A 60913-nucleotide genomic window follows, 5' to 3' on the forward strand; every position below is an offset into this window, starting at 1 on the left:
ATTCAGTCAACTCCACAGTCAGATCACAACAAGCTGGGTTTTTTTGTGACAAAGGCATTTGAAACAAAGAAGCCATTTTAGAAACTGCAAGAAATTTATTTTGTGTCTTCCATGCTTTAGTAAATCGAGGTTTTCATTCTTTTCTCTTCGGCTTTCCACTGTGTTGTCTCCCCTCCCACCCTCACTGTTCTAATTTATCCTAAAATGAAATAGAAGAAATAGCATCTCTAAAATCCTGCATCATCCCTATGCACTACAGCAAGCTTAATGATTGCCTTCTGTTTCAAACATTTCATTGCGCATTTTCAAAGAGTGTTATTATGTACTGGTAGATCCATGAATAGTTGAATCGGTTGAATGTGCTTGTGATAAGAACATCTCTTCTTCCTGAGAACAGAACAATAAAAGACTCATTATGTGCAGCAATTTGGTAGGTGTTGCATACTTATGTCTGTTTAGCAAAGTGCAGGTTGAGATGAGACTTACTGATTCTTAGGAGAGCCTGCTTTTCTCTGTCTGAAAAAAATGTGGGCGACTGCGTTGCCAAACCAAACAGGTGGAGTTACATCTAGAAATATCTTTTCACTTGTTCAATTTTCATAATTTGCATATCATTTTAAGCAGTATTTCAACTAAATGCAAAACTACATTGCTGTATCAATTTACTTGTCATCAAGGCTGAGAGATGCTCAGAGACTGGAAGCCTATGATTTTCAGGAGTGAAATCATGTGACAGCATCAGATGCTGTGTGTATCACTAAATAGAAAATGGGCAGAAAATAATTCCAGGAAAGCACCAAACAGTGGAAAAATCATACAACAGAATACATTTGTTAACTTTCCTGCTGGTTCACTGATATAAAGTAAAGCATATTCTGCAGATGTAAAATCCTGCTACGACTGAGTATATAACCAAGGTGTCTATGAATCCTTTGCCTGCTCAGCTCTTGAGACAGGGCTTTATTAATCATGGGACAGCATCACAGTAGTGTGAACTCAAAATTTTCCTGTAATCAAACATCTTTCTGTTGCTCTTGCTGTGGAATTACAGCCCCTTGAGCTAAGCTATACTTAAGCAGGGAAACTTCAGGGCTATGTTGTGTTAGGTGGTTATTTTGTTATCCATTATCTCCCCTGCATGGACTGCTGCTGGCTGCAGTGATGGAAGCAGTAAAAGTGCTGTTGCACAAATGCTAGTATATGTAGGGCTCCAGACTGCTGCTATTATTTAAATAATCTTGTGTTTTAAAGCTGTGCGGAGAACTTGTACTTGCAGTTAAGCTCTGATCAGCTATAACCAATTTAAACAAAAATTCTGTACAGTCAGGGCATGAGAAATATACAGAGCCAGGCAAGCTTTATTTTTCCCAAGAGGTCATTTGAAGTGTTAGCAGAAAATTGCAAGAAGAACAAGCTTGGGTTGCCTGGAGATCAAATCTTGTTGGATTTAATGCCCTCTGGCTCATGAGACTATTTTTTTTAATGAACATCTGCTCAACGTTCTTGATTGGAAAACTTCTTTTATTTGACATTCCTTTGAAATCCTTTGCTTGGTAATGCAGGCCAAAGGACTGCATGAAGGATGTTGCTCTCCTTAAATGCAAGCTTTGGGCAGGAGGCATGAAGAGTAAACTCCAGAGTAGGGTTTACTGGAATACTGAGAAGGAAGCCAGGTGGTGAGATTCCAAATGGGAAAGAAGGATAAAGTAAGAAAAAATAAAATGAGTCTGATGTAAAGAGATGTGAAAAACATCTGCGGTAGCACAGGACTGTGGCTGTGGTTCAGGTTTAGCATCCTCAACATCCATTTAACGTGATATGAGCTCAGCCACAACTGAGCTCAAGCGCTGAGCTGTGCTGTACTGCAGGAGTTGCCAAGCCTGAGCCGGAGGTGGAAATGCTGCTTGTTCCTGCCAGGCAGTGGAAAAAGAAGTCTGACAGCAGAGGCTGCAGGAGCAGCTTCCTAAGTAACTGCTTAGTGGTATGTGGAACTGCATGAGCACTCCTTTTCAAGCAAACATTTCAGTGGCAAACTGACCTGTTTGACTTTGCCTTGAGACAAATTATGGACATGTTTACACTACCGATTTGGCTCGCATCCAGCTTGAGTATCTGACACATCCTCTGAGGGCCTTCTCCAGTTGCCTTGTGGTGGTTCAGGTCTCTCAGCTGTCTCGCTACAAGAGACCTGAACTCTCCCATTGAAACTAAACCAGGACTTCCGCTTTGGGAGTGTTCCCATTCAATTACTGAGCCTTGCATGAAAGATATTCGTTTCTTTAAAGTACCTCTGGGCTGTAGTCGAGTGAGCAGTTGTCGTCCCCTTTAGCATAAAAGCAATGAAGAGCCCCACATCAACTTTGTTAGCTTCGAACATTTCTGGCAGTTTGTTCTGGAGTGCTGTGTCCTACTCCCCTGCAAAATGCAAGCAAACACCTCTCAGCTTTCTGTTACAGCTGAGAGGCCCTTCAAGAAAATAGTTTCTAGCACTTACAGTAGGTATAGTACCCGAGTGAAACTATGTGATTGGGCATAGTGTTTTTAGAACACCCTAATCTGTCTGTAGAGCCTCAGGCTGAGCGCTTCATTCTGGTTCAGACAGATACAGTTGCAGACATAAAAAGGACCCCGGAAAATAGGAGACATATAAGAGGTGCAAAGACTGGAATTGAAAACAACTGGCACTATAAGCAGGTGACATTAAAACTTGTTAGTGCAGTTTTAGGAGGTGCAATAAACTGTGGTCCTCATGACTTCATCTATAGGAAATTGTGTATTTGTGTGCTTTCCTCTCTGGTGGTGTTGTACCTAGACTAACTTCACTGGCATTTTTAGTCTTAATATAGATGTCTACACTAATCTTTAGCTATGACAGACAGTGTGATTTTGAAGAAAATGTCCCAGTTGTCCTTGCCTTTTTATTCTTCACCTCACTTTGTGGGCTGGTCTTGGGGTGCTTGATAATAAACAGGAGCTGTTGTGGGAGCACACCAACTGCAACCTGGCATTCTGTCCCAGGCTGGAGCTACCCCAGCAACTGTATAGAGTGTTTTGTTTAAAAACAAACAGCCTTTCCCTAGCCTAAGTAGTTTCAATTTCAAGTGCTTGGCAGCGCTTTTTTTTCCTTGGCAGAGGCACTTGTGTTGCTCTGTGCTCTGCACATATGTAGCTGTAGCTTCTGTAGTAACTATATGCTTTGCTTTTCCAGGGAAAGATACTCAGGTAGAGAGATTAAAGGACAGGACCAAACCCCAAAATAAGTTACACAAAGTCCTGTCTCCACAGCTCTCTGTATCATCCTGTTAACTTGGTCACAGTTAACTGATATCTTCTGATGGTGCATAAGAAAGAAAGGCAATTTCTGTAATGAAGGCTTGTTTAGGACTGTGTACTATTGGCTATCAAACAGATTGCACTGGTAACAAACGAAAGTTTTGCCACTGACTTTTCTTTCTTCTTTCTTCTTTTTTAAGAGTCTTATTTATATATTTGAAAAATAAAAATAAATCCCTACCTTTCATTGTCTTTCAGGATACCTTGGGTATTGAGACTTGCTCATGTAATAGGAACAATTTGTTACTTGTGCAGTCATATGGGTGCCCAAGTGGTACAAATTGGGCACCTTAGTGCAAAGCTGTCCTGTGGTTATGGAAAGTGTAGTCCTCTTCCATAGCTCTGGTAGGCAGTTATAAGAGCAAGTCTCTTACTCCCTCTCCCACTCTGCTTTCGCAAAGCCATATCCATATCAACATTGGCTTGGATGTGTGCCATCAAACAGGTTGTGCCTCTGAAACACTAAGATCAATGTGGGGTTTGTTAATTTTGGGCTTGCTAGGCCTTCATGCTGTCAGTGTTAAAGCAGCCTGAGGAGAACAGATGGGTTGAAGGAGGAAGAGAGGAGTTCTTGCTGAACCATGTGAGGAAGGGAGAGGAGTGAGAAAGGGAAAGGAGTGGTGGTGCTCCAGGAAGACAGTGTGGAAAACAGAGCATACCATGGACACAACCTAAGAAAAGGCCACATAATCTACCCCAGCTCTTTCGTGCAGGGCTGCAACAATATCCCCAAGCATCTGAGATAGTCATGTTGTTCTTTGAACCTCATTAGTCCTGACTAACATGTGCTGTATTACTAACTATGTCAAGAATAAGGTCAGTTCATATTACTGAATTATCATGGGTGTATCTGCTGCAACTTGTTTTATTTATTTCCTTTTAGAAGTTTTTCTAACTATCACTTTACACTTACAAAGTAAAGGGTAGGACTATAAAAAGAAAAGTATGCCCACTTTTCTAAGTAGAAAGAGATGCTGAAGGAAGAAGACTCAGTGTTAGGTTGTGTTAAGAATAAGTGCGTTATGGCAATCCTGTCAATCATCCTGTCCTAGTTTGGATTCCTCCTGGCTCTGCTTTGTTCTTCTTCCCCCTTGGTAATGTTGTTGCAGGGACAGGTCTTCATGTCTCTTCTTTCTCTTTTCTTCCTGCTTGTCTTCTCCCCTCTTTCCAGTTTTGTACTATCAAATCTTTGCCAGCATCCTTTTTTCAGTCTAAGACGGGGCACTTAAAAGAAAGCAAACATCTGGTAGGACCAAGCAGGAAGTGGCAGAGAGAAGGAGAGCACCACAGCACCTTGCACTTCCCTTGTCACTAACTTTTTTCCTGCTTGGTTGAGAAAGTACATCTTGTGCAATTACCACATAAAAGAGTGGTTCCTACACGATGCCTGAAAGTGTGTTTCCTAGGTCTTGCTTACCAGCTGATAGAACTTAATTGACATTCAAACCATTGTTTCCATCTTTAGCTTTTGCAGACATTCATCACCTTTTTCTCTTACTTTGTTGTCTTAGAGTGGTATTTCTGTTGCTGTATCCCTCCTTTCTATAAATGTCCCTGTCACCAAACCCCATCATAACTTTCTTTCTCTACTGCTTATAGAAGAAGTGCTTGATTTTGTTGCTACTTGGAGGTATCTTCAGCTACAGAAGGGTGAAGTGAATCTTAATGCAGTCACTTTTATAGTTGTTCACAGCCCTCATTAATAGAAATTAAAATTTGGTAAGATACTTGTGACTCTTCCAAGCTGAAGAGCCAACTGGTAGCTGCTGGTACATAGACCTGTCTGAACAACAGATTTGAGAAGATGCCCTAAAGTGATTTTTTTGCCATGTTGTAATTCAAAACTTTTCCTTAAAGAAGGGCTTAAACCTGTTTCATCCACAGCATGGAGTTTACAATATATATTGGAGAAACTTATGAAAACTTTCAGGTTTCTGATCATTTCTTCTACTTCTCCTCACCCCAGCCATTGATAAAACCAGAGCAATCTACCCTGCATATGTCCTTCTGGGCAGCAAATGCATAACCAGAGCTTCTAGCAAGGTCATGTACTTGGAGTTGTCCTGATTTTCTGCCTCCTGGGATGCAGAACATCTCACTGAGCAGCAAACAGGAGATTAAATAGTAGGCCAAGAGGTTTGCAAAAAAACTGCAGTGGGATTTTTAGGTCCTCTTGTCTGCTGATTAAGTATGTTGATCTTTTATTGTGGTCCCTCTACAGACTGCAGGACCACAGACAGCTAGCAGCTGATGCATAACGCTTGCTGTAGGATGCTCATGGTTTCACAAAGGTAGTGCTTCATGACATCATCTAACTGGCTTACTGCATGGAAGGTCATTATTCTTGAATCCTGTCTTAGAGAACAGTGTGTCTGTAAAACTACAGAAGGAAACACAGAAACTCTCATGTACTCAACTTGCCCTACTCTTGCATGTTTGTCTCTCAGAACTCTTTGGAAGAGTTGTCACTCCCATACCAAAATAATCTGGATGCAGTGATGGGGAAAATAGCACCACATGGAGTAATTTTCTGTTTGATTAGAGTGAATTGTGTCAGATCTTCATCAGATTCCTGCGTAAACAAATTGCTTTATGTTCATCTATCTTGAAAACTTAGTCTGGCCTCTGTCCTGACACCTATGGTGTCTTTGTCTTAGCTTTTCGTTTTGTTTAGTTAGGTCAGTTAACAAACTTAATATCAAAGTCCTTAGTTTTACATACTTTCAGGCTGATGCTTGGTGTGAGGTTGTATTAATCTGATGGCTGAGTTAACTTTGCTTGGTCCAAACAAATAAAACAGATGTTGGAAAGTTAGAGAAAAGGATAGAGCAAGCATCTCTGGTGTAATTCTACTGACATTGCAGAACTGTATGTGACCCATTGATAGGATGATGTTTCTTCCCCACAAACTACTGTACGTTAGGAGTTGACAGGGCTCTAATGCAAATCTAGACTTCATTTTGGTGGTGAGGGAATACTTCTTCTTTGCCTTTAACTTGTACCCTCCACTCGTCTCTAGGGAATGAAGTGGAAACCAAAAGAGAAGGCAAAAGTGCATCAGTCGTTCACTTTTGAAAATAGTAATTTTGGTTTTTTCCATGAGGCTTCTGCAGCAATTAGTTTGGGAGCTAACCAGGCAGCCTGTTTGGATTTTATGCATCTAGTCTTGTAGGATTTATTCTAAACTTGATGGAATGTTGCTACGAAGTGTGATGTTTTATTTAGAACAGACTTCCTTGCAGTACAAGCTGTTGTACAGTGTGTCTGGAAACAGAGCAGGTGGGCCAGAAACATTGCACTGCAAACCATGCAGACACATGAGCCACCCAGATGCTGCTGCTGTTCTCCTGGGTGAACTCATCAGTGGTCAAGTGAAAGTTCATGAGAAGTGGCTAAAAATGATGCCTTTTTATAATGTATGAAGTTGTGTGTGAAGGGCGGAAGTTGATGTGGGTTGAAGGCTGGTTTCAAGCATGAGACTTCATTTTTAGCTGGTATCTCATCTGCTCAGTCCTCTCTTGGATAAAATATGCTTTCCTCGAGTAAAGTGAGCTTATTAGGGATGGAAATGCTATAGATGGAGACAACACTTGGATACTGTAGTTCCTGTTGAATTTAGGCATCTGATTACATTTCTAGAAGTTTACGGTACACTGGGATGTGGAGACCTTCCTCTGCTTTATAATTTTCTATTTATTATTAGAAATAGAATGTACCTAGTGAATCTTCATCAATGACCTGAAGGGACTTCATATAGTTTTGTCCTCTCCATCTTTCAATATTGTAATAGAGCAGAGCTAATACAAATTGGTAAAAGTAGATTATTCCCATAGTTCTGTATGCAAAGTGTGTCTGTATGCATGAACATCTCCTTTGTTAAATGTCTGGGATTTAGTTTTCTTTGAACAGTCAGGTAGAGAACCATAGCCTTTTTCTTTTAAAGGGCAGAGATCAGCAATGAACTATGGAGATGCTTCTTCAATACTGAGTTTTGGTTTGATGTTGTCTTCATCAGACTGTGGGTTATCACTTAGCAAAAATCTGTGGAGGAATTGTAGTGTGTAGTTTGAACTGAGTGGTGTTAGAGGTGACTTGCCATGTGGGACTTGAAAAGTAAGTTTTCTTGAACCCTAATACAATCTTACATGACTGTCTCTTATTCTAAGACCTTTTTGATCCTTCCTTGTCTTATATCTGTGACACTATTTACCACTTTAAAGAGACTGTAATGAACTGAATTGCTAAGTCAGAACCACAAAATTAGAGACTTTCAAAGCACTCTTCTGTAGCTTGAGAGAAGGGGTTTTTTTGTGCTCTCTCAGCCCCCAACTCTGCTGTGATTTTAAGCTTTTATTCAGGGCTCTTTTATTTTTATTGCTTTATTGTGTTGTATTTGCCCATGTTCATAGGCTTTTTTAGACAGTACTAAAATTCAGTTAATTTTTATTTCTTATCTAGTCATTCCCTCACTGTCCTAATGAAATACAGAAGCGTAAAATGTCAATGTGTGATGGAGATTAGGAGAGGGAAAAAATCTTATGACCTGTGACAGTGTGACTGAAGTCAAGTCTTTCTTATTAGTGTCATCAATCAAGTGTGACATTTTGTTCCAAGACTTTTTTCTAAAGAATGCTTGAACTTGAATACATCCTCATCTTGAGCATGTGGAAATGAAAATACCCTTCTGTACTGAGATGGGAAACCGAACTCATACAAAACAGGCATTCACTGTTGATCTTTGAGGTGAGTCCTGCCAGTGGCTGCATCCACTGGTGTCAGGCAAAGCAACTTCTGAGACAACACAAAGTGCTTTTGAACTCCATGGAACTGTGTTTTGAGGCAACCTGTTCCTGAGAGCTCTTTTTCTCCCAGTATGTATTCTGAGTTGGAGAGGTCTGAGCACTGTTCTTGCTATCACATTCAAAGACCTATAAATGACTATGCTGCAGTTGAGATGATCTTCTAGTTTTACTGGGTTTTTTAATGCTCTTAAAGTGACTTTTATGCCACTTTTGAGCATGAATGCAAGTTGAAAGATGCAAGTAGGTATGTGTCTATTCCACGGGATGGCCTGATAAACAATACTTGGTGGAAATTAGAATGGCTTATCAAACTGAGGTCCTAGGGTTGTTGGGCTTGTATTTATATTTGGGAGTTTTGTGTGTTATATTGATACTGGCAAGACTCTCATAGACTCTCATTCTGGAGTTATAGGACACTTAAAATGACTTGTTTATGGTCAAATTGCTTGGTGAAAGCTTTCATGTGAGGAGAGGTGAGACAAAGGGAGTGATCTCATTCTGTCCTAAAGCTAAATTTGTTTCATGAGTAACACTGAAAAGTATATAGGAATTTAGTGAGAAGTTGGTAGCTCTTAAACTGATAAAAAAGCAAGGACTTGTGCACCCTGTCTGTTGTATCTCTATAGCAGTTATGCCCCTTCAAAGCTGTCTGTGCCTGGAGCTGAACAAGCCCATTTCCTCCAGCCTCTCCCCCATCAGCTCAGTGGCCTCTGCTTAACTCTCTTCAATTTATTGCTGCCTTTTTTGTGTATTGCTGGGGCCCCAAACTAGACGGTGTCTAAATATGGCCCAGAGTGCTGAACAGAGGAAGATAATCTCTTCCCTCAATCTACTTACTGGCTCTGCTTGTGTTCATGCAGTCCAGAGTGCTGTTGTCTGTCTTTGCTTACTGCTGGCTTGCAGCCAGCTTGCTATCCTCCAGGACTTCAGGGGACATTTCATAATGTGTATCAGCTATTCTTCCCCTTTCTAATTCTAGTTATCGCAGATTGGCATTCGAGATACAGAAGCACTAACATTCCATTGGAGAAAAAAGCTAGAAAGGAATATACAGTAGCAAAACACTTCTGGTGACATAAGGCTGAAGCCTATTGTCCCTCACAAATAAATGCATGTAGGATTTTGAGGTGAATAAGGGGTAGGTGGCAACCCAAGATACTACTGGAAAAAAAAGTTCCAAGCTGAAATCAGTGTCATTATGGTGGCATTTGGCTCAGAAGAACCTACTTTGAAAGTGCAGCAACTGAACTTAAAAATAAAAGACTGATTTTTTTTTTTTAATCTAATGGTCCACAGAAACAAAGTCCTGTATTCAGCCTGCTCATATTACTGGTTCTGATGATTTTTCTTTTCATCACAGTTATTCTTTCTTTACAAGTAGCATACAAACCTTCTAAAAATGTTTGCAATATACCAGATGAGTCGTTAGCTTGGAAAACAAACATTGTGAAGAAAACTACCTTGGGTTTATATTTTAGTCTGAAAATATGGTGATTTATACTAGGTAACATAACCTTTTCCTTCAGCAGTATCTGCAGCTTTCTTGAAGACAAAGCAGACCCTCAGCTTCAGATAAAGAGGTGACTTTTAAGGCTTATTCTTGACTTCTTTCAGCTTCCAGCATCTGCTAACCTTTCAGACTGATGCATGTTTTGCTATACTACTTAAAGGATCATAGAGTCACAAGAATTCAAATAGTTGATATTTATTTAAGGAAAGCTTCGTTTATATTTTGAAACAGATCTTGCAATAGTTTTGCTGTTCTATGCGATTATAGTAGTACTGCTTCTCTTTCAATAAAAGCTATGGTTACTTTTAGGATGGGGAAAATCCTGTCTGGTTTAAAAAAAACTGGATGAAACAATTGACAGTGAATGGGTATGTGGGTGTGTTGTTGGAGGGAGGAGGAAGCTGATTTGTGGAAGTGGTGTGGTATGGGATAAAATCCTGCAAGCTGAGAACTCGAGCATATGGCAGATCCAAGCTGCATCCTTGCTCCATCATATTCCATCTAGACCCATAGAACATGAATGAGCCTCTTCATGCCAAAGAGCAAACTTTAAACATTGAGTTAAGTGGTTTCTGTCGTGGATCTATATTGTTGGTGCAAACTGCTTCTAGGAAGTGAACAAAGATAGCTAACAAACTCAAACCTACTTGTCTTTAGGCTTCAGCTGCATGGCTTAAAATTAGAAAAGGCTGAAAAACTGCCTACAAAAGGAGAATTATCTTGCAGGTTCCTCAGTGAGAATATGTGTGTATAGCACAAAGCTGGAACATTTTCTTCAGCTGCAAAAAAAACCACAGGTACAAGTTCATGTGAGTGAAACCATGTAAAAGCGCAAATTCAGGCTCTGAGTGGCAGGTGGATGCTGTGGCCAGATGTCTGCTCCCCACTGGGTACCTGCTGGCTCTGGGTGTCCTGCTGAGAGTCTGGCACTTTATGACAAATGTGATATTTTGAAAGTGCATGAAGTTGAGTCTTCAGAAACTTGTATTTCAGTCTCCCCAAATCCATAACTGCTGTCAGCTTCTCAACTGAATTGTGTAATTGTTGTGCTCATTCTTTCAACAAGCTCACATTTATTACTGAGATTATCTTTTCCTCATATGTGTCTTCCTTTCCCACAAGTGGACCTTGAAAGCTTTCCTGATCTGCAAGATCCAAATTGCTGAGGAAGCTCTTTCTTTAAGGGAACAGGAGGCTCTAAGTCAAGTCCTTCTCCTGGGCCAAAATTGTGTGTGTAGCTTTTTGGGTTTTTTGGTTGGTTTTTTTTTTTAACTAAGTGCATCTAATGGCAATTGACTTTTTGGGTAAACTCTCAGGTGTTGAACATGTCATCCAAAGCTGTAGTTTCTCTTTCTGTTCCCTAAGATGTTGTAACAAATTTACTGGAAGTAAAGTTTCACATATAAGAAAGTTATTACATTTTGAGATAGGAGGAGATTGGCAGAAATTAGGTCTTGTGGCTCTAAAGGTTTATGAATAGTTGAACATACTCAGCTGTGAATTGTGGTAACAATCTGTTTAAAGAGTTTAAACACTGTTTTCTTCACAGAAAATCTTTACTGAACAGCCCTAGAGGATCACTTATGGAGGTATATGGAAGTAGAGAATGCTGCCCTCCAGTCCTACTGGTTTGAAGATGACTGTAAATTCTTACCTTTTGATTTGGCTTCCCAGTCTAGCCTGGACATTAATAGCTTCATGCCACGTGCACATGTGTGTCCACAGAGATCCAAAATTAGCAGTTTTTAACCACTTATCATGCTTGTGTCACTTAGTTTTGCTTTTTTGTGTGTGTGTAACCGATGACTTTCCTTTGAGTTTAGCTTTCTAGGTAGAAAACAAGGGTTTATGAACAGCTGCATTGATTTAAAACACAGTTTTTGAAATTTTTAATGAGCATTCAAAACAAGTTTGTAATTGCCTGTAGCTGGTAACTGTTCTTGAAGAGAGATTATCTTGCAGTTCCTACCATGCTGTGTTTGGATGAACCAATTGTGGAGTTCAGGCAAGTGGAACTTCTCTTTGCTTTAGAACAGTAGTAAAGAAACAGCATGATTTTCAGCAAGGACCTTGATCAGAATCAAGAAGGAGCTAACCTCAGAGGCTGAGGTCAACATACACTTTTAGAGGGGGTTGATTTGACAGCTCCTGGCACTTCTGGCGTGTTCCTTACACTGATGCCCTTATGGGTCAAATTTTGTGGTGGAGCTTCCTTTGTTCAGGTTGATGCTAAGATGCTGAGACTCAGCTGTGAGAATCTTTCACAAACTGTATCTTTTAAACAGCAAATTATTAGACTGGAGAAGGGGAGCAGGTTACATCCCCTCCAGTTTTTGCCCATCTCCTGTGCTCCCTGTGCTTGCTGCCAGAGAAGACCAATCAAAAGCTGTAGCAGGAAGTGCTAGGCGTCTGCCTACTGTGTTCATTAAAGAACCAGACCTTGATGTTAGCATCTCTCTGCCCTTGCAAGCAGGTGTCACTGCAGCCAGCACCAATTACAGCTGTATTCAGGGGACAGCAACATGATTCAGCCAGTCAAAAACAATAAAAATGAATGAAGCTTTCACAGTTCAGGGATTATATATTTTTAGCAAGCTGTATGTGATGTAATCCAACAAGATAGCTGCATTTTTCTGAGCTTAAATGCTCATTCTGTTCCTGTCAGCAGGCGATAGCACAATGTAAAACTTGCAAGTTACAAAGGGGAAGGAATATGAAAACAAGGTAGGGCAAGAAGATTTTTATCCCATCAGTTCAGTTAGGTCCTGCAGAAGAAAACAGGTTTGAGTTTCTCTAGATTTATAAATTTTTGACAAAAGAGGTCAGATTTCTTAAGGCCTTCAGTACTTTTCAGCAAGCTGTGTGCAGTGCTAATGAAAAATAGGCTCTTAAATTATTTCTTAACAGCACAGTTCTCATTCAGACCTTTGTGTGTGGGTCGTACTAGTACACAGCTTGAAAGTGTGGTCTTGTTCCCTTGAAGTCTTGGATTAAGCCATCCCAATATCATACGTGTAGCTGTACCCCGTTTTCTGGCAGCAAGTCAAAATGTTTTGTTGCCTTTTACAGGATCTGAAGTACAATAATCTGAGAAGTCTGCATCTTTTAGTCAAATATCACTTGTATGTGAATGCTTCATTTTAGAAACCTGAAGAGGGGGAGAGAGTCTGCAGTACACAGGCCGAGTTATATTTATGATGTTTCTTCATTAATTCTTCCTTTTCTTCTTCTGTACTGGAGCTAACTGGTAATCCTGATGAAATTAGGACACCTGATCACAGAACCAATGGGCAACCTGGTCAGCTGTATTTTAAGGCCACATATGTATTATTTAATAAAGCTGGTCACCAGGAAAATTGATTACCTGACATCTCCTGTAGTGAATTAAATCAGGGTCCAGTAGTAGCTTTTTGCTCTGTACATTCTAGTTTTACCTAAGCACTGTTGCAAATTCTGACGTACAGAGGACTTTTAACAGCAGAGTGAACAGTGTGTCTCTTGAAACTGCAACTTGGAAGCTGCTGTGAACCAGACAGGTGCTTGAAGAACACGAGAAATTTTTGACATTGTCTAGATTTTTCTTCAGGCTTTCTCAGTTATTTCTGCATTCTTATTCAAGTTTTTTACTTCTCTGAAAAGAAGTATGGGTAGTATGGCCTGGTCAGAGTATGTGCTCAGGCTGAAGTATGAGCAAATTATTATTTTCTAATTTTGGTTTTATTGATGTAAGATCTTTTAAACATCTTTGCTATGTGTTTCCTTAGATGTTTGTTTCAAGAGCAATTTAGAAAACTTAAGTATCACTATTTTTTTTTTTTCTAGTAAATGAGTCTCAATTTTATTTCTACAGCACTGATAGCACCTGTGGAGAAGAAATCGTCAGTGACTAATAGATTACAGCTCTAGCAACACAAACTAAACCATCACCATGAAACACTTCCTGAGGTAACTGTTCCATATTTTTTCAAAAGTGTTCAATTATTCTAATTGCTTCTATGCTGCAGTGAGTTAAGTGTTTTAATTTTTACAAGTAGTACAGAAGGTGTAAACTAGTTTATACTAGATTGTTTTCTGTTCATCTAGATTTCACTATTTAATTGAAGTTATTTTTATTGAAAATTTCCTTTCTGGTTCTTTATAGAAGCAAAGAATATGGGAACTGTCTAGTGGGATTGGAGCAGTGATGTATCAAATCAGTTGTGCCTGATATATCAGAGGAAAATAGGAGAAATAGTAACATAGAACACTGCTTGAAAAATGTTGGGTTTTTACTTTCCCATTCTTGTCCACTGTCTGGATTTTTGGAGTGTCATTTGTGAAAGCAGGGCTGGAGAGATGCTTGGTGAAGGTGTGTAAGCATTTTTGTAGCTGATCATGCTCAAATCGAGGGAGAAATGTCAATTACTTGCTCCTACATATGACTTACATTTGTTTCTCTGTTAAACCAGGGTTAGAATGGGGGACTTGCAGACAACAGCTATAGGTGCAGAAAGGCCATGTCATCTTGTTCTGTAGTCAGTGGAGAGAGCTGAGCACTCCTCAGAACTAATACAGCTCAAGAGCTTAATTTGTGTATAAACCAAAGAAATCATATTCTGGATGGATGGGAGGAACATTTTCAAGAGGGCTGAAACATATGCTTCTGTATAGAGCATCTGTCACTATATTTTTCTCTCTTTTTAGACTGTTTATAGCAAAGAATCTTATACAGTATGGATATCAGCATCATTGCCTCTAGGTTGATCATCTGTAATGACTTTGCTGCCAAGCCATACTTGGCTTAAGTATTTCTGTGGAGTGTTTGGGTCAGCTCCTCAGATATCTTGAGCCAGCTGCACAAGGATTCTGTAAGCAGGACATACACAGGCCAAAAGTATAAAGCAAATGTTTGTTTGCTAACACCCACAAAAGACAGCTAAGATTGAATGAGGCATTAAGCTAGCATTACTGTGTGCACCACCTGATAGGCACCAGCCAGGAGGGTAAGAATTGGCCCCTGCAGCTCTGGCCCAGATCCTGAATGGTCCCAAGTCTTCCACCAACTCCAGTGGTACTAGTCTAGTGACCTGATGGTTCATGGCTAGCCTGGCTAACATCCCTGTGGTGCATTTTCCTTTTACAATATTATAGCATCTCATGTTGGAGCCTTCCTTCTGGGGTCCTACTAATTATTTCCATCTCAGCACTCCTGACTCTGTAATTTCTACCTTTCTTTCTCTGTACAGACTTGTTCAGCAGCCTGACCCAAGGTCAGAAATTGGTGCCATATAGAATTTGGGCCATGAGTCCTGCATAAAGTGGACTCTACCATCCTGTGAGTGGGGTGGGAACCTCTGGCTGGGGTCACAAAAGGTGTTGCAGCTTGCTCCCATAGTGGTCTGGTATTTTTTGAGCATAAAGTAATTTTACTTCCTCATTATGGATAAGCTGAGCTGCTGACAAATTCTAAGCTGCCAGTTCTCCTCCCATTAAATTACTTGTTCTGCTTGCCTTTGGCTGTCCTGTCCTCTTGGTAATTTTTCTATATTGGAGAAAGCATGATGTTTTGAATATGTGGGTTCTTGAGGCTGTCTAGAAGAAACTATCTCCTACTTCTCTTCATGGTATTCCTGAAGTCAGTGAATCCTAAAAGATTTGAGAAGTCTTGATGATGTTAGAGCCTCTTAAGTAGCTAAGGTACATCTTCTGAAAAAAAAATTGCTTATCTAAAATATCACTTGGTTATTGAAAGTCCAGTATTCCAAATGCTGAACAGAAAGTTGAATTGAGGGGTGGGGAGGAGAACACAGAACACCTAAAATTGGAAACATTGTTGAAAGAAGAAAGCTATTTCTGTTTACCTAGAAGCATTTGGATTTTCTTATTTTGTGTTAATCCTTCAACACGAACTGATAAGGGTACTATCCTAGTATTTTGTAAATATAGAGGAAAACCAGAGATTAAGAAGTAAACTGGGGTCATCCTCCAAGAAAAATCCATCCACTTACTGGGGATAGTGAGTTCCATTTTATGAGTTGTAACCTGCAGTTGCAGGTTTGTGTGATGGGGGGAAATAAAGGCAGTGAAGCGTGGAGCTGGAGGAACATATATGTGTGAGACAAGGATATTAAGCCTTCCAGCTTGGAAATCAGCTGGAAAATAAACAAGTTAATGTATATTGTGTCCTCTGGTGTTTGTCTGTTACCAAGAGCAGCAGCAGCAGCTGCCTGGGAGCTTAGAGCATCCTTAACTGTTAGTGAAGATCAAATGCGTGGCTGAATGTGGTGTGTGGATGGCAGGGGCTGCTCAGTGGCACAGTGTTTTCCTTGTTGCACAACACGGAGGAGACACTGGACTAGCTGATGCTGATGGCATAGATTACCTCTGTGTTTAAAACCAGGGAGTTAAGTCTGCACAAACTGCAAGTCATCTTGTTGATGGCAACATGGAAAATGCCATAAAATGGATGGAGAGAGGAACAGGGCTTTTGTCTATGAAGTTAAAATAACCTCTAAGCTGCTTCGTGCCGCAGGTATTCACCTAGAGACTCAAGGAGGTCTTTGAACAGTGTCTTTCAAATCTAGTGTGTTGTAAGAGAAGACTCTCACTTGCAAGCAGACTTGCCACTCAGCTCTGAGCTGGGTTTGTGTGCTGGAGACACTATAGTCTCTGCTGCTACTATGAAAGACCATGCTGCATCAGGGGTCTCTGGTTTTTACTGGAGTTGGTCTTCTAAACAAAACAATACAGATGTGAGTACAGATAATGAGAAATTAGTGTAATTTGCATTCTGCTTTTGCTGTGCCTACTACTCATCTGTTGGACTTTTGATGTGACTTTTATTATCAGCTTGACATCTTCCATGTCTGACAGTCTGTTTTGTGTTTAATATTAGTGAATTGTCTTTTTCTTTTTCCCCCAGACCTTTCTGTTTAAGAACCCTGGTTAGTCTTCACCTGTTCTGTGTTTAGTGAGATTGAAAGACAGCTCTGGAAATCAAGTCCTATCCCGTTGCTCACAAAAGGGTCAGCTATAGCAGGTTGCTCAGGGCTGCATCCAGTCACGTTTTAAATGTCTCCAAGGATGGAGATTCTGCAGCCTTTCTGAACAACCTCTTCCATTTGTTTAGAATCATAGAATTCTTTAGGTTGGAAAAGACCTTTAAGATCATTCAATTCAACCATTAACCCAGCACTTTTAAGTCCACCACTCGAAACATGTCCCCTGAGTCCCACATGTACCTGTCCTTTAAATGCTTTCAGGGATGGTGATTCCACCACTTCCCTGGGCAGTCTGTTCCAGGGCTTGGCAATTCTTTGGTTGAAGAAAATTTTCTTAATTTTCAGTCTAAACCTTCCCTGGCGCAACATGAAGTTGTTTCCCCTTGTCCTGTCACTTGTTACTTGGGAGAAGAGACCAATCTCCTCCTGGTTGAAACCTTTCAGGCAGCTGTAGAGAGTGATAAGGTCCCTGCTGACCCTCCTTTTCTCCAGGCTAAACATCCCCAGCTCCCTCAACTACTCCTTAAAAGACTTGTGCTCCAGACCCTTCCCCAACTCTGTTGCCCTTCTCTGGACATGCTCCAGCACCTGAATATCTTTCTTGAAGTGAGGGGCCCAGAACTGGACATAGGATTTGAGGTGTGTCCTCACCAGTGCTGAGTGCAGGGGAACAGTCACTGCCCTGGTCCTGTTGGCCACACTATAGCTGATACCAACAAGAATGCCATTGGCCTTCTTGGCCACCTGGGCACACTGCTGGCTCATGTTGACCAGCACCTCCAGGTTCTTTTCCACCAAGCAGCTTTCCAGCCACTCTGTCCCCAGCCTGTAGTGCTGCATGGGGTTGTTGTGACTCAAGTGCAGGACCTGTCACTTGGCCTTGTTGGGCCTCATGGGCCCATTGATTCAGCCTGTCCAGATCCCTCAGCAGAACCTTCCTGCCCTCCAGCGGAACACTCCCACACAGGTTGGCTGGACAAGGAGAAGCTCTTATTAAACAGACAGTCTAGTAGTTGGAATAGCTCTAAATCCCTAAGTTTAGACTCTTACATTTATAGGTCTAATTCAAGGCGATGTCTAAATGAAAATAGCCGCTTTAGGTTTCTTTTCCTTCTCAGCTTGCTCTGATATGAATTATTCCTAAAGTCTGAAATATTACTTATGAAATAATAAAACTGTTTCTCAGTCAATCTTTCAGTGCTTTCTTTTTCTTGTAAAGAGGTTTTGAGGAGTCAGTGACACTTCCACTTTGACTGTAATTTTTCTTAAACAGCTGAAATAATAACAACTGGGAAAACCAACTGGAGCAGACACTTAGGGTTTTTTTCAGTAAATCCTAGAAACTTGACACCTTCTCTTGATCTACTGCAGAATAGTCTATAAGCACTAGCAGATTTTAAGCATAAGTTCTGTTCCTGGAGTCATATCAGATAAAATGAAAATGAAATCAGCAAACAGCAAATCAGCAAAAGTGTGGAAAGCTGCTGTTAAAAAATATTCTCATGTCTGCCTTAGTTGCCACGGTGACTTGCTTTCATGTCTAAACGGGGAGATAAGGTAGATTTCAGTTGTCAAGTCTGCAAAGGCACAGAATGAAAACAATTTCTTGTGTTTTAAAGGAGGTAATAGCAGGTCTGCCTGTGGCAGAAACTGTGATTGGTACATTGCTTCTTGGTTGACCTTGTATACACACTGTAAGTTATGCATATAAACCAAAGGTAGTCAAGGTAATGAGTCAGGGTAATATCACTTGCTTATTCACCTATTTGGACAGTTTATCAGCCATGACCGGTGTGTCCTTGACCTCTCAAACCATAATCTGAATTCTCAGGAAGGAAATATTGATGTGTAACACACTCTTTTCTGAGCTGGGGATGTCCTTCAGAAAAAATAGCTGTATAAGAATCTTTCCTATCCATAGGACCTAAAACAGGACACACAGGAATGAAAATGAAGTGTAAATAGATTCAGTGACTTTTATTTCATTCTTTTAAACTAGTGAGTTTGGGGGGTTTTGTTGGTTTGGAGAGTTGCTTGCTTTCCCCCTAGTTTTAAGTCCAGTCACTAGCATCCAGTATCTAGTTGAAGTTTTCATTTTATCTAAAGTATTTATATTTATTACTAGTTCTGAAATTACTGGGGGAGGGAATAAGCACCTTCTGTTTTATTAGTGTCACTTCAGGTCAGTGAAATACTTCATGTTGCATTACACATACATCTTGCTGTTTAGTGAGGAGATCACACAAGAAAGAGCTTTACAGAAATATTAGGCAACTTTGGAAACCTTTGCTCAATATTGCTTCTGCCTGTGTATCCTACAGAAGGCTGTCTAGAGCCTGTCACCTTTAAATAAAAAGCCAGATTTCATGAAAATGTCATACTGTCATTAGAGAGGGATGCAAATTCTAATAGCCATCATGTGTACTATCCCTGTGACACTGCCCCAACATCACTTGGGCTAGTGGAGGATAAACCTTGAGACCCCCTTGTTGAGAACCATTTGTGTCCTTCACTTTGCAACATTAGGGTGTGAAACAGTCTGCTCAATGCTCCCTGCTTCTTGCTGCCACATGCTTTCTTTCCCCAGGCAGAGCAGTACATGCTATGGAGAACAGAAGTGCTGTGGCTGCAGCTGCAGTCCTCTTGCTTTGTACTCTTACTGACTCTGAATTTCCCTGTGTCTTGCTAGGATCCTAGCAATTGTAGAAACCTCTTTCTTCATCCTCTTCCTCATGGAAGAGAGCACTCCAGAATCTCTGCTGAGCTCCATAATTGCTGATAGAGGGTTGCTGGGTTGGTTTTGTCATATGGCATCATTGGCAAGGGAGCTGACTGTTAATTGGGCCTCTGCATTCAGCATCTTATTATGCAGCTTTTGCTTTGTTTTACTTTAATAAATGTTCATATGAACTGTTCTAATCCATGTATAAACACAAATATGCAGGTCTGTACAGCTGCTTGTAATACAGGAGGAGGAGCTTGTATTGGAATGGGAAAGAGCGGAGTACAAGACTCTGAGGAGCACCTTCATTTCTGTAATACTTCTCTTCTTAGACCTCGCTTCAGGATCTGAAATAATGCTGTACATGACCACACAAACTATTTTCTGAGCTGAGAAACCTGCAAAGGCGACAAACAAGAAACAAGCTCAAACCAAACAAAATACAGAAGAGATTGAGTGGAGAGGAGTTTTGGAGTGGAGAGGAGTTTTGGAATTGGACTCCAAAACAAACTAGGAGTTAATGCCTCTGTGCCATAGTCAGACATGTGGCTCATGCTGTGCTTTCATGGGGATTCTTGTTCATGTTATACTGTGTTTTGTCTTATAGCTATAAGTGTCTCCACTTTGCCTGCATCAACTGAGTGCGTAGAGGCTACCATAAAACTTGTCTTACATAATCACCAGTGTGCTTTTGTTACAGGACTTCTGCAAGCAAGAATTGCCTTTTATAAAGAGCTTGTGTTATTTTTTATGCATTTCATGTTACAAATGGAAGATATCAACTATTGTAAGCTTGAGATGGATGAGTAGTAGAAAATTGAAGGTACCCACAAAGGCTAACTTTCTTCTATAAGCTACCTAGTCAAAACTAGTGTGTGTTTGTTTTATTAGTAATAGCTGCTAAGTATATTTCAGTGAATCACAAATGTAGTGTTTGTGTGCTGTAGTGTCATGTTTTCAGTAGATGCATTTTTATTAATCTTTGTGCAAACCACAACCAAAGCAGAACTTTAGTGGAGAAGGTGGTTGCAACTATGTGGTCACAGCTCTATCTCATTTGGAGTTTTTCTTTTGATTTGCAAATCTGTCATTGAGCTTAAGGCAGAAACTCAAATGCATCTAATACCTTCCCCTGAAAATTATCTCATCACAAAGTACAGTAAAACACAAGTTTTTTTGTAATTAAATTGGTTGTCATGTTTCAGCCCTGGAGGCAACAAAGTGTAGGCATGAATTTTCTTACAGAACATGTGATTTTTGCACGAACTATCCTGCCTCATTAGAAGGAAATCTTCTTACATGGGCTGTTAACATGAAGTAGAGTGTTTAATCTTTAATATAAATGAGCTGTCTCTGTAGTGAGTAGCTCTAATAGACACTTAACCTGAACTAAGTGGGCCCAAAGAAAGCAACTCTAATTTTTACTGCAAATATATGATGAAACCTTGGAACTCTGTTTGACCATACTCTACGTGCTGAGTAGGCCAAAGGATGGCTATAGACGGTGTTTGAATTCTTCAGGGATGGTGGACTAGTCAAATCTGTGAAGGCTGATATCAAGTACCTACTGGAAAATCAAAACACCCAATGTTAGACTATGGGATTTTTAAAGCCACTATTAAATGTTGCAGTTGAAGGTATTAGTTGCCTTTATGTGAGATTGACTCTAACAGACTTACATCCCAAGGCCAGTTTGCATGGGGCTTTGAACAACCTGGTCTAGTGGAAGGTGTCCCTGCTCATGGCACAGAGGTTGGAATGAGATAATCTTTAAGGTCTCTTCCAACCCAAATTATTCTTTGATCATTCTGTGATTCTACTTCTGACTGTTGGAGACTTAAAGAATGGCTGCTTGGCTGATGATGGACTTGCCTCATGATAACTGGTCTTGTTCTTAATACTGGAGGTGATAATGTGCTGTGAAGTACAAATTGACTCCTCATAGTAGTGTGTGCTATCGGGAGGGAGGAGGAATACACGTTTTGGTGTCAGCAGATGGAACATTTTTCTTGTCTAAAATTTGATTCCATCATGGGACTGATTCCTAGTTCTTTAGGCTTCCCTTTGTATGTAAGACAGAGGCTTGCTGTTGCATAAAACCAAGGGGGTTTGCCTGCATGCAGGCATTTGGGAGTGTTAAGTGAATTAACGAAAAGTGTGAAGATAAAGTGGATGCTTTTAAAGCATGTTAAATACTTGTGTGGATGCTTTCCATTTAGGCATAAAATGTCTTTAGTTCCTTAGCTTAATCCCCCTTCAAAGGCGATTAAACTGAAGTTAACATAAAGCAGATTAAGCTCCTGTGTGGACATTAACATGAGTTATTTCATCTTCCCTTTCTTGAACGTCCTTCTACACCATGCCCTTCAGGATGTGTTTGGGAAGTGATGGAGCTCTTCAAGCTTTATTAGATATATAACTGATTTGAGTGTCAGGATTTCAGTATTTTGAAATAACCACTGCACTCCATTGAAAAGGGTAATAGAGTCTGCTGACAAATAACTGTCCTCTGAAAGTATCAACAGCAGAAAATAATGGTATGATGATGAATATGCATACACCCAGGTATTATCTTTGACTATTTATTAGCAAGCTAGCATATCAAAGCTATATTGATGTTTTCCCATAATATAATCATAGAATATAATCAACAGGTTGGAGGAAACCTGTGGAGGTCACCTAGTCCATCCCCCTGACCATTCTGGCAGGACTACCTAGAACCAGTTACTCAGAACCATGCCCAGATGGCAATGTTCCCACTGTCAGGTCTTTGCAATTTGTCTTTTAAGAGATGTGCTTCTGAACCCAAGGACCATGGGTGGATCCTCCCCCCCACCTCAAGTCCTGGTGCACCCTTATGGACATTGACAGTTGGGTAATGTGGCAGGATCTGTGCCTTTGTAGTTATAGAAACAAGAAAGCTAAATTGCTTCCGAATAAGTCGTATCCCATTAAGTCTGTTTTGGGGTGTGTTATGTAATCGTGGTAGCAGTATGTGGGCTTTGGTAGCAGCTGCAATGCTAACGAAGTTTAAAATAGAGCATTTCTCATGGATGCAGCCTTTTTCAGGCTTTCATAGGATCACAGGCTATGATGGAGTTCAGGCTAGGAGGGCCATCAGCAAGTCTCTGGTCCAAACTCCTGCTCACAGCAGGGTTAGCTCCGAGGCCAGACTGTGCTGCTCAGGGCTGCTTCCAGTCAAGGTTTAAAAAATTTTGAGGAAGCAAGCTGCACAGCCTCTCTGAGCAAGCTGTGTCACCACCTGACTGTCCTTGTTGGGAAAAGGCTTCTCCTCACAAGGCCGATTGTCATCTGTTTCTGCTTATGACTATTGTCCCTTGTCTACCTGCCCAGCTCTGTCTCCTTCATGAGCTTCCCACAGGCACTGGGGCTGCTGTTAGGTCCCTGGGAAGCTATCTCTGCTCCAGGAAGAACAAGCCCAGCTCTCCCAGCCTTTCCTCACAGGGTTTGTGCTCCAGCCCTACCATCTCCACTGAAATACATCCAGTTTGTCAAAGTCTGTCATCTGTTGCTGGAGCTCAAAACTAGATGTAGTAGCTAAATAAGGGCTTTCTTGGCTTACTGTCAGTTCTACATTTCAAGAAATTGTGCAGCAGCAGTGCTGTGTAGCAGCTTATCTTAGGAAGAACTGGCAATCCTCAGGACAGGTTCTTAAACAGCTTTTCTCCTGAAGGGGGAGAAGCTTTGATTTCCTTAATCATCATTCTTAGGGTCCTGACATGAATGCTGTCAGGATGTCAAGTTTATCAGGATAACCAGCCACTCCACTTGGAGCAGCTGGTTGCAGAAGCAAAACTAAGCCAGGGTGTAATGACTCCCTGGATCCTCAGCATCTATGGTATCTCAATGAGCTGCACTCCCTTCTTGTGTAGTCCTGTTTCCCCAAAGCATTGGTAGGAACTAACTAGTCTTTTATTTTAAGGGGACAAAGAGTTTTCTGTAAGTACTCTTTTGAGAACTCTGGAGTTGACTTATTCTGTGCTTCCAGTTTTGGTGCTTTGTGCATGCGTTTTTTTGTTGGCTAAGACTAAAAAGTGTGATTTAACTTTTACTAGGATAAATGTTTGTAGTGTGATTGCTGGTTTTGCTTTAAAGGTGCCTTTAGGCAATGGGAATTTGGAGTGAGGAAGTACTTTCTGTTTGGGTAGTGACCGTGTTTTAGCAAACTCTGCTCAAGACTTATTTTCAGGCTTCTTCTTTTGCCAGGATGTTTGTCCAGGTATGCCTGTACTTCTACTGCAAATGTTTGTGGCGCTGCCTGAAATTCGTGGTCAGGAAACTAACAGGTCAATGTGAATTGCAAAGGATCTGTTACAATACCAAACCTGGAGCTGCCAGAACTATGAAAATAGGTGAGCGCTAAATACTTAGTCATGCATACCTTTGTATCTTTCTGCACGTGCCAAAAATAGTGTGACATTGTTCTTAGAAATAAATTGTTAAATGGTTCCAATGTAAACTTAGCTTGTCTAACATAATGCTTTCAAATACTCTTCTCTTACAGAGGCATCACTGAAAGGTTCAAAAAGTAAGGTGAGTGAAGGATCTTATCATTCACCTTTTCTGTTGTCTCCTGTGCTGTTTGTTTGTTCACTCTGCTCCTTGCTCACCCCAAAAAAATCACTCTAAGGTTTGATATAATTGTACACTAAAACTATTTTCTACTGAAGAGGGTCTTGTGTCTGCAATAACAGATGATCTTGCAAAGTCAGGAAGAGTGTCCTGTGCTCCAGGTATAGGCACAGGCACACTGTGGCAACAATGGAATCTAGAGGTCAACAAGCCATGGTGGAGATGATGAGAGTGATGTATTGTAATTTGGGGTTCCTTGGCTTGATTCCTCATCCAGTCTTAGAACATCTGTAATCTGCAATCAGTCGCTTACACACTCACAAAAAAAAGTCAGGATTTTTGTCTGGAAAGCAACTTTCCCAACTTTGTTCTCCCCTTTCTGTTTAACGGAGAAAAGCCTCTGTCACTTCATCCTTTCACTGTACCACTGGGTGTGCTAACCTAAGTTCTTCTCTAAGGCATTTGTGTATATATTAAATATCATCATTCAGCCTTTCATTTCTCTTTGTCATGAGAATCAGTGATGTTGAAAAGCTTACAAAGCATTAGCAAAAATCATGTCATGTAGCTCTTAGCTCAGCATAGTGCTTCCAAATGTATTTCTAGCACAAACAGAAAGGCAGAATCTTATTTAAAAGGTTACACTTAAGCAATAGTATAGTTTTGAGACAAAACACCAGAAAGTTTGACTTCTTAAATCTTCAGATGGCTTGTTAGTTTTTGAATACTGAACTTCCACGGACATCTCTACAAAGTGCAATGACATGTGAAAGAAAGGAAGAATGTTAGGAGAAGGAATGGCAAATGAAGGCTAGCAATTCCAGTGTAATTAGCTGGATAGTCTGAAGCAGCTTCTTCATCTGCACTGAGGCCTTTGATCATCAAGAGGCATTTGGACAACACTCTCAGGCGCATGGTGTGATTCTCGGGGGTGTCCTGTGCAGGGCCAGGAGTTGGACGAGATGATCCTCAAGGGTCCCTTCCAACTCTGATTATTCTGTGATTCTGTGATTATCACTGACAGCTGCCACAGAAATGTGATAAACTGACTGCAAAGTCACAGCTAAGTGACCTGAGTTCCTATAGAGCAAGTGCTCTGAAACTGGTCAGTAGGGTTGAATAGGCCAGATAGATATGCACATATATTGAGTTGGATCTTCTGAGCCCTTAATTTAGAAGCTTTTGGGTGTCAAATTTACCGTTGTTAGCTTCTATCGAGTAATAGGTTCTTTAAGAATTAATGTGTTTAAAACTTCTTTTTAGCGGCTGCAAACATCAGTAAATGTTCACCCTGATGCTATTGAAAAAACAATAGATGACATCATGGAGCTGAAAAGGATTAATCCAGCTGTAAATCCACAGTAAGTTCATAGTTTTCATCCAAAACAAATGGGAGTTACTGATTTCTTCAGTGCCTAGGTCCATGGAGAACTGGACCTATTGTGACACCCAGTTTAAAGATGAATTCTGTCTCTTGACATAAAATTCCTACTTAAGATTTGCTGTCAAAAAACTGATGGAAAAATGAATGGTCTTTTATGGTGACTGTAATAGGCAAGTCCTGAGTCTCTTTATTTAGCGGTTTCCTGAATCACACTGTCTTCGTATATTGTTGATGCATGGATTTATGGGGGCACTTCCCCAGGGATAAAATACCGGCAGAGCAGGGGCTCCTGGAAGGGACAGTGATGACTCCTCAACAAGGCTGTATGCAGCCTTTTGAGTAGGGAAGAAATCAAATAGTACACTGCTTTACATTTTAAAACTACCTTTAATTATCCAAACACAAGGTTTAACATAACTGATATATTTTTAATGTCAGAGGCTATTATTGGTAAGGAGAGATAGACAACCAACCATTGAATTTACAAGTGTGTATTTCAAGAGTAAGCAGTAACATTTTTGTGGTGCCCTTACCTCTCAGCCCCTACCTTAAGGCACAAGGTGTCTAGGTCAGGAATTGGTAGGAGAAATGTTGAGAGGTTTATTATTCAGGTTGTCAGTCTGAGGTTCCTCTTCCCAACCTTGAAATTGATATATACAGAATCAAAAATGAGCATTCATAAGTTGATAACTGCTTTTCTTTAAGTGGGTCAGCAGGTAAGGTGGTCCCAAGGCCTTGCTGCAACAACAAAGCCCAAAAGCTAAGTTGGAAAGATGTAAGTATTTTGGTCTCATTGCAGGAATCACCCTCCCAGCCCTGCCCCCATGAAAAGGCCAGTAACTGGGTAGTCTTAAAATGAGGCTTCACTGATCCTGAAGGAAATAAAGTACATTGCATGTTTCTCTGACTTGAGAGACTTCTGTTGTGGATGTGACAACCAACCATTAAAGAAGGGAAGAAAATAAGAGAAACAAAACAAAGAGAACACCTCATTCTCAGAGGTGAGAAGCCCTGTGAATTTTTTCTGGAAGTGAGCCCAGAGCTTTTCCAGGGGTGTCTCTTCACAGGACTCTGCCCACGTGATCTTCAAAGGGAGAGTGGTGAGCTGCTTCAAGTGCATGTGAGGCGCTCAAACATTAAGTTACATTTTGAGTGATCTGGTCCTCCCAGTACCTGAAGGGAGCCTACAAGAAAGCTGGAGAGGGACTTTTTACAAGAGCGTGTAGTGACAGGATAAGGGGGAATGGCTTTAAAATGAAAGGAAGTAGGTTTAAATTAGATATCAGGAAAAAATTCTTTACTGTGAGGGTGGTAATGCACTGGAACAGGTTGCCCAGAGAAGTTATGGATACCCTGTCCCTGGAGATGTTCAAGGCCAGGTTGGATGGAGCTCTGATCAGCCTGGTCTAGTGAAAGGTGTCCCTGCCCATGGCAGGGTGTTCAGAGCTAGATGATTTTTAGGGTCCCTTCCAGCCCAAACCATTCTATGATTTTATGATAATATTTTTTTAAAAATATATTTTTTAAAAAATACCACCACCACACAAAAAAGCCAACAACACCACAGCCACAACCAAAAGCTTCCACAATCAAAACGTAAAACCACCTGAACTATCTTTTGCTTGATCCAGGTGGTGTTTGTATGGCTAGCATAGGAAAAAATGCTTCATTGTTTTTAGTCTAGAACCCTTGCACTCAACACTTTACTGTGCTGAGTATTCCATCTACTTCCCTGCTTGTACTCCCCCCAGTTTGGTAAAGTATCTTCTCAAAACAGTGAGGAATGGGGTCCTGGAGTGTGCAAGGTCATTCCACATACATAGAAACAAACCCTGCCACCAAATTGTTCCTTATATTAAATTAATCATAGTTCTGCTAAACTTTAGACTGAAGTTTTGCATGTGAGCCATTTATTTGATATGGAAGTTTTTTGGAGAAATTTCAGCAAAAGAGAGTCTGCTGTTTCTTTAGAAATGATTAAGAAAAATCCAATGCCTTGCCTGCTTCTGAACATAAAAAACCCTGCATCCAAACTGTTTTGGTCAGAAGCTCTGGCCTTGACTTGCATAGTAGAGGCTTGAAATCTCTTGGGGTAAGGACAAGGGGACATGTGTCATACTATATGTGTTTCTGCAAATCTGTGTGCACTCATTTTTGTTAATGGAGCAACTTTGCAGAGCTGAACTAGCATCCCAGGTGGGCTTACACTGAGCTGTTCTTGAAGGCTGTAGACTGCTGTAATCTAAAGAGGAGGAGTCAGCCCACAGTAATTTTCCTTCGTCAATACCTTTGAGATATGTGTGCCTATTTAGTGGTAGGAGCAAGTAGGTTGAATAACCAGGTGGTGACATGTGCAATCTCCAATAACTACAGTAGTCACAGGAAGGGTTGGGTTGGAAGGCAACTTAACAATTACCTCGTTCCCATTCCCTTCCTCCAGTTTTGGACTTTCCTCCATCTGGTGGAGCACCTAGAGCCAAGTACAGTGGAATTGCAAGCCCAGGCAGGCTGCTTCTGTGCTCTGAGAACTGCCACAGCTGGCACAGGGGTGACCGAGAGGAGGTGTGGAGCATCAGCAGCTCACCTACATCCTGTGCTTGGCAATGAAAATGAGAGTGGGGAAGCTTTCCAAGCCCCAACCCCTCACCTGAATAACACACCATGAAGCTTTTTTCTGGCTTTAGATAAAGTGCAAACATGGCTTACTTTGTGTATGTTGTGCAATTTGGACATTAGGAATATATATATATTTAATATAAAATTTCTCAGCCTGTGATGTGCCTCTCTAAATTATTCTGAGCTTACAGAGTAGTTAAAGACATTATGACTGTGGCTTAGTGATACACTACAGCAATTCACATGCAGTCCGATAGGCTTTTCAGCTCTCTTTGAAATGCAGACTTTCTGTAAAATTGTAGGCTATAGCAAGTGAAGCATGTTTTTAAAAAAAACAAAAAAAGCCCAACAAAAAAAAAACACAGAAAGAAGCAAACAGCAAAGGAGGGAAAATGCTGTGAATGTTTTTCTGAAAGGGTTATAGCCTCAAATAGCATGAAATTGCAGCATGAGAAATGGCCTAATGCTGACATCTCTGATTCTGTAGATTAACCATGGAATCACTTAGGTTGGAAAAGACCTTTAAAATCTTCATCTCCAACCATTAACCCAGCACTGCCAAGTCCACCACTAAGCCATGTCCTTAAGTGCCCCTTCTGCATACCTTTTAAATAACTCCAGAGATGGTGATTCCATCACTTCCCAGAGCAGCCTTTCCAGTGCTTGACAGCCCCTTCACTGAAGAAATTTTTCTGAATATGCAATCTGAACCTCTCCTGGTGCAACTTGAGGCCATATATCTTGTCCTCCACTTGTTACTTAAGAGAAGACACTGACCCTCACCTGGCTGCAGCTTCCTTTCAGGTAGTTGTAGAAAGCAATCAGGTCCTCCTTGAGTTTCCTTTTCTCCAGGCTAAACACCCCCAGCTCCCTCAGCAGGTCCTCATAAGACTTGTCCTCTAGACCCTACACCAGTTTTTTGTCCTTCCTGCACCTCAATGCCTTTCTTGCAATGCATGGCCCAGCACTTTGACTCATTGAACCTCATACCATTGGGCTTGTTCTATCAATCCAGCCTGTCCAGATCCCTCTGCAGAACCTTCCTTTTCTCCAGATGATCAACACTCCTGCCCAATTGCAAACTGACTGAGGGTGCACTTGACAAAGATATTAAACAGGACTGGCCCCAGTACTGAGCCCTGGGGAACACCACTAGTGACCAGTCCCCAGCTGTATGCAACTCCATTCATCACCACTATCTGGGCCCACCCATCCAGTTAGTTTCTGGCCCAGCAAACAGTGCACATGTCCAAGCCCTGAGCAGCAAGTGTCTCCAGGACAATGCTGTGGGAAATGGTGCTAAAGGATTTTGTAGAGTTCAGATAGACAACATCCACAGCCCTTCCCTCATCCACTAACCAGGTCACCTTGCTATGGAATAAGATCAGTTTAGACAAGAAGGACCTGCCTTAAAAGATAAGCAGTGAAAATATTTCTGCTTAGGAAGTTTAACAGTATTATGAAATAAGTAAAATGTTTCAGTATATCAAACAACACAGATGAGGAAACTGTGCAGTATAAAAATAATAATAATTAATTAATATCAGTATAGCTTGTGTTCCACAGAGGCATGAGGTTGCAGATTTAGCTGTGCCATCCAAATTCATATGAGATGTTCAGATAATTTCAGGCATTATTCAAGATTAAAGGGCTTATTCCCATATATAAGTAAACATTTGTATGTGCATCAGAGTTGTGTACTGCATAACTTGTGTTTCATATTATAAAATCTTCACATAAAACTGAATAAGCTGCTGTTTGGTGCAGGTTTTTGTTGGTTTTTTTGGCTTGGTTTTCATCGGGAGATGCTTTTCATGTCATTTGTTTTTGTTGGTTGTGGGGGTTTTTTGATGATGCATCAGAAAATGTATAAAGGAAACACAAAATCTGCATTACAATGGAAAGAGAGCCATTATGATGATTCTTAACATGAGACCAAAAATAAAGCTGCCTAGAGGCAGATCTTTGAACTGTATTACTTCAGGTTTTTGGCTTCTTTATGCTAGCTTTTGTGGCATGGAAACAAGATGAATATTTTTAGCTTTTTGCTGAGTTTTTTTCTCCTCCTCACCCCTTTTCAAATTCACATCTCTGATCTCAGGGTATTGTTTGAGAAGCTGTCACTTGAATGAGGAGAGAGATTCAGTAATGCACTTGTTGTAGGCATTCAATGCTGCTGTATATAGTTATAATGGGATTTCAATGTGAAAAATCACTGTTCACAGTTTAAAAAAAAATCCCAGATTTTATCATCTAAGGAAGGCAATAAACAACTCCATGCATTTCACAAGGCCTTGTTTAATTTCATTTTGATCTCTTGGAAATTCTCCCATTGCAATTAAAATGTTAGACTGTCAATTCATGGAGGTAATGCTATTCCTGTGAATTAAACAGGTATGTACATGGTAGCCCTGTGTCATGGCTATATATGATTGAGTTGGATTATGTTGTTCCCTCCCACACTCCTCAGGCTGGGAGTATCTCTTCAGGCATGCCTGCTGCAGATCGTGGGGTACCGAAATCTTATTGCAGAGGTTGAAAAGCTGCGCAGAGAGCCTTATGATTCGGAGAACCCGCAACACGAAGAAATGCTTTTGAAGGTAGGTGCTCAAAGGGTACTTAGACAGCATCCTTTATTCATGTCAGCTACAAACAGCCTGGTTTATACACCTCTTTTGACAATACCAGCAAGTGGTATTGTCATTCTTTCCTCCATCATGTACCTGTTTTAAGATAAGACTTTACAGCATTATAATCTGGTCTGGGTGTAACACCTGCCAAGCAAGCAGCTCACGACCCTGGTTGATGAATGCAGTTCCCTTGGCTTGACTATGCCTAGGCACTGGATACACAACTCTTATAGTGCAGAGCTGTTATCTGCAGTGAGCTCTGGAAAAATAGCCCTGTGTCCTACTTCAGTACACCTTCCTTCAACAGGAGAAGGGTATTTTTCTCTCTGAACCAGAATTTCTTGTATTTTTAAAGACAATGTCTGTGTAGCCCAGTGGCAAACATCTAGTTTTTCATTGTGTGGCATGGAAGGGTGGGAGATGATGACTTACACATTTATAGTTACCAAATATATTTTCAAATGAAAAGAAAATTGCAACTATTCTTTAGATAACACATGCAGAGTTCTAAAAGCCATACCAATTGGGTTTTACTTCCTTCATGCTTTACAGAAAGCCTTGCACTGGAGCAGATAATAAAAGCATTTTTTCAGGAAGATGATTTGATGCCTTAAGCAGAGCGAGAGCTAGAGAGCTCTTGTATTGGAAAGGAATTGAGGAAAGAATAAAGGGGGTGGAAAATAGTCTAATAGCAAGTCCTGCTGTTTCTTCTGGTCCTGTTTCTGACCATAGCTACTGCAAGATGCTTCATGGAAATGCTAAGAAACATAGAATAAGTGACAGTGAGTTTATCTACAGGCAAAATGTGGTTTTAGAGAATTGTCAGAGTTCTTATAGAAACATACCACCTGTTTGTTTGGGGGTTGTTGTGGTTTTTTTCAATAATTTTAAACAAAATACTGAGAATTTAAACACTACATGTTCTTCTGCCTCCATCTGACTTTGGCTGGATATTTACAGCACATGGCTTGGAGGTGCCAGCATACAGTTGGTCTCTGAAAATACTACGCACCTCACTGAAGGTTAACGAGGGCCTTTGACTCCAGGAAAGCATTCCTAAATATACTGGGTATCTACATTGCCCATAGAGTGAGAAGTTGGGTCTGAGGATGGGATTATAGGTGAGAAGCAAGCACCAAGGAGCTGGCTGTGGTCTCCTTTCTGGCCACCCAGCAAAGTCTAGAGAATCATGTCAGCAATGATGTGTATTCATGTAAGTGCTTTAAAATCATAACTGCATGAGTATAAAAGCAGAATGAAACAGCATTTGTCTGAGGAGAGATTAAACAGTGCAGCTTGTGCAATATTATGCAAACTCATAATGTTGAAAGAAGTGTCAGTTTCACCTGAGTATTAGCAGTTGTTTACAGCAGGCCTTTTGCTTTGGCAAATGTCAGATGGAAATATGGCCAAGGGTTTAATTAATTTTTCAATCCACACATAGTCCAGTTGATTTTCATTCCTTTTAGGTATTCTGCTAAGTGTTCTCTGCAATGGGTAGTTCAAGGTTCTGATGACTATCATTTATTCATGTTTACCAGGAGGGCACTTTATGAATGAGAGAAAGATTAACTTAATGTGATTGAACTAATGATTAATACTGTATTTACTGCTGATGGATGAACAAGAAAGGTAGCAAATATAATTTAAACAATGATGCTTTATGCAGTCATTACAAACTGAAATCATTACAGTTTTATCCTTCCTAAGGCACTTAATTTTAAGTGCAGTTAGAATTGCTAAAATTAAAACAATTTCTGTTTTTATTTGGGAAAAGTACATACAGCTCTTTGATTAATACTGTATTTACTGCTGATGGATGAACAAGAAAGGTAGCAAATATAATTTAAACAATGATGCTTTATGCAGTCATTACAAACTGAAATCATTACAGTTTTATCCTTCCTAAGGCACTTAATTTTAAGTGCAGTTAGAATTGCTAAAATTAAAACAATTTCTGTTTTTATTTGGGAAAAGTACATACAGCTCTTTTCTTTAGCATTCCTTGAGGCCATAAACACCAGCTCATCGTTGGTGATTAATGCACTTTCTTAATTCTTAATACTGATTTCTGAACACACTTTGAAAAGGGTAAGTTTGTTATATGACACGTGAGGTGTGCTGGCAGGTATGTATCTGTCAGGTGTCAATTTAGGCTGCTTTTAGATGCCTAGCAGCATGATATTGAGGCACTAAAGTCGCTGGACCAGGGCAGCTAAGTGGATTTATTCCAGCTGGCGATCTGGCTTGTTAAATTACTTGGTCCTTTTTTTGTGTGTGAGATCAATGAATGGGATTTTTTTCCCCTTAGTTAAATATGATGGTGACACATGCTATTCTTGTGTGGGAGGGTTTTTTTCTGTTCTGATTTGCTTTTCAGCACTGTGGTAGCCAAGTCAGCACTCTTGATTTATAACCTTTCCCGAGACTTGCAAAAGATGCTGGAGGAAAGATTGCTGCAGAGCCTCAGGGACTCAAGGGCTGATTGCCTGCCGCTCTTTCAGTGATTTACATCCAAATTCCAGCCCATTCCTGTCTCTGTGCTTATGGAGGCAGACACCACTTTGATCACGAAGCGTGAGCAAAACAAGTCTTTGTGTTAGACCTTACAGCAGCTGTCGATAAGGTCGGAAGGACCTTGTAGGGCTGAAATGTCTGCAGTTCTTCAGAGTGGTTTGAGATTTGCACACACAGAGGAATTTAATTTGATTTTGTGTTTGGGTTGCTGGGATAGCAAAGCGGTAATGTTACAGCAGAACTTAGCTTGGTTTAAAAAAAGAAAAAAACAACCCATACTAATGTGTGGAAGTGTAATTATGTTTTACCTGTAATCTTCCTAGTTGTGGAAATGCTTGAAGCCCAATTCACCACTGAAAGCTCGGATTTCGAAGCAATGGTGTGAAATTGGTTTCCAAGGTGATGATCCTAAAACAGACTTTAGAGGAATGGGTCTCCTGGGCTTATATAACTTGGTGTAAGTATGTTCCTCTGTAGATGGGTTTATGTGTATCTGAAGTCATGAAAAGCAGCATTACTTGCAAGCCTGTGGGAACAGCTGATAAAAGTGTTAGGGACTTCATATTAAACAAATTAAAGAATTTATTTCCTAGCCTAATTTTTGGAGGCTTCACCTTCTCAAAGGGCTCTCTTTCAGTATTCCTAATTCCACTCTTGCTAAGCCCTTTATTTAGTTTTTCTGTGCCACATTAAGTTAGCACTCTCTTCCCACAAGAAGGAAACTGTAAAGTATATTTTCACCAGTATCTAGGTCTCCTTAAACAAAATGCCCTGGAAGTGTGTAGGTTATGTTACTGCTCAGTTGCCTTCTTTGGGAATTTCATGCTGAATTCTTAGGCAGAACACTTGAAATGCAGCCACTGATGGCAGACTTCTGTAGTTAGACTACTTCTTCAATTTCTGTTGTATTCAGAATTAGGCAGTGAGTTTACATCAGTTTTCCCTTCCACCTCACCCATACCAGGTGTTGGTACCATAGCTGTGCTTATTAATTTGGGAATTGACTAATGCCTGCTACTTACTGCAGGTAGTTACATATTCTACAAACATTTGGTTTCCCTATGAGAGGAAAAAGAAATATTTTCTGCTTTTACAGATGGAAGGGCATAAATCGTTCACTGTCCATATGTTGTCCTCTAACAAAGCTCAGTTGCAGATCTGGAACTCTTGGCTCTGGCTTTGAACTTCCCTTGGAGATTAATCCCTACCACGTATTTAATTTCTTAGTCTCCTGCCATTATTCTTATCTTGCTTAATGAATCTGCCAGATCAAGAAGCCTGAACTGCTTTCTCTTGAGCTCAGCACTCAACATTTGCTAGTAATAAGCAACTGATTTTTTGTGGGATGGGTAGAAAGGGAACTCTGGTAATGTATGTTCACTAAGCACTTAGAGGTTTGCACTTGTGGTTGGAGGTTGCTTTAATCATTCATTTTGGGAGTCTGAGTGGTAGCTTAATGAGTTTAATATGTTAAACACTACTCATACCGTGTTGCACATGCAGTGACCTTTAAAAGGGGGTGTGTGGGCAGCTTAGTTGGACTTAAGATGCTTTTTTGGTCGTGTTTCTTCACCAATTCACCCTAAACATATATATCTGCAGGTATTTTGCTGAATGGGACACTGAGATAGCCCAGCAAGTTCTCGTTGATTCTCTTCACCCTAAGTACAGGTAACACTTGGGATCAGAAATTATGACTTGAGAGAGCTGTGCTGACTGCTGTTTTGGGAAGAGGGCTGTTGGTTTTTTTCTTATTTCGGGACATATGCTTGGGTATTGCCACATGCTGTGTGTTTTCAAGTAGTGACCCTGAAAACTCTTTAAGTGTGAGAGGCAAAATTGTATACTGAATCTTAGAAATAGTTAAACTGAGTGTCAAATGTTTTCACATCTAATTTCAAGTGATTTTCATGTTTGTATTTACCTTTTAAATTTTTTTTTGTTTTTTCATAGTAAAGGGAAGTTACTAAGAAGGAACTAAGGGTGGGGTTTTTTTCTCTTAGTTTTCTGAGGTATTACACATAAATAAAGATCTAACCATACTACAGTGTGGTGTGTTATAAACTGAAAATCTTTGTTGCAGCACCAAGAGATCCATATTCTTGTCTCCAAAGTTAACTCACACATAACCCGTGGTGCAACACTGAGTACATCTGTGCGTAAAAAAAAACAGGAATGAACCTTGCTTCATGTAGCTGAAATGACTGACTTGATAATCAAAAGCACTCTAGGCCAAAGATTTATTAGCAGAGCTAGTAGAAAAGCCCCTTTATTTCTAGTCACATACACTGTCTACCTTGACTAATGATGGATCTAATCTGGCTAGTCCATCGTTCTGACTGTTGAGAGATCAGGTACCTTCAAGTGTCAAAAACTTTGTGTTGTGGATAATTAGCTGAAATGACTGACTTGATAATCAAAAGCACTCTAGGCCAAAGATTTATTAGCAGAGCTAGTAGAAAAGCCCCTTTATTTCTAGTCACATACACTGTCTACCTTGACTAATGATGGATCTAATCTGGCTAGTCCATCGTTCTGACTGTTGAGAGATCAGGTACCTTCAAGTGTCAAAAACTTTGTGTTGTGGATAATTTGTGAATAGGAGATTTAGTCCATTGTTATTGGAGGGGAAGGAGGGGAGAGATGCCTCTTTGCCAGTTATCTAGAAATGAATTGCCTGAAGATACATTTTTCTTCTGCCAGCAATGTTAAATATCCATACAGCAGGTCCACATCTGAGTCCTGTGAAGCTCTTGATCTCATCAGGAGTTTTTTTGTGATTGAGTTCCCTTGGTAATTCTGTGACAGAAAGCCCTTGGAATGCATTAGTGTTCTCCATTTACATGTTTGATTACCAAGGGCAGTCCTGGAGTGCTGTGTGAGCATGTGCAATTTCCATGCCTTGAAAGAGCAGTCAGTAGAAGACAGATGCTGCTGGGGGTGCCCATGGTGATCTTCCTGATGTGGTTGCTTAGCAGCTGTGCTGTTTTCTGATGGGATCACGATCAATGATTTTCTCTCTCAGTTGAATTGCATTGTTTGTCCACATTCTATATGTGCCACCTTTATTATACCGCGTTTACTTGGGGTTTTCTGACTGATGTTATGCTGCAGCCTATAAAGATAGTTAAGAGTTTAGAGAAGGAGTGAAGAATGGTGTATTCCTGTATGCTAAGCCATTTAGGAGGTGAAGTTTTGTCCTCATGTCTGCCACCTAGTAACACTCAGGTCGGGGTGGGTATGAACCTATTCGTATTTTAAATACTTAATTACAACAATTTTGATATACTGTATCTACATGAAGCTCAGGGGATTGTTTTCATCATAATATATACTTGTTGTAGTTCAAGCAGTAGTCCAAGAACAATGCTTGCACACATAGTTGTCTATAATTTGGGATCTAAAGCTTGCAAGCTCTGATTTGCCTTACCAAGGCAAAACTCCCAGTCATACCAAGGTCATAGCCCACTGGTTAGGGTCGGTTCTGTGTCTGCTTTTAGCTGGTGATAAATGCACGCAATGATTTCTGCTGAACTTGCTCATTTGAGTAGCCTCAAACCTGGTTAGTGGGATGTTGGCTGACTGGTTGCATCACACAGCTCTTTTATATCATTGAACAGCTAAAATTTAGTCTAAAATCAATCTGTTCCCTAACTAATTTTATTTTAAGGGAGGGATCTTCTGTGTCCTTGAAAAGCTCTGCATTATCGTGCCAAATAATAGGAAACACTGTTCCTTATTTTTGACTTTTGAGTGGTTTCTAATTTGGCTGGGGGTAAAAACTTTGTGTCAGAGGAATATTTTTCATTTTTGCCACTTCAGGTGAATCATGCCTCCAGTGATGAGTGTCATATATATTTCTGAAAATACAAAAGGCTTTGATTAGTTAAATGTAATTTCAGCTTTTTATATAACTCAAACTTGACTCAAGTGGATCATCTCTTTGGTGAATATAGAATATAACTTGCTTTTACTGAGAGCATTGACATAGACACATACTTTGTAATGATAAGACAAGTTTATTAGCAGTGCTGTAATGCCAGTTACCCGTTTCAAGTCTATTTATATCAATCCATTCAGTCAGAAGCAGAGTTAAATGTGATTAGCCATATCAATGGAGGTAAAATACCATGTTCAGTCAATGTTATGTTATTGAGGAAGTTGAAAGAAAATATTTGTCGCTTAGTAATGCATGGCAATACCTGGATTTTAATTACTTTTTGGGTTTTGTTGTTTTTTCTCAGCCACCTCAGCAAAGCTGAATGGGAGAAGAAAAAGTTTGATAAGGCAATTGGGTGAGTTTGAAAAACTTTTTAAAGTTGTTACAAACACAGCAGGTAACAATGATACTGTATGTTTGAGGGGGGAAAAGGTATTTCCTTGTTACTTTTCAAAAGAAATTTCAGTGAGCATACTAACGTGTTGTCTTAACCACACTTTTCTTTAGATCAAAGATTACAGGAAAACTGTTGAAAGTTACATTTAGAGAAAAAATAACCCAAAAATGTTGTAGCAAGGAGAAACTTCCTCTGTATGCTATAAATAGTCAGTGATGAGTATCTGTTTAATTTTTCTTAACACATAATGCGATCGAGTCTTACTTCTTGCTGTCAGAGCCAAGTTCTGACCTGCTTTCAGAAAAGTATAATAGGAAAGAAATAGTAGTGAGGGTTTTTTTTTCTTCTTAAGCAGTGGGTTTGGTGTTAGCTGCATTATTCATGAGTATGGAACTGGATGTTCCTTCTGAGTGTATCTGAAAATCTGTAATACAACATTTTACTGTCCATATTTTATTTTTTTTCTGTGAAACTTGCCATTAGGCCTCACGCTGCAGTTAACTTAGAGGATGCTGTTTGTTATTTTTGTCTCAAATACAACAAAGGTTCAAGAAAAGGAAAGTATTTTGGTTTGCTTGATAGAGGTAGCTGAAAAAAACCACCTGGGACAGTCTACAGAAGACAGCTGTGTTTAGATGAGGGGAAAAACCCCAATCACTGAGTATCCAGACATGTTTGGTTTTATCACTAAAAGTCAGTGTGAGACTTGGTGTTTTCTTGGGCAGTAGTCACTGCCAGAAATGTCAAGTTCTTTGTTCATCAGCCTCACAAATTTACTTCCAATTTCTGAGTCCTGTCGTGTCTAAATATGCTTCCCTTTTTGATATGTCTTAGCAGGACAAGAGTTGCTTCATGACTCTGATTTTCTGGGTTTTGTTTCCAGCATGCTCTGATGTAGGGTTTTCCTCTGTTTTCTGGCCTGTGTATCTGGTTTTCTTCTAAGAAGAAATTGGAGGTGACTCAGCTGAATCTTATTCACAGGCTTTTTAGTCATATGAATGTCTTTATAGGACTGACTGTTGAAACCTGATGTTCCTAACGGTGGGTAATGAATTCCAGTGGGACAGTAGTTTAAAATAGCAACTGATGGGTCACCCTACAGCCACGGCCACCGTGTGGAGTCCCTGCCCTGTGCCAGAGGTGAGCACAGGAGCACAGGGACACCCAACCCAATTTCATAGGACTTAATCAGTGCTGTTCCACTGAAAAATCTGGCACAGTGGTGAAACTCCTGTTTTCACTGACCATGTGTTTCCCAAGGGACTGCTGATGTTAGAATGTATACAGAATGCCAGATAAGTGTTTTTCTTGTTTTCTACCCCACACACTCCTTGGAAGCTCAGAGAGAATTAATACACCTCAGTAGCACACAGAATCTGCAATATCAGGGTCATCAGTTTCTTTAAGTGTGCTGAAAGAAGATGAACTCTTCACAAGTGTTGCTGCTTTTTTTTACAGATACTCTTTTGCTATCGTGGGGATTAACATAACAGACCTCGCATACAACCTGCTTGTGAGTGGAGCTCTGAAGACTCATTTCTACAATGTTGCTCCAGAAGCACCAACACTCACTCACTTTCAGCAGACGTTCTGTAAGTGCTGGGGCATGGTGGGGTGGAGGCTTAATCAGAATTTGTATTCTGCAAACACTCTTTGTACTATTCATAGTTTTTAGAAACAAATAAAAATCTGCTGACTCTGCACAGACACTGTCTTAGGATGCTTGGATTCAGCTCCTAGTTGTGATGGATGCCACTACCAAACCAAGGGGCAAAACAAGCAAACAAAACCAAAACCCAACCAACTAAGCAAAAAACAGCAAACAAACCCATGTCAATTCCCTGCTCTTATGCTCTTGGAGTTTCTCTTCTCTTCCTACTGCAGTCATCCTATGTTTCCTTCAAATTTACTTTAATCCTAGATACCATTAGGCTGCATTAAATGTCTACAGGCTGCCTGACTGACCTGGAAAGTCAAATTACATTGCCCAGCCAGCAGCCTAGGGGAACACAATGACTGTATGTACCACATGGACCTCCTAAATGCTGAATGAACATCACCTCATCTGCATCCTTCTGCTCCCTCAGGCCATGGGGACACACATTAGAGGCTGAGAACTGTATTTGGCCCACTGCTCTTGGCCTCTGTTGCCCTCTCTGACTGCATAAGTGATGCATGAAACTGCATTGCTCAATGACATGCTTGGTACAGTCACTGCTGAAGTACAGGAGGTGCCTTTTGGAAATCCCTTAGACTTTGGAAGGTAAAGATGTAACAATGTTCTATAGTGGCTTTTTTTGAAAAAGGGATTTATTGAGCTTTTTTTTGAAAGTATTATCTCTGAGATGAAACTGCCTATGGCTGCTGGAATATATGTAAGAGATTTGAAGATGTACTTGAAGGTGCCTTTTGCATGAAGTTTTTCAAATTGATGATGGGGTGAAAAACATGTCAATGAAAATATGTATTGAAAATTAAGTTAGAAGCATGTGTGTTACAATTGTCATACAATAGAAAAAATGCATACAAAGAATCAAGCCTTTTTTTGCAGCAAATGTACTCACTTTCTGGAGTACAGAAAAGTGACTTGCACATTTTGCTGTGTTGGGGTGAAAAATTATACTCCTACAATGGTTCATCTGCTGTGGAAGTTGTGATCAAGAGATTGGGTCTGGTTCACTGAAGTTCTAGTGCTGAATGTCATGTTTTTCCTGTCAGTGAAACTCTTTGAGGCCAAGGACAGCACAGAACTGAGAAGATAAAGGTCTTAATCAGAGCCTGTATATTAGACCTGCTTTGGAATCAAGTTTCTTCCTATAACAGGGATAACTTGCCAAAGCTAGTGATTCTGTGTATAACCTTATCATTCATCTTTTCAGTATCATAGGCATGTTAGCCAGCATTTTCAGTGAGGTCACGTGCACACAAGTAAAATTGTGCTTGAGAAGGAAGCATTAACACAAAAAGTAATGGTAACTGTTGTGTTACCTACAAGTACAGTCTTTTTTTGTGGAGAGCAAGCAGTGTTCCTAGGAGGAACATTCTCTCTGTGAGGCAGAACTTGAATATAAACCAAAGATTGGTGGAGCAGCACCAGCAGCATGTTTCCCTGCTTTTATACTCATTAGTGTAATATTTCGATTCATGAATCCATATGTCAAGACAACTAGTGACTTCTTCTGTATATTATGAGAACTTCTGCCAGTATGTGATATTCATCCAGCTTTGGGTTTGTCCAGAATAGGCTTCGTCTTGTCCCTGCACAGTGCCATGAAATGTCAGACCTCGGTGACCAGGATTCTCTGTGTAAATCGTAATTATTAATTGCAAGCTTCTTCCTAATTTTGCATGTCATCTTTACATGCTGTGTTTATCTCTTCTCCCTTGTTGTTATTTTGTAGGCTACTTAATGCACGAATTCCACAAATTCTGGATTGATGAGGATCCACTGGACATAATGGAGTTCAATCGTGTCAGAGAGAAATTCTACAGGCGAATCTTGAAACAGCTCCAGAACCCAGAGATGGCTCTGTGCCCTCATTTTGCTGCGTCAGAAAGTTTAATCAATATGTAGTTACTCACTTGATTTTATTTGGAAACACTGTCTCACTCTTGTGTTAGATCACTGTTAGACCACCACTAGCATACTGAATGACCATGGCGATCGTGTGCATGTTTTTGGCGCAGTATTCATCTATTTTTGTCACATGATCCCCTTATGCTTCTCTTGGTGGGGAATTCTCATTTTAAATGGGTGCTCATATTGCCGCGTCATGCAGTGTTATATTCTGAATTGACGTCCAGATATCAGAGTTTTTCTATTTTTTTAGACTTTCCTCATAATTCAGCATTGACAATTGAATTGTATTTCTCTAGCTGTGTTTTTGTATATGTGGAATAAGTAGCTGGATCTTGTATTGTGAAAGCTTTCTAACTTCTTGGTATGTTTTAAGATAACTACTGGCATTTCGAGCAAAATATATGTTTGGACCTCATCTAGAAGATAATGTGTGTATTTTAATCTGATGCAGGCAAACACATTAATGTCCAGTTTTCTTCATGCAGCCATTATATGCTTAATGCAAAATTAATGAGGCTTATGAGATACAAGTTTCAGTGAGAAGATTTTATGCAGAATTACAATCAGCTGCATGAATACCAAATGGTCTGGTGATGCTAATACATTCACAGTGAACTGCAAACACACTCACAACTACTGGTTAGTGGCAGGGGCCAAAAATTATAACATCAGGCTGTTGTCACCAACACCATCATGCTGAAGCATGGTCTAAATTCCTGCACATTCCTTTGAATATACAGAGGTTAGTATTTTGTGTCACATGTTGGAAGGCAACATGATTTGGTCACGTTGTGCTTGGTGAATTCAGGGGAGCAAAAATCTGTATCTTTTCTTTGAACTACTGCAAATGTTGCTTTCGTTCCTAAGATCTGGGAGAAAAAAATTGATTGGAAGGTTTAGGGCAAAAATGCTTGAATTTCCCAGACTAGTTATAAAAAAAATTAAAAATGGCAAACTGCCTTTTTTTCTAAAACCATAAATGAGTAAAAGTGTTTGACACTAAGATTGTGTAGTATATTGAACAACATCTACCATGGCATTTCATACCCATGGTATTTTTTACCTTCTAAGCAATCAATTTTAGTATTATATGTTTGTGTAAATCACTTGCATATGGAGATTAAATTGAGTAGTGTCCAACTACTTGTGAATTATATTAATAAATTATACATCATTCTAAACTGAAGCACTGTGGGTTTTATTTTTGAGATATGCAGTAATACAGATGAAAGTTATTTTAATTAAATGGATCAAGTAAAAGGGGATGTAACAGCTCTGTGGTATTCCCTAGTCTGAAACATGATCTGAACTTCTTCAGAGCAGGTGCTTTATATAGTTTTTAGTTACTGCTTGGACCATTACTTTATAAGCAAAAAGACAAAGCAATGGGAGTACTTAAACTTCTTGGGAAACTTCTTCTTTGGTTTAAGCCCTCTCATTTCTCTTCTAAAATGTAAGATGGGGGTCAGGACTTTGCTGCAGGGCTGGAAACTTGCACTCATTGTGGAGTTAATGGGCAGAATTCTATGGGTGTTGAGATAATTAGTCTTCTACAATGAATTTGGAAATACGGAACTGGAAATATTAACATTTGCATATTTTGCATGAAAATACAAGGAATAAAAACTTGCATGTTTAACTTACTACCATTGATTTTTGGAAAGCAGTTATTTATAGTCATTAGGTCTCAAGAGCTTTTCCATGTCATGCTTCTAATATAGGTTTCCAGTAACAGTTATCATTGTTTCAAATCTTAGGCTCTTGCTTTCTTTCTTTGCCCCACTCTGACCTAAATGCCTTCTGCAATTTATTAGGTTATACTGGTTTATTACTAATACTCTGCAGTGGAGTTCATGGAGCTGGGGAGGAGCAAGGGAGGCACAAAGGTTCCTGCTGCCTTGTGACTGTTGTGAAACTCTCAGTTATGCCTTGTCTCAAGGTGTCAACTTCAAATAAAATCAGAAAATGTCATCTGGCTCCATGTCAGATTGTATCACTGTAATCTAACTGGTTTGGGTGATTATTTTTCCTGTCTTGCAGGGAGATGTATTTAATGAAGCTAAGTGTGAAATTCTTTCTCCTGTGGAGCCCTTGCATGCTGGGGCCTTCAGATTTTATCGTCCTGCCCACTTGTGCTCAGCTCTGGTCTGTGACGTGCTTGTTCTCAAAATCCTTGTCAAATCTGGGGCAGAGAATGTCCCTGGTGAGTGCCTAACACTGGCTGTGTGCTGCTGAGGAAGGATGGCTGTCTGGCTCTGTCTTCCCTCCTCCCCAGGAACAGCCTCTTACCGTGATGCAAGCCTAAGCTCCAAACTGACCTATGAGGAGCTGGATGCTGCTTTCTCCACAGAGGAAAAAATGAAAGAAACAGAAAATTTAAAAAATAGTATCAAAAGTTGTTTCAAGAAAACAGAATCAATATTCATAATCATTACAGGGTGCAGATTTTGGTTTAATTAAGGATAAGAAGTTTTAGGTTGGATCTTTTGAAAAACTTTCCACAGCCTCACAGTTTCTACACTGCACTATATGTCTCCTCTCTCAGAGGCTCATGTGTAGCCAGCTGGATGTCTGCTGCTGGGAAAACATCATCCCTGGCTTTGTGCATCTCAGGCAGCAAGTGCTGCCTGCCCAGCCTGTAAAGCTCTTTAACAGATAGTTTTCCTCAGGCAGACAGTTTACATTTGGAGTGCCATGCAGCCCAGGTGTCATTTTAAAAAGGCACAGACACATTGTAAGTCTAAGCTGCGGTTTTACTTTATAAAATATGAGGCAAACACATATGCATAATTTTATACTGGAGCTATGCAGAATATGTCTTACTTTGGGTAGGCAGGTGAGAATATAATTGATGAAAACATGATATTTGGAGGTTGCATGTGATTTTAAATGCAAAAATGTTTACCTTGATCTGTTTAAAGCCAGGAAAAAAGGGCCATGTAGTGTTGGAGTTCTTTAATTCTGTATGCAAAATTATACAAGGGTGGCCTGTATTTCTCTCTGTTACGGATTCAGCTGCTTCCCAAAGCACAGTACTTCCTTATGCCAGCTAATATCTATTTAAATTGTTACCAGGGCTTCTTCAGCAATGTAGGTGGGCATCAACTTATCTTGAGTAACCTTGGTTCTTCACCAGTATCTGCGGAGCTGGGGCTGTGAGAGCCAACAGGATCTGTGCATGGGATTTTAATTACAGCCAGGAGAAGAGTAAGTGCTGCTCCAGCTGTCCAACACTTTTTGGCTTGTTGGGTTTTTTTCCCCTTGAAAGAGGGAGAAATATTTTTTCTGAGGTTCTTACCAGCTCTTTTAGGAAGTGCTTTTTCAAATGCTGTTGTGGGTGGTATTTCTGTGTACTATTTTTAGAAGCAAACAAGGTCCATCTTTTCTATGTGGTTTGTCTTGGAGAATTGTGTCTCCTGGCTGTGTCCTGGAGCAGTGCTAAAGCTGGATTGAAAAATATCCTGCCATGTAGAGGGTAAAGGGGATTAATTTATTGTCCTTGTTAATGGAAGAGCAATCTCTAAAAGTACCTGCACCAACTGTGTGCCCAGTGGGGTACAGGCAGGTGGTGATGGCTTAGCAGGCTGAAACACTTTGCTGCAAGCAGGGAATTTTCAGCGTGTTCCCAGTCGAAATAAGTGCTGTTAGGTGGAGCAGGATGTATGTGAGCAGGGTACTGATGCTCAGGTTAATGAACCCAGATCTGCTGCTACTAACCCAAAGAACCACTGGTAGCATCATGTACACGTTGGTTTCCATTATGTGGGATAATAATTTCCTCCTTAATCCCTTCCTTCATGAGTTGTGGTTAGCTTTTGACATGTCATTTACTGACCTGTCCATTTTTGTGATAGTGAGGCCAGACTTTTTTGACCCTTCTGCAGGAGTGACCAGCATTGCAGGGTTGTCAACTGGTGGGGTATTGCAGAATGTAGTCATTCCTGCCTGAGCTCTAGAGGAAACCTCAATCTGCAGCTCTGCTGCTTGGATGGATCTGACTGAGGTAGGAATCAGTTACAGCCTGAAATAGTAACCAGAGTGCAATTCTATAAATGTTAAGTTCATGTGTTTGGCAGGTACTATTGGGAAATAGGGAAACTCTGTGTACACTGTTGGGAAATATGAGAACTCTGAACATATTCGCCTCTGTCCACCAGCTGGCTCTTGACAAGATTGACGTCATCAACATATGACCATTTTGGCATCATAGGAAGACTCTTTTGGAATTTTCAGGGAATTTTTCTGCTTTTTATCTTGATAACAACCCTGATCTCCACATTTCACTCCTCACTTGAAACTCGGATCAATGTGAGCTCTAATTTTGCACTAATGAATCCTCCAGGCTACACTGAGAAAAACAGTAGGGCTCCCCTCTGTACTCTTGCATCTGCAGCATGGTGCAGCTAAAAATCACATGAATTATTAAAATAGATGTTTTGCAGAAAACAATCCTGAAACAGATAAGAAAATGAATTATTCATTGTTTTCCTTAGTTTGCGGCAGTGCAGTTTTCTGAAAGACTTGCCAAAGATTAGACAGGACTCTTCCTACAAGATCCTATAGGAATATAGCAGGGCTGGCTTTGTGCTTTCCCCAGTGAGCAGCGCACATAGAAATCAGGTCATTACTTATTCTAGTAAAGGAAACTGTTCTTCTCTATATAGAACTATAATTAGAAAAGAGATTTAGCTCTAAAACCTCCAAGCAAGAGCTGGGTACAGCAGCTTAGATCGAAATGAGCTATGGGTAAGGGCAGAGGGGTGGTTACTTGTGTTGCCATGTTCCTAGGCCTGAGCTGCTCTGTACTGAAGGACTGAAAATACTTGTAACTATAGGTAGTGTATTCCCCAAAGACCTTACAGCCTAAAATAAGGGATAGGGGAGCATGGGGTCAACACCGCTAGCACAGCTGACAGCTCAGCAGAGCAGAGCAGCACAAGAGGAGCTGGAGAAAGGGACACGAGGAAGACTGTTGTATGTTTACAGGCAGTTTTTCCTGATTGCAAGAGTAACTAAGGAAGGTACATGGGGGTGACTGTGGTAAACCTAACCAGTGAACAACATGGCATGGTACTGGGACATATCGGAAATGAGGACAGGCATATGAGACCTAAAAAACATACAGAGGTTTTGGACTACCCCATTCCCCCACTGTCAGTGTCTCTCCCACGCCCGGGGATGCCACCACCTCCCGCCGGGTACAGGATGAGCTGGAGCCGCTTCAGCACCCTGGACAGCGCCAGGCAGCGCAGAGCCAGCACAGCACCCACTGCCACTGGGTGTCTAAGGCAAAAACATAACCCTCTCTGCTGGGTCCTTGTAATTCTTGCATCTAACCCCATATTTCAGCCCTTTACAGTGAGTGCTGGAACAATTATAGTGAGGATGCTTCGTAACTATGTCCACAAAAGTCTTGTTAAACAAATTAGGTTAAGTATACTTGGGTTTCTGGTGGAATTGAGGGTTGTGCAATCATGTTGAAGTTTCCCTGACCAAAGAGTTCAGAACTGCATTGGGAGATTTTTGCTCAGTTTGCCTGTCGGAGTTCAAGGAGTGGCTGCACCATACAGTTTAGTATTAGGTAGTGCTGAGAGGAGCAGGGTGTTGGACTTGATGATCCTTATATGTCGCCTTACAGCTCGAGATACTCTGTGATTCTATTCTATCATGTGTTGCCTGGGTCAGAGTTGGCTGTCATGAATACCTTCACCTTGGAGAAAGTCTCCAAGGATCCTGCACTCCAAGGTCTGAGAGATCCCAAAGAGTGTACAACAGGCTGGAGGAAATAAAATCTGTGCAGTGTTTGCCTTCCCTGAGGCAAGCATTTTCCATGCTGGGAAATATTGCTCTAAGTCACTTAAATACTTCCTAAATTCCCTCAAGGAAACTGCAGATAGGGCTATTCACATAGTCCTTGTTTGTTCCTGTAAGCAAATTACAGCAACATTCTATTAGCATTTTTCTGCCTTGTAAAATCTCCTCCTCCTCACTGAGCTGGGCTAAGGGGACTGAGGCCTCTTAAGCACTGAAAGATCAGCCTTTGGTCTTTTCTTTCATGGATACTCCCCAAGAGATAGTTCCTTCTCCACACTAGGACAGTTGTTACAAACAATTTCTGAAGGATTTTGGAACCCATTCTGAAGAATCACTGATAGCACCTCATGATTTCAGTAGCCCCACACCTCTCTGCATATAGCATAGTAATCAATTACACCATCCATTAGCTAGACTAAGAAAACTGCTCTGAAATATTTGCTAACATTCAAGCCCATTACTTTGTGTGCAAGGAAAAGAGTTCATGCCCTTCTGCTTTGCTGCTATGTTGTATATGTCTTATCTGGCCATTCCCAGATGTCTGCTACTGGGGCTGCCACTGGTTGTCCATGGCTGGGTGGTGGGATGGGTCCTGGTTGCCAGGCCCTGTTCTGCCCACCCTGGGGAGCCCCTGTCTCCTGTGGTGCCCTAACAATAGGTAAAACAAGAAACAGTAACTCTTCAGAATACCTCCTGAGATTTATCAGTCTGTTCATTAAGCTTCCTATGGAGCCAGCAAGTCTATCCTCATATTTGTCAGGGCTTGATGTCTTTGTGTTTTCCTTCCACAGATTTGTCTAAACATTTTTAAGCGTCTGTTCTGTTTTCTTTCAGAACAGCTTGTACTTTTGAGTTTTACATTTCAGTTTTGCTTTGTGAAATGCCTTTCTTCATTTTATATGTCACTATTATATTTGCTATTTATTTGATGGACTGAGAGAGGTAAATAGCTAGTCCATGTGCTCTTATTTGTTACTGCTCATGTCTTTTCTTCAGTTACCCTTTTTTTTTCAAGTTAAAGAGATCTGGTCTGCTCCATTTCTTCTCAAATCAAAATTGTCATAATGTTTTTTATAATTTTCTTGTCCCATCTGCAATTTTTCCCATACTGACTATGGAACTGATGCATTCAGGAATTTCTCTGCACTCATTCCTAGATCTTTCTTGTGTGCCAATGTCTGCTGAGCTCATTATTTTGTGTGTTGGAGTAGTTTTTTCTCCCTGCGTGTCTTCCTTCACATTTGTCAACTTTTAATTTCATCTATGATTTTATCACTTATCATTTGGCATTGAGATCACATTCTGCAACTCTTCATCTATGACATTTATACCACCAGAAAATTATGCAATCCTCCTGCTTTTCCTGTAAGTATGTTAAATAATGCAGTCTCTTTTGGACCAACCCTTATTATGCAATTTCACTGTTCACTGCCACTTTCTGTCTTTCATCCAGTTAAAGGGAGAACTCTCCTTCTTGTCCCACAACAACCTGGAGTTTTTAAAATGTATTGATCAGCTCACTTTTACTGACCCTTGCAGAGCGGCAATAGATACCAAAAAGCAGGATTTCCCTTTGAAGAAGCCTTGCTGATTTTTGCCACTTAAAATCTTAAAAACTGTAGAATCATTCAGGTTGGAAAAGACCTTTGAAATCATCAAGTCCAACTGTTAACCCAGCACTGCCAGCTCCACCACTAAACCATGTCCCCTGGTGCCACATCTACACATCTCTTCAGTAACTCCTGGTCTGGTGACTCAACTACTTCCCTGGGCAGCCTGTTCCAGTGCTTGGCAAATAAGGCACTTATGTGACTTTGAATTCTGTCTGTTTGCTATTCTACTGTTTGGGTTTTTTTCCAATATAGAAATGGAAATTCCTGGTCAGTAGCTGCCCAGCTGCCTTCTGCAGCCCTCTTAAAAACCAATACTGCATCTGCCACCTCCTGTTCTCTGGTACCAATCTGACATGAGCAATAAGTTACACTCCACAGTAACTTGGCAGGCAATTACATATCTGAGCTCCTTTAAAATCACTGAGTGAATATCATCTGGTCCCGCTGATATATCACCATTTGTGCTATTGGCTTCTGTCCCTTCAGTTGAGACCATTTCTCTAACTCAACACCTGCAGATAAAAGTCCTAGCATGGAAACTCTCCTAAGCCCTTCCACAGTGAGCACTGCTGCAGGTAATTAATATACCCTTCCTATACCAAACTTATATTCTCTGAGCACTCCTGTTCTGTATCTATCATTTGCAGACCCCGCAGTCTCCTGACAGGTTTCCTGCATCTGGTGTGTTTTATTATTAGCTTTTAATGCATCTGCCCTGGTGTTGCTCAATGTTTTTTCTTGTCTTCCTTGCAACTTATTATTTAACTTTTCTCAGTTCTCTTCAGTTTTGCCAATGCTGAAGAATTTTCTGTGTTTCAAACAGTAATATTTTATTTATAATTACTCCCTGTGGTTTGCTGATTCTTCTTTTGGCCTTCCCATCCCCGTAAGGATGCTTTGCTCATGCACATTGTGGTCGCTGTCAGACCATCATTTTTCAAAGGTATCATTTGATCCTGATCCTGTGTTCTGTTAATGGATGCACAGCTTCTCCTTCTGTGATGTCTGACTGCCCAAGGAACAATAATTCATGTTGTTAAAAAATGTAGCATGAATTAGAGCCCAGTCTGACATTTCCCCACTTTGTGGAGGTGGTGTGTAGCTGAAGATTTCCCTGGCCACTGTGCTTTCTGCCTTACAGCCTCACTGGTGTCCTGTAGCATGTCATATTCTGGTTGACACTTTAGTCCTAAGTGCACTTTTCCTATTTTTGAAATGTCAGGCTAGAGGAGTACTGTATTTTTTTTAACAGTTAGGTTTTTTTTCTAAAACTTTCTTTAATGTATGCTGCACCTTCCTCATTGATATTGTCTTCTTTGTCTTTCTAATATTTGCACTATCACCGTGTCTTACTGGTTGTCTCCCAGGCCCCAACTCTCTCATAGGCCAGTCCTGACTAACAACCAGATGTTCCAGTCTACTCAACTTATGTAGTTAGTAATATTTCCAGAAAACAAAACAAAACAATATGCTCAACTTTGGTCTTGGTCTGATTCTGACTAAATGGGCCTTTATTTATTGAAATTGCTGTTTGTTCAGTTCCCCACTTGAATTTTGCTGCTTTCCATCCTGTTCTATATCAGGGGATGCAGTATGATAGGATTTTACATCTAGAAGCTGAGCACTATAGCTCTGGGGCTGGATGTTTATGCAGATAAGCTTTCCTCAAGCCTATAAGGGAGTTTTCAGTAATGTCAGTGCTCAGGTGAGTACAGCCTCAGCAGAGAAGGATCCAAAATTCACAACAGAGACTGCAAAGGGAGTGGGAGTCTAGTGCAACAGGTATAATTTCCCAATTCTTAATCTCACAGGAGACTTTATTAGCCTCATTATGACATGGAATTGACTGTGTTTTATGGAATAGTGTCAGTGTGATTGTTTTCTTGATACACAAGTGAAAACACAGCTGAAGTACCAGAGTACTTCCCAGAAGTAGGGAAGTATCCTAGGCTAAAAATAAAAAGCCAACCAAGGCTTAGTATTTTCAAAGCTTATTAGCTTCTGAGTTCACTTAGTTTGTAACCATTAAAAATTAAATAAAAAGACTAGTTTTAAAATTCTACTGGGGCTGTAAAAATCAATTTTTTGTAAGAAAAAGTGTATTAAACTCTTATTGCTTATGTTCTTCCAAGCCCAGCAAGTTTTAAAACCTGTCAATTCAAAAGTATAGTTTAAAATATAGCTATAAAGTGTGGAGCTTAGTGTTTCTAAATCAGAGATTCATTAAAGGTTAGTTAACATAGCTTAATAGATATAAGATGTAAGTTTGCTTATGGTGAAATTCTTCTATTCAAAACTTGGTTTAAGTGAAAGACCTAAAGCTAATTCTGGTGTATCTCTTTCAGGTGATGCTGAAATAGACTTTTGCAGAGGGCAGATCAGAACTGCAAAACACAAAGGGTCAGATCCTTGTCTAATATAACCAGGCCCAGCTCCACTGAAGCTCACTGGGGAAATGGCTCGCAGCCTGCAGAAGTAGATCCTTCCTAAAATGGTAGCAAGGCTCAGGCTAATCCTACTGAAACTGGCAGTCACCAGTGAAACTGTGCTGCAGGTATTAAAAAATTATGTCCCTGCTTTCAGCTATGCCAACACATGTCTGTGGGCAAGAAGCTGCACAGCAAAAGGGTTGAGCACTGCAGGGAAAAGAGGTACATGCAAAATCCATTCTAGATTATTTATTGCTCAGCATGTCCCACAGTTTTGATTAAGGAATTGGGTCATTCCCACTAGATGTTTTGGAGGACACATCAAGGCCAGGCTGTCACAGTGATGTGCAAGCCCAAAGATAGACTGTGTGCATGTAGAATGTGCAGAATTCTATGAGCACAAGGTAGAATCTTCTCCATAAGCTCTTGTCCCAAGGCACATCTCCACAAGGGATTACATCCCTCCTAAGCAACTATTACATACCTGGCTCACTGTGAATATCCTGACCCCATGAATTAGATCTTTGGGTCACCCGAACCACACTCATTCCAACCTTCATAGACATGGCAGGCACAGCAGAGCAGAGCAGACATGAACAGGGCCTGATGTTGTGGCAGACTGTTTGCATCTCTGGCCATGAGGCCGAGAGATAAAAAACACTGCCTGCCTCCCAAGGGGGGAGATGTGATAAAGAAGGAAAGCAGTCATTTGAAAGAGAGGCACAGCTCTGGCTGCTCTTCTGGGTACATCAAGAGGCATATATGCAGAGCCAAAAGATTAAGGCACATTTAGGACATATAAACAGCCTTCTGGACCCTGCTGTACAAGCTGTAGTATAAGGAGCATGGGTCTGCATTTATCTAATAACTGCTGCCAAACCCAAATTATTACTCATCTCCCTCACCCACCCACTAGAGTGAAGAACTGGCAAGTACAAATGCAATAGAGCACACACGCTGGAACAAGCTGACCATCTCCATTCATTCTGTGTATGAATTTATGCTTCTTTACACTCCCTCACAGATCAGCCCAGTGCAAGTAGAGATTAGCATTAGCTGATCAGCATAATGGAGCCTGCTTGAAAATGCTGTCATCTATCTTCAGAGTCTGACAGCTGAACTGTTAAGCTAAGAGGTCAGAGTTGATTGGCTTGTGCACCAGCTGTATACAACCCTGGGAAACGTGCCAAAGGCTTTTCCAGCACAGACCTGAGCGATGCTAATCTGTGGGTAAACCCTATGCTCAAGGGGCAAACCAGCTCAGCTGTGTAGGTGAGGAGTGATTTAGGAGCCCTCGCAATGGCAATCCAGAGTGTCAGCACCTGTCAGTCTTCTTCATCCCTTCTTGCTCACTGCGCCAGCAAAGTATAGATAATGATTGTGCCAAGTTCTTCTTGAATTGCAAGGGCATCTATCGCCTCTGGCACACTTCCAAGTGCAGTAGTATAAATAGAACCATGCTGAACTTGCCACGTAGTGAGGAAGTTATTTATGCCTCACGGTCTTTTTGTTTGACCCAGAGAAAAACTCTATGTATACATAGGAATTATGTCTAAGGCTGAGAACATTGGGTTTTGCTTTTCCGTGTTCTTTTTCTATATCATCTGCTGAGCTTATAGACACACACAGAGCTTACACAGGGTGCATTTTTTTTCCACAAAAACATGAATGTTGCGTGAATCTTTGCAAATTAATAAATGTCAGCAAGAAATTGTTTGCAATCGACCCACTTAGAAATGCAGTACATGTGGTTCCTTGAAGTCAATCACTTTTTCTTCCATACTCATGTTTATCTCATTGCATGGCAGTTTCCTACCTTGTGAGTTGTAACACATCTCATGAGTGGTTGGTTATGTCACATGGGATAAACTGGCTTTGACTGACAACACATTTGAATGATAAAAGCATTTCAGTAAACCCCACTAAACAATTTTCTCATGGTTAATCCAAGTTTCAAATCTCAGTGCCTAAAATTTTTCTAGGCTGGTATCCAGGCACACAAACTAGTGGTCTAATTTTTCCCCAAAGCATGTTAAGCATCCTGTGTCTCTAGTTTCTGTGGAGTGAAGTGCTAAGGGCTTAGCAATTCCAAATTACCAGGCCTAGAGCCAAACTTTTGAAATCTGAACATCTAAAATTAGGTAGCTACAGTCTGATCCAAAGCCAAGTAAAGTGAATGGAAAAACTGCTGATGGGCTTCTGGTTCTGGGTGTGGCTAATTGATCTATACTTAGATGCCAGAGTGAAAATTGCTTTATTTGAGTCAGGTCAAAGCCATGAGCATTCACTGGTTTTGTTGTCATTGGCAGTTCCTGCTACACAGAGTGCCTTTACCAAAGTAGGTGGGATGGCAGAGGAAATGGGGTTAGTATAGTGTCACCTTGGCAATCCTCTCGGTGAGCAGGTACTGTGCTGTGCTCATGTCCTGTGCACACTACATGTAAAACTTCTAGCAGGTCAATGTTGACATACCTATATATACATGGGGTCAACCAGCTGGAAAGCAGCTCTGCAGTGGACCTAGGGCTCATTGTGGACACCAGACTGACCATGAGACTGCAATGGGTTCTTGTGGTAGAAGCCAAACAGGCTCCTGGGCTGCATCAGGCATACCAAGGGAGGTGATCCTTCTTGTCTGCTCAGCAATGGTGAGACATGTCTGGGATGCTGTGTCCAGTGCTAGACTTTCCAGTACGAGAGAGACTCCAGCAAAGGGCCATGAAGATGATGAAGCACTTGATGTATGAGAAAAGGCTGAGGGAGCTGGGACTGTTCAGCATGGAGGAGAGAAGACTCAGAGGGGTCTTACCAGTGTATGTAAATATCTCATGGGATGGAATGAAGAAGACAGAACCAGACTCTTCTCAGTTGTGCCCTGTGGCAACATGAGAGGAAACGGGCACAAACTAAAATGCAGGAAACACATTTAAACATAAGAAAGCTCACTTTTACTGTGAGAGTGGTCAAGCACTAGAACAGTTTGCCCAGGGAGGTTGAAACAGTTAGAGCAGCTACTGACACCGAAGTATTTTTAAATAAAAATTTTGCCTAAAATAATTTTATGGATTGAAAGGGCTAGAAGAAAGCTGGAGAGGAATTTTTTGCAAGAACACGTTGTGAAAGGGCAAGGGGGAATGGCTTTCAAGTGAAAGAGAATAGGTTTAGATTAGATACTAGGAAGAAATTTTATTCAGTGAGTGTGGTGAGGCACTGGAACAGGTTGCCCAGAGAAGCTGTGGATGCCACATTGCTGTAAGTGTTCAAGGCCAGGTTGGATGGGGCTCTGAGCAATGTGGGCTAGTGTCCAACCTGCCCATGGCAGGAGGGGCTGGAACTAGAAGGTCTTAAAGGTTCCTTCCAACCCAAAGCATTCTATGAGTTTCCCTATCTGAAAATTGCTATGATCACCTTGAACCTTGACCACTTCTGGTTCAGATTGTGAAGCCCACACCTCTAGTTTTTCCATTGCTAACCTGATGTGAGCCCAAGCATGTCAACTTGCTCATAACATTTCTCTCTTCTGGGAGTTACAGCCAGTGAAAGATGAGAATCTTTCATACTGAATTATCTAGTATTCACTGTATTTAAAAATAGATTTTCCATGTCCTCCTCCCAGCCATTGCTTGCATATCTCAGCCAAGCTTGTGAACACAAACCAACCATGTGAAATAGTGATAATGTAGCAGTGTTTGGTGCAAGGTGGGCTGCACATAAAGGCCGTGTCCATTGATGGCAAAAGTTCAATTCAATGTCTCAGGATTTTTTCCACAGAAAATTTGCCATCCCTAGGAATGCTGGAGGCAAGTTTGCTCATTTGCAGCCAAGAGTAAACAGCAAGTGATGTTTAATCATTGCACTGGAGTGGGGATTTCTTGACTGGGAGGATGGGATGCAGTGGGATGACTGCAGACCTGGATGGACAGTACAAATGACACAGGGCAAGGGGTCATTTGCGAGCAAACTTTAGGCAACACACACCCTTAACAAGTGGTGCTGCCACATTTTCTGTCTTTGCTTAAAGCCCAGACCCGAGCTGCAGCTGTCAGGGCTAGTACTGCTCTGCCTAACCTTCCAAGAGACCAGCCCAGGGTAACTCAGCACAGCCCTGAGATGATTCCTTGCAGTTTTCTGGAGGGGAAGGAGACCTATGTCAGCAACACAGCACACATCTAGCTGCCTTCCTTCCAGAAGCTGCATTTTGTAGAAGATACTGTTTCTCTGAAGCCATACACTAGCCAAATAACAGATGGGTGATGCCTAGGAGGAGTTTGATTACTGATTTCACAAACCCAGGAATTGTGAGCTCTTCGAGCTGGCTCAAGATTTTGTAGTGGGCAATGATACCATCACAGCAACGCAGACAGAGTCACACCTCAGCCTACTGATGCTGGGCACGGCTGTGCTGTGGTGCTGGTGTGCTGCAGAGAACACCAAGGAACTGCTGCCAGGGGCAAGGCTTGCAGCAGGGCTGAGACACCAATGGGCACCTATGGCTGCAACTGGTCCAATCTTATGCCTCCAGGCACTGCTCTAAGCATAGCTTGGCCAAAAATAGGACGCTGGGAATCCCTGCCTGAAATCCAGAAAATACAATTATCGAAAATGCCTCGGTGAGACAGAGGTTTTCCTTGAAGTTCATGTCCACAGACATGATATAAGTCACTCTGGACAGAAAAGTGAACCGAACAAGTCATAGGTGTATGTTAAGCTGCAGGATTTCCAGTCTACAGCACTTTTTTAAAAAAAAATACAAATTAAAATCCAAGTGGGAGGAATAAGCAAACCACCAGAATTGCATGGCACACTGTACCACAGTTATCAGGTCTCTCAGTAACAGCAGTCAGGCTGGGAGAGAGATAAGGAATGCAACAAAAAGTGTGTTTACATGTTCTTTATTTAAACAAAATGTGCAAGTGGAAGTAGAGGTTTCACATTCCTTTCTGCTAAGTGAGTTTTTGCCTCTGACACTGGTTAATGCAGGCACTTACATTACATACTGCAGGTCTATAGCCTTGAGAACCTAACACAGATGCCAAACAAGCCAGTGTGGTGGGCAGGGGGCTACAGCACTCACAGTAACTACTGCAGGAGACAGACAGCCAGCCACACTGAACAGTTCCTAAACACCTTACATTTTACAGCTGGATCACTGCAGAATAAAATAACTACACCATCACAGGCCCATTACAAACATTGGCACAGGCATCAGATTGGAGAGAGTGGAAAAAAAAAGGTTCACGACATCCTCAATTGCCTGAAAGCTAATTGCCATGGCATGCTGTGGGTGTTACTTAGGGCTGTGGAGACACACACTTAAGTCACCTCCCAGAGTTTCTGATTGTCTTTCAGTCCTGATAAGACTTCACAAGGAGCCACATGAGGATTACAGTAATCAGGACAATCATGAAGTTGAGGAAAATTTCTCGTGTGGATCGCTCCATTTTTCAGGAGTAACGACAGGAGAGTGGAGGTCAGCAGGCAGAGCAGAGGGAAGACTTCAGTGACTTGCTTGGGAGCGTCCTTGAGCTCAGGCTTCGGGTCACAGACTCTTTCAAGAAAAGAGGAAAATATGTGAAGAACAGATGCATGGAGGTGGCAGGTTCAAAAAAAAGCTATTTATGCTAAACAAATGTTGTTTCAGTGGTCAGGTGTCAGTAAGCACTGGGGGTGCTAAGAAGTAAAAGGCATCTTTGGCAGCTTATCACCTTCTTTGATTTCCAGCATTTGACAAGGAGCATTCCCAGTGTCACCCCAAAACACAGCAGTCTGTGGAAATTAGTGCTACTTTGTGCAAATGTATTCAAATAAATAATGCCCAAGCTCCATTTAATACTGTTTCAGTGGTCAGGTGTCAGTAAGCACTGGGGGTGCTAAGAAGTAAAAGGCATCTTTGGCAGCTTATCACCTTCTTTGATTTCCAGCATTTGACAAGGAGCATTCCCAGTGTCACCCCAAAACACAGCAGTCTGTGGAAATTAGTGCTACTTTGTGCAAATGTATTCAAATAAATAATGCCCAAGCTCCATTTAATACTTTCAACAGATACACATTGTAAATGAGTTTTTAAATTCCTATATGTATTGGCATATTCTCTTTTTTTTTTAAAGAAACTAGGTGCAAACTCTTCCTTTATAGAGAAAGACTAATAAATCTGAATTATTTATGTTACCACTGAAAGTACAAGGAGAACCTAAGGTTAGACATTTTAATTTCTGAAGAACTTCATCTATTTTGTGAGTTAATCCTACAGGTGAAAGAATATTTTCTCAAGAACCTTCTGCCTTTTCTGCAATTTCAAACTGCTAAAAATCTCATACCTCAAAAATCCCATTCAAGTTGTATTCAAAATCATATCTGTTTGTTATTGGTTTTATTTACTTTCTGACAGAAATTTTTGAATTTCATTGATTTTTGGAGCTCATGCAGAGAAATGAGAATACTTTATAATGAATATCATGCACTAATGCCATCTGTATACCATGTAAATAAAATGAAAACCTTTAAACAAGTAAAGCATAAACCCTAGGCAAGGAATTTCAGCCACACAACCAGATTAGTCTGTAACATCTGTGGTGAAAATGAGAAGCCCTGGGACCATACCAGCATGAAGGCAGAGAGTTTAAATTGAAACTGCTTTAGTTTGCAGATTAAATATTAAAAGCACAGTGCATGCAGTTAACAAATTCCTACATTCCCAAGCTGTTTTACCAGCCCCCTATGTCCTCGCACAAGAGAAAAACTGACTTAATAAGTAAGCCAAGTTTTTTTACCTGGAGGAGGTAAATGGAGCCCAATGGTTCTGCCTCAGGACTTTGGGTCACTGCAGATATTATTTCCCTCCAAGCTTCTGCCTATCTCCCACTCAGTCTGGATGCTCTGCCCCTGTGGGGGAACTAAAGTAGGCTGAGGGAGGAGATCAACAAGTGTGTTGGCAACCCAGGTGCTGACATCACCCCCCAAATATTTTTAAAGGGCTAAGATGGGCTGGAAATCTGGTTAAGAATGTTTATACAGTGGGATCTGTGGGCTGATTTGCTTCTTTTTGTTCCTCTGCTGTGGTGCTGTGCTAAGAGTAGAGCTGTGTGCAGCCCTTGGGAGTCAATTGGATTTGACAGAGAATTTCATAGAAACATAGAATAGTTTGAGCTGGAAAGGACCTTAAAAATCATCTAGTTTCAAGCCCCCTGCCACGGGCAGAGATACCTTTCAATAGACCTGGTTGCTCAGAGCCCTATCCAACCTGGCCTTGTGTACTGCCAGAGAAGGGACTTCCACAGCTTCTCTGGACAACTTGTTAAAGTGCCTCACCACTCTCACAGAACAAAATTTGTTCCTAATGTCTAATTGAAACCTGCTCTCTTTCAGTTTGAATCCATTCTGCCGTGTTCTGTCAGTACATCCTTTTCTTTGACCTGTGGGTGTCTTCCTCAATGGGGGGAAAAGGGAGCAATGAGCCACTTGAAGAGTTCTGTGTGCAGGATTCAGGATCTTTCAAGATCATTTCCAGAGTATGGAGATATGTCTACATATTTACCATTTTTAACACAGTGCAGCACTTGCTGTTCCATATACCTACAGTCTGCACAGCTCCTCAAGTTCATATGCATTTAAAAGAGTGAATAAGAGCAAAATATTCTTTGCATTTGAATACAAATTACTGAAATCCAGCATCATTTTCTGAATAGAAATTTTGGGACTAGGAGATCTGAAAAGCACAAACCACTGCTTTGAAGACTCTCCTGTATGCTCTTCCCTCATTGATTTTTCAGTTCTGATGTGAATGCTCCACCTGCCTGAGCATACGGAGTATTTCTCCCACCCTGCAGCATTTCACCCCAGAAAGCACACTGCTCTGTGGCCTGGAGAGCTGTAACTCCCACAACCCCTTACTGTTGCTCAAGGCACTGCTAGAAATTGCTATATAAATGGATAAAAATAAATGGGTATTTGTTTCCTTTAAATCAAAGCAGATGAACCAGAGTCTCTGCAGAATGGGCTCGACTGAAGTGGGAGCAGACTGCCAGCTCTGATCTGCTATGGGTTTCCCCCTACTTGGAAAGAAAGTATTTCCACTGAATTCAGAGGGGTCACTTCTGCATCATGGTACTGCCAGGTGGGCGTGAGGATCCTGGTTGGGTTTAAGTGTGTAAGGCTACCCACAATGCTGGCCCTGTTCTCACTGCCAAACACTGCATGACATATAGCATGCAGATTATTTATTGATTCTGATGCCTTTTGTATATTTATATTCAGGCATGCTGGGACATACTGTAGCTCAGAGTATCCAAGCTTGCTGTCGCTCTCCCACTCCATCAGCTCCCAGGTTTCTCCCTTTGCACCATTGCTGGCACTCACATCATGGTGTGATGCCCTGGTGAGGGAAGCCAGCTGGCTAGAAACCTACCCAATGGAAAACACAACAAAACAAATAGCTGTGGGTAACCAGGGGGGTGGAGGGGAGTGTTGCTTGGGTTTTGCTGGATGATCTCCCTAAATAGTCTTCCCGTGCGATCAGTGGAGGTAGGAGGGGGATCAGAACAGTAGAAACTTTCCCTTTTAATGGTTTGACTGCCTTGCCCCTGCCCTCCTACTCACCCAGGCAGCATGTTCACAAAAGCCAACATGCTGCGTGGGAGTCCTGTGCTAAAATACACAGATGAAACAGCAAAGGCTTAACCCATGCCTCATTCAGGAGTTATATGTTTAAGTAGGTTTGTGGGATCCTATTGCAATGCATGCTGGGCTGTGCACAAAAGCCCCTTACAGGGGATTTGGAAAGTCCAGATTCAAAATGCTTCCTGTCAGCCAGAGGAAAACGAGGTGTATGACTGCCATGCACTTGCCCTAGTGCATTTCCTCCCCTGGCATGTTCTGAAGCAGAAATCTCTGGATTTCTAATGCAATGGCTACTCTACTCTTCACATAAATATCCACCAGGGATCACATAAATATCCACCCCTACTCTCTGGTAATTGAAAACTCAAAAAATGTCTGTTTTTTTTCACCTAGAACCCCTCAGCTCTGGTCCTCAGGCCTGTATTCACACTTCCACACTGACAGGAAGCTCCTTCCTGCTCTGTTCCAGCTCATCTCCTTCTTGAATATTGTTCATGATAGCTAGAAATCTTCCCTTCTTCAAAGCAGGGAAATGTCATTAATCAGCACTGTAAATGTCATTAATCAGCACACACAATGAACACCTTAATTTGTCTCTACAGACACAGACGCTTCTCTCATTTTTTGTGCAGAGGATCTTCCAGGAGACCATGGATGAGTATATAGAATTCATTGGTGAACCAGAACAAAGGTTCATCTAACCTAACATACCCACTGGTAGGGAAATCTGGGGAAAGCATATAGAAACACAGCAAATGTAACATGATCTTTGACTAGATATCCTCAAATGTCTGGGATTGAGCCTGCTGGGATAGCTAGACTGGGACTGCAAACAGGGTTGGGTTTATGGCCCTCTTGCTCATACTGTCAGGGTGCCCACAAGGGTCTGTTCCTGTAGCTGTGATGACTTATTCCATTAATAATTCTAGATTAGACAACTTTTTCATGGTTGAACTTCTCCATACAACATCCTACATACTTTTGACATTACAAAAATGACTTAACAAATTCTAATATTCTGTATAGCAGAGAAACTAACTTTTACCATGTCATCAGCAATTTGAAGGCAGCTCATTTGCTAGAAATGAGAGCCTCTGGCTAATCACTTTTTGATTGACAGAGCTAGTCCCTAGTAACTTTAGAAGAGCCAAATTATGTTGCATTTACTCCTGAAGTCATCTGACAGAATGTTCCTATATATTACATATGCATACACACACAGAGACTTGTGAAAAAAAAAGAGCTTAGCACTGAACAGAGGTCCAATAAACACCCCATAGCAGAGGAATGTGCCTGAATGTTGACTGTGGATCCAAACAGTATCTGAACATCTGACTTCAACACGCCATAGATTAGACTGTGGATGCCAGAGACTGAAACTCCTGCCCCATCCCTCCTTCCCTCCTCACCCCTCCACCCCCCCAAAATACCATATAT

The 60913-nt window shown here is 40.9% G+C and overlaps 2 protein-coding genes across 3 annotated transcripts; one reads left to right on the top strand and one right to left on the bottom strand.

Moving 5' to 3' along the window:
• Positions 1-13537: 13537 nt before the first annotated feature.
• ELMOD1 (ELMO/CED-12 domain containing 1) lies at positions 13538-42190 on the top strand. Of its 2 annotated transcripts, XM_009081624.1 has the most exons (11): positions 13574-13590; positions 23575-23720; positions 23873-23901; positions 25204-25301; positions 30411-30540; positions 33411-33544; positions 34690-34758; positions 35046-35075; positions 37332-37382; positions 38883-39016; positions 40826-42190. In XM_009081624.1, the coding sequence occupies exons 1-11, from the start codon at positions 13574-13576 to the stop codon at positions 40996-40998; spliced, it is 1011 nt and encodes a 336-aa protein (XP_009079872.1). In that variant the 3' UTR covers positions 40999-42190. The 2 variants fall into 2 exon arrangements, with proteins under 2 accessions (XP_009079873.1, XP_009079872.1); XM_009081625.1 differs by lacking the exon at positions 35046-35075 and having other exon boundaries at positions 13538-13590.
• A 14015-nt stretch (positions 42191-56205) lies between these two features.
• On the bottom strand, positions 56206-56301 carry SLN (sarcolipin). The gene has a single exon (XM_009081626.1). It carries the CDS (start codon positions 56299-56301, stop codon positions 56206-56208), a length of 96 nt encoding a protein of 31 aa, XP_009079874.1.
• Positions 56302-60913: the final 4612 nt, after the last annotated feature.

This window comes from Acanthisitta chloris, unplaced genomic scaffold (genome assembly GCF_000695815.1).
Source record: "Acanthisitta chloris isolate BGI_N310 unplaced genomic scaffold, ASM69581v1 scaffold16629, whole genome shotgun sequence".
In the NCBI taxonomy this organism is placed as follows: Eukaryota; Metazoa; Chordata; class Aves; order Passeriformes; family Acanthisittidae; genus Acanthisitta; species Acanthisitta chloris.

Excerpts from the sequence above, each read along its gene's own strand:
- SLN (XM_009081626.1), bottom strand. The coding sequence starts at position 56,301 with ATGGAGCGATCCACACGAGAAATTTTCCTCAACTTCATGATTGTCCTG.
- ELMOD1 (XM_009081624.1), top strand. Across the intron at positions 34,759-35,045 it reads TCTCTTCACCCTAAGTACAG|GGAAGTTACTAAGAAGGAAC; the intron begins GTAACACTTGGG and ends TTCATAGTAAAG. Across the intron at positions 39,017-40,825 it reads TCACTTTCAGCAGACGTTCT|GCTACTTAATGCACGAATTC; the intron begins GTAAGTGCTGGG and ends GTTATTTTGTAG.